The 72,089-nt window shown below is 39.7% G+C and overlaps 1 protein-coding gene and 1 long non-coding RNA gene across 2 annotated transcripts; one reads left to right on the forward strand and one right to left on the reverse strand.

The window, feature by feature from the left end:
* Positions 1–5,377: 5,377 nt before the first annotated feature.
* Positions 5,378–21,364, reverse strand: CMAS (cytidine monophosphate N-acetylneuraminic acid synthetase). The gene is made up of 8 exons (XM_086401800.1): positions 21,030–21,364; positions 13,898–14,040; positions 13,584–13,739; positions 10,943–11,076; positions 9,101–9,195; positions 8,553–8,724; positions 7,269–7,422; positions 5,378–6,204 (listed from the first exon to the last, which is right to left on the reverse strand). Exons 1-8 carry the CDS (start codon positions 21,287–21,289, stop codon positions 6,014–6,016), a joined length of 1,305 nt encoding a protein of 434 aa, XP_086257926.1. The 5' UTR covers positions 21,290–21,364; the 3' UTR covers positions 5,378–6,013.
* Positions 20,422–25,941, forward strand: LOC147372583 (uncharacterized). The gene is made up of 2 exons (XR_015164196.1): positions 20,422–20,634; positions 25,480–25,941. It is a non-coding gene; the product is annotated as an uncharacterized LOC147372583 (long non-coding RNA).
* Positions 25,942–72,089: the final 46,148 nt, after the last annotated feature.

Below are 72,089 nucleotides of genomic sequence, written 5' to 3' on the forward strand. Positions count from 1 at the left end.
ACATAGCAAAAGCAGCTCTAAGAGGTAATTTTATAGCGATAAACATATATATTAAGAGAAATATCTCAAACAACCTAATGTCAAAGAATTAGAAAAAGAACAAACTAAGTCCTAAGTTAACAGAAAGAAGGAAATAATAAAGATTAAAACAGAAATAAATGAAACAGAGACTAGAAAGACAGCAGGAAAAATATCAGTGAAACTAAGAGTTGATTTTTTCAAAAATAAGCAAAACTGGAAAACTTTTGACTAACCAAGAAAAAAAGAGAGTACTCAAATAAAATTATAAATGAAAGAGGAGGCATTACAACTGATACCACAAAAATATAAAGGACTGTAAGAAGCTGCTAAGAAAAGTCAGAGTCCAATCAATAGAATAGCCTAGATGTGGATAAATTCCTAGAAACATATATCTTACCAAGATTAGACTCTAAAGCAGCAGCTGGTAAAGAAAGTAGTTCAGCTGCTTCCAGGGAGAAACTGTGAGAAGGCTGTTTTGCCAGCTTCCTCTGCACTGAGTCCTGAGGGAATAGAGTTGGCAAGTGCTCACTTGCCCATTAACAATTTCTTCCCTGTTTGCTAGTCTTTGGGTCTGAGGTATGCAAGCCTGATTGGCTCTCTGAGTTGGGTGTTTTGGGAGCCCATTTCTTGGACGGGACTCTTAAAAGAGGGGGTGCTAAATGTGAAGTCCAAACCTTTCACTCTTCAGGAAGAAGCTGGTATTTGGGAGTTTCCTCTTGGTCGCTCGGTACTGTGATGGAGGTGGAGTTTATAGGGAGAGTGTGTCTCAGTCTTTGTGTCAGCCTCTCCTACCAGTTTCAGCATGTGTATTTTCCCACTTGTCTGATGTTTAGGAATCACTCAGCTAGTTTCTGAATTTCTTTTGAAGAAAATTGCCGTACATCTGTTGTGTCTGTGTGGAGTTCAGCAGTATCTTGTGTTACCATATTGGTTGATTCCATATCTTATGTGATGGGCTTCCCTGGTGGCTCAGTGATAAAGAATCCACCTGCAATGCAGGAGACACTGGAGATGCAGGTTTGATTACTGTGTTGGGAAGATCCCCTGGAGGAGGAAGTGACAACCCACTCCACTATTCTTGCTTGGAAAATCCCATAGACAGAAGAACCTGCTGAAGGACAGTCCATGGGGTTGCAAAAAGTTGGACAGGACTGAGCATGCACACGCATATCTATGTGATCCACTTTATAAATGTTAACTTGACAAATTCATAACTCATGTCAACAACCTGTCTGTCAATGATGAATGAAGAAAATGTTGAATATATATGTGTGTGTGTTTGTGTCACTAAGTTGTGTCTGATTCTTTTTCTACCCTATGGGCTGTCCATGGGATTTTCCAGGCAAGAATACTGGAGTGGGTTATAATTCCTTCTCCAAGGGATCTTCCTGACCCAGGAATCAAACCCATGGCTCCTACTGTCTCTCTTACAATGCAGGCAGGTTCTTTACCGCTGAGCCACTGGGAAAGTCCTACATAGATATTTACAGTGGAATATTATTCAGCCATAAGTAGGAAGAAATCCTGCCATTTGCAGCCACATGAGTGAAACTTAAGGGCATTATGCTAAGTGAAATACACTCAAGAGAAAAAGACAAATATCACATGATTTCACCTACATGTGGAGTCTTAAATAAAATAAAACCAACAAAAAAGGATTAATAGTGTATTGATGGTTGCCAGGGGCTAGGGAGTAAGGCAAATAGATGATGTTGGTCAAAGGGTCCAAACTTTCAGTTATAAGATATGTAAATTTCTGGGAACTAATATATAACATGCTGACTGTAGTTAGCAATACTGTATTGTATTGAAATTGTATTGTACTGAAACTTGAAAGTTACTAAAAGAGTAAGTCTTAAATGTTCTTACCACACACACACACACACACATATACACATGGGATGGTAATGTATGAGGTAATGGATGTGTTGACTAACATTATTGTGGTAATCATACAATATATATGTATTTCAAATCATCATGTTGAGTACCTTAAACATACACTATGTTATATGTCAAGTATAGCACAGGTCAAAGCTATGGTTTTTCTGGTAGTCATGTTCAGATGTGAGAGCTGGAGCATAAAGAAGGCTGAGCACTGAAAAATTGATGCTTTTGAACTGTGGTGTTGGGGAAGACTCTTGAGAATCCCTTGGACTTCAAGGACAGCAAACCAGTCCATCCTAAAGGAAATCAGTCCTGAATATTCATTGGAAGGACTGATGCTGTAACTGAAGCTCCAATAATTTGGTCACCTGATGTGAAGGGCCGACTCATTGAAAAATACCCTGATGCTGGAAAAGACTGAGGCAGGAGAAGGGGATAACAGAGGATGAGATGGTTGGATGGCATCATTGACTCAATGGACATGAGTTTGAGCAAGCTCTGGGAGACGGTGGACAGGGAAGCCTAGCGTGCTGCAGTCCACGGGGTCGCAAAGAGTGGGACACAACTGAGTGACTGAACGTCAAGGAAATCTCAATAAAGCTGGAAAATCATAAAACATAATAAAATAAACATGTAATTCAGGTGTATAGAGAAAAATTAAATTGGCTAACATTAGAGAGTTCACCCATTCTTTCCTGAGCTGTTTCAAGCATACTCACCCACTCTCAAAGACATTCTTCATTTCTGTTACTATGTCTGATTGCTAGCATTTCTTTCTGATTCCCTTATCGTTTCCATTTTTCTACTGATATTATCTAGTCGTTCATGTTGTGTACATTGCCCATTGCAGCCTTTCATATTAATCATAGCTATTTAAATTGCCTGTCTGATAATACTAACATCTGTGTCACATCTGAGTCTGTATCTGATGATTGCTTTGTCTCTTCAGATTCTGCTTTTTCTCATCTTTTGGTATGCCTTGTAAAGCTAGATATGTTATTGAGTAATAGGTGCTGATACATACAGGTTTTTAGTGCGAAGATTCACGTTAATCTTGCTAGGAGTTGGGCTGTTTCTTGTAGCAAGAAGTACCAGAGACCTCAAATTTATCCAATGTCCTTGTTTTTAGTTTGGGGACTTCCTTTTTTATTGGTCCTCAGAGAACATGTGTGTCTTGTACCTTTTAAAGGTGTAATCCACTGTTATGATGCTAGCAATATGTTGGTGTGTGGCATAGGGTATGAAAGACAGAGAACATTCTAAAATCTTCAAAGTCGTGATCTTTTAGTTGGCTCTTGGGAATATTGGCTCTCTCTTGGCTTTCACAAGTGTTTGTCTCTCCTACAAGGTATATAGCTTTCTTTGTCCTGCTTTTACTTTCTTTCTGCCTGCAGCATTCACTATGTTTCCTTGATGTTATCTCCCCTGTTGACTAAGGGAGAGTTTACCCACCTTAGGTGAGACAGAAAAGTTGGAGTGGAGCAAAGTTCCTTTCTCCCTTCACAATGGCTATCAGGGCCACATGGGGATTCTTCCTGAATCCTCAGACCCGGTCTGTGATTTCCACAGGGAAAGTGTGCCCTACACCCTTCCACCCATCATGACTACAATCTCCATGACTACTCCCTCACACTGGTTCACACAACCTCCAACAAATTTCGAAATTAGTAGTTAATTGTTCATTTATGGCATCCAGCAGCTTTTGCTCCAGGCAAACCACTTCCGATTCTGGATGTTTGTCCTATCTCAGTTCTCTTGAGAGGCCTAAGAAAAGGCATTGATTTTGTTTGGCCAGTTTGTCTTATAAGGAAAGTGAAAGTGTTAGTGGCTCAGTCGTGTCTGACTGAGACCCCATGGGCTATAGCCCGCCAGGCTTCTCTGTCCATGGAATTCTCCAGGCAAGAATACTGGAGTGGATAGCCATTTCCTTCTCCAGGGCATCTTCCTGACCCAAGGATGGAACCCAGGTCACCCGCATTACAGGCAGATTCTTTACCGTCTGAGCCACCAGGGAAGTCCATCTTATAAGGAAGGGGTTGGCAACTTCTAAGTCTTTTAACATGTCAGTGCTGAACATATATTTTCTTGACTAAGATTCCCCACTACCAGGCACATGGAAAGTAGGAGTCACGATGAGGACTGAAGGTCTCCTGGTATTTGGCTTTGGGAAATGGAAATGACAGAGAAGGCAATGGCACCCCACTCCAGTACTCTTGCCTGGAAAATCCCATGGACGGAGGAGCCTGGTGGGCTGCAGTCCATGGGTCACCAGGAGTCGGACACGACTGAGCGACTTCACTTTCACGCATTGGAGAAGGAAATGGCAACCCACTCCAGTGTTCTTGCCTGGAGAATCCCAGGGACGGGGGAGCCTGGTGGGCTGCTGTCTATGGGGTCGCACAGAGTCAGACACGACTGAAGCGACTTAGCAGTAATGGAAATGAAGCGAGGACTCCAGTATAATCTATACTCACACATGGTATTTATGGGAGATATTTTGGCAGGAGTTTTTGTAGGAACAAGTAACTCATTTGGTGAATAGAAAGTAGGGTTTGGGAATAGGCTAATAGAGGCATTGTTGGAGAATTACGTAGAATAGCTTGATTGGGGTGGAGGGAATAGGAACCAAAGCTGGAAATATTACGTGTCCAGAGTACATTTGGACCAGGACATGTGTGATCACATTCTGTGGTATCCATTTTGTAAAGGGTAACAGCAAATATATAATCAATCTAGCAATAGTATTAGCTAATCTGAAAGGACACTGGGCTATAGGGTCAAGCTCAAGATTTAGTGTCTGACTAGAAGTGGAGAAACTGAAGAAGGCTGTGATGTCCCTGATAAAATGAGGCCTTTGGGAGATGAGGTACAGGTGTCTGGCCTGTAATATGAAGAATTTGAAATGCAACCAGAACTCACAATGGACATTAGACTTTAGAGTCATTAGATTTTGGAGTCATCTGCATGGAGTCTATAGCTGAAATTTTGAATAGAGATGTGGTCTTTGGGAAGAACAAGAATAGGGGTAAGAACCTTTGGGAATGTGCAAATTTAAGGGGACTGGAGAAAAGAAGTTGCTGTGGGAAAGCAAGAAAGATGGGAGTAAAGCCAGGACAAAATGTAATGGAAATTAACGTAGAACAGGATCCTTTTTTATTCTAACTTATGTCTGGCGTATAGGGGCAGTCTTTGAACTGAAGATTCACTCAGCCCTGACAGAAAAACAACTTCCTATATAGCACAGTATGAGTGGCCTGCTTCTTGCTAGAGTTTTACATGAACTCTCTTTATAGTGGAAATAGATGAAAATGTTCCACAGGAAATGGTTAGTGTTTATTAGGTAAGGGTCCACATTTATGAGCTAATGCCCCATTCTTGGAATCTAACCAGGAAGGAGAGTGATTTGTGGTGGTTGTAAAATTGTAATAACAGCCAAATATAGTATACAAAATCACCATGACCTCAGAGGTAATTGCAAATGATTTACTAGAAATCAATATTTAACCTTGACAATATACAAATTTATGCAGACATCTCTATCTGTATGTATATGCTATATGTATCCATATATGAAGTACAACAGGATGCTCTACAGATGGTATTTGGTGGCTTGTTTCTTATGCCAATTGCACTGTCAGTGTTTAAAGGAAACAGGGCAATGTTTGGTAAATCTCTTCTAAAACAAGGCAGTTTTCATCAAGTTTGTGAAATGTAATTTTATTAATAGAAGGGCATGTCTTACCAGACAAACTATCCCCAAATAAATAAAGTTTCAGTATCATTAAAAGCACACAAACACACAACTTTACAGAGTACAATACAAAGTCAATTTTGATGATGTTCTTACTTGCATTGACTAAAAATCTGAGAAAGACTGTAATCAACCAACCTCTAAATAATGATTCTGCATAAAGAGGAAAAGTAGAGCACAGTTATTTCATAGAAGGTTTCAGAGTGAGAGTCTGAGTGCTTTAAAAGGTATCAGATAGATCACAAATTAAATCACACTGTTAACATTACAGCATGGAATTGTAGTTAATCAAAAATAAAAGTTAAAATGGCTGACGAAGGCTGCAAATGTTCTTTTCCAACATAACACTACTTTCTATTTTTGGCATGAATTGATAACCTTTTCCATGAGTAGGAAAATGTGCTCTGCAAACTCTCGGAGGGCACCTCGGCCTCCACTGCTTTTGCAAATATATCCAACAGCCTTCTGGGCAGCGGCACAGGCGTCAGCAGGCACGCCGCTGAGGCCCACTTTCTTCAAGCACTCCTCATCAGACACTTCATTTCCTATCAAGTTGAAGAAACACTGGTTGAATATTTAAAGAGATAAGGAATATTCTTTCTAAATAATGCAAAGAGCAGTCAATAAACAGTTCTGGCAACTTCAGACACTGCATATAAGAATGCTACAGATTGGATGGAACAAAATGAGTTCAAGTATTTCTATGAAGAGTAAATACTTAAGGTCTAGTGTTTTTTCTTAAGCAATTCAACATAAATGCTTATCAATTAGAGGAGAGTGGAGTATCCTCTCTGTGTGCCATGCCTATCACAGGGACTAGAAATTCTACATATAAATTATAATTAGTTAAACTTTTTTATGAAGGAAAATTTCCAATAAGCAAGAACCCCAAATTTATGTGGAATAATTATTAATGTTTTGCCTTATGTATCAATATTTTTATCCATTCCCTGCCAAGTTTTTTGAAGGAAAGGGAGAAGGAATTCCCAGACAACATACTTAAGCCATAAACACTTCACCATTTCCCTATAATAAATACATTTTTAAGAAGTGACACAATGCCATCCAACTAACAAAATCAACAGTAATTCCTTACTATCATCTAATAACCTAGTACATGCTCAAATATCCTCAGCTGTCTCAAAATTGTCTTTTTATAGTTGATTTATTTGAATCAGAAATCAAAAAAGGTCCACATATTACATTTTGTTGATTTACATCTTAAGTCTCCCTTTAACAGTTCTGATTTGTATGCTGCTTGATAAATAATTTCATCACACTGACCTAACTATATTCCTCCTCCCTGCCTTGCTTTTACTCTATCTCCCTCTCTTATCTTTCCTTTGATTGGATAAATTTCAGAAACTCTCAGGACCTAAAATTCACCATTCTGAATACAACTATTACTATAATATAGACCAAATATTACTAATAAAATGTTGGTTAAGAGTGTTTATTTTTAAATTTGTTCTACCTGTACCTACTGAAATTTTTAATTATTAAATGTATGGAAATTTGAATTGTTTTCAGTGAAAGATAATAAGTATTAAAGTATCTCTTTGCATAATTATGGCTTTCCATTATTATGGCTGAAAAGAAGGATACCAACCAAGATATGCTACTTCTTTCCAGCACAGGCCCATTTCTTTTCTCCATTCATCTACAACTGCAAGTTTATCTGGCACATTGACTTCCATTTTGCAATCCAGTTTTAAGGACGAGAGGGTCTGCTTTGAACAGGCCCTTTCTGAGATTAACCTCACCTAAAAAATAAAAGGGCAAAGTGAGAAAACAGACATCACTCACAATAAAATAATACCTTTTAAATAATACAAATCACAAGTGAGTAGTCCTTTGAAGGACTAATTAAGAAAAATCAACTAACTTCTTTTAAAATGATGAAGCTTTAGCAGATTTATTTCTAGTAGTCCAATAAAGGTGAAAGACTTCTCCACAATGAAAAGTAATCTATCTACAGGCAAAAAATAAAACATATATTGTCCGTTAGCAATCTAAGATTCCCCTATAACTCATTTTATTCAGAAGAAAGTCTGTAACTTGTCTTTCGACCTGCTCAGGAACACGTATTTAAGATCTCTAATGAACTATAAAAAATCATCTTAAACTTCATTTTTGAAAAAAAAAATGAAAATACAAATAAGTATTGTTACTTTGAATTAAAATATTCAATTGTAAGAATCAGTTCAGTTCAGTTCACTCAGTCGTGTCTGACTCTTTACGACCCCATGGACTGCAGCACCTCAGGCCTCCCTGTCCATCACCAAATCCCGGAATTTATTCAAGCTCATGTCCATTGAGTTGGTGATGCCATCCAACCATCTCATCCTCTGTCATCCCCTTCTCCGGCCTTCAATCCCTCCCAGCATCAGGGTCTTTTCCAATGAGTCAGCTCTTCGCATGAGGTAGCCAAAGTATTGAAGTTTCAGCTTCAGCATCAGTCCTTCCAATGAATATTCAGTACTGATTTCCTTTAGGATGGACTGGTTGGATCTCCTTGCAGTCCAAGGGATCGCAATAAGAAGCTACATTTTTTTTAAAAAAAGATCCATCTGACATTTGCTTTCTTCTAAATGCTGACACCTATTTTCTATGAAATCTTTCTGGTTGCAAGATCCTATGGGAAATATTAGGTAGCAACTATTTAAAACAGTATGTTCACATTCATTAAATAAACAAGAAATCTATTTGTTGATAGTTTCCTAATTCTACTCACCTAAAAGTAAAAACAGCATAATTTTCTAGGCATGTCAAAGCTAAATTTGAGACACTTTAACTGATAATACTAAAAATGTAAATCTCTTATTTCAGTCACATGTACCTTGACCCTATATCACAATCATGAAAGACATTGCTATGTTCAGGGGGCACATACCTCAATACCACTTTTCTTTAATAAACTTATCCCAATAGCATCTTTTACATCATAAGATATTATTTCTTTTTGGTCTCCTGATACATAAATGTGGCCATTGGTGAGACATCCATCAATATTGCAAACAAAAAGTTTTATCTCCTTCAGTTTCTCTTTGCCAAAATAACCGTATCTAAAAGAAACCAAAACAGACCTTTGAATCCAAGTGTGAAACTAATCACTCCCTCTCATCTGGCCAACACCAATAAACTGGATAGTTCATTCCCATCCAATTATTCAAACATTACCTTTTCAAGGTACGTCACACACTTCAGGTTACAGTGCAAGAACTTTAAGTGTGGTCCAACCAAACTATGTGGTTCTGAGTTACTGAGTCAGCCATCTATAGGCATATTTTATGTATATGTCTTTCTCACGTAAGCAAGATACTACAAGAGATTTTAAGATGTTTGGAGGATCAGAAATCTGTGTCTAAAAGTGAATTTAAATGGATCTACAAAAATAATTTGTTATGGTCTAGTGCAAAGGCTATGAGGTCTTGTTTTCACCTTAATACTCTTTGTTCGGCAATAGGCCAATCAATGTCCACATCGATGTCCACACTGTGCTCGGCTCTCATCTCGTAGTACGCCATCTTCCCACCCTAAACATATTACGAGTGCCATGAGGACTGTTGTCAACACGCATTCACGCTTACCAACAAATTTATTAAAATACAGAACGATGAATTCACTGCTACAGTACTAAGAAAAATGAACAACCCAGCAGTATCAGACATACAACAAGTAATTTCTTTTGGAGGGGAGAGCTTCATATATTCCACCGTGTAAAACAAGTAAATTTAACCCTTTTCAAATTCTACCTACATAGCGCAAGTTCCCATTTTTCAGAATTCTATTTTAACATTGGACAAGGGTAGAAATAATACATATCCTCCAGGGTTCTGACCACAAGGAATTTTCTGAGAATCCCTAGTTGTATTCCCTTTGTTCTGGTAGTCTCTCCCATCAACATCCAAAAGCAGTAGTATAAATATTTTTGGAACTTCTGTTCCTATTTGCAATAGGGGTCAGAGTGGGGAGGAAAAGGAACTGTAATATCTATTGCACAGAACTGATCCCTGAGGTACAGACAGGAGTCAACAACAACTGAATGGATCACATGTGGGCAAAAGTAAGAACAATGAGCGTCATGATCCTGGGGTATGCACAGGGCAAGAGGGTTGAGGCATTTCTTATGATTGTAATTATTGCAAGGTCAAGATCAATTACTAGAAATTTACATTTTTCACAGTTGTCAGTCTCTTTACAAATCTTGTTATAATGAGGAACTTCTATTTTTCCCCACACTTAGGAAAGGGTCAAATTACAGTCTCCCTTAGCAAAGAGCACAGGGAGAGTTGTACCTATAGATGTCAAATCTAATTTTCCTGAATGCTCAAACTTAACTGAACAGTTAGCCTATGGTATACCTACTGACCAGAAGACTGGAAAATTTCTTCCCCTTAGAGAATGAGTCACATTAGAATTTTTACTATAAACAGCAGAGTTTTGGGGTTTTAAAATGCTATTTTTTGAGTAACACAAGGATCTGAATTAAAATCCTAACAATGCCATTTACAACTTGTTTTTGCTTTGAGCCAATGACTTCATTTTTCAGAGCTGCCATTTCCTCCTCTGAAACAAAACTAGGAACATGCACTTTATTTCATTATGAGATAACCTATGTAGTATTTCATATAATCAACAGTAGGTGTTGAATCAACAATACAATAACTAAAATGAATAAATAGTATATAATCATGTAAGCTCTAAAGCTGAGAGAGGCATCCAACCCACTTATTGTAAAGTGAGAGCACTTATTGTAAAAGGAGAGCACTAAGATTCAGAACAGATAAAATGATATATTCAAGGTTAAATAGTTACAGATAGAGATATTACTATAATCTGGTTTTCCTGATGCCTAGGTTGGTGCTCTTTTACCTCTACTATACTGCTGCTTTTTTTTTTTTTTTTTTTGTCTCTTTTAAAAGCAGTAAAGATTATTCAACTGTACAACCACAACTTGACAATAATACAACCATGGATTAAAAACAGAGTTTTGAATGAAACAATATGAATACCACAACATACGTAGAATACTCAATAGTTGATTTCTTATCTGAATGTTAGAATTGTAGCAGAATCCCTTGCATATTTACTGAATGTATCCCAGATCGGTTTGGGGTAAGTGTGCCAAATAAATACCTCGGATGATAAATCTTATCAGTTACTCCTTTTCCTCTAGGGGTTGATACTTTCCTTTATGAACTGTGCCATACTTTTTTCTTAGAACTCAAAGTACGTACACAAAAGGGTTTAAAAGATTTTTTGCAAAACAAGAGCACAAACCTGTAAGTAACCCATCTCTATCAAATGTCTTTTAGCAAAATAAAATGAGCCATTTTCATATAATTCTCCATCCCAGTCTTGCCGGCGAGGTCGTTTAGCTGGATTCAAATTCAGAGGCTCAGTCATTTCACGAACTAAAGGCAAAAAGCTACAATAAATCCCAGGTGCTCTGAACACTGAAATAGTTCATTCAGTAATTTTTTTTAAAAAGCAAACAAAAATAAACTCAGAACGTAGAATATTTCTGTTTCTAAATAAACAATTTAGAAGATTTTTTTAAAGGAACAAAACCTCTGATAACAACTCTCAGATGACGTATCTGATAATAATTCTGATAAATAATTCTGATGATTTATCTTAGCTCTTCAATAATAATAATAATAAGAGGAAAATAAAGTATCTTATGGAGAAATCCTGAATAATTAAGGTTTTAAGGGATTCATACATATATAACACTTTGGGAGGACATAAAAGCAACCTTAGTTGCCAAAGAACTGAACTTGTCATAAAATACTATATTCAATATATGAGCCCTTTAAATCTATTGCACACTATGTGCTTCTATAGAAATACAATGTGTGTGTTATTTATCTAATGTGGTTGAGAAACTACATTTATGGAATTACTGAAAAATGACTATTTCCTCATTAAATTATTGAACCTTACATATTGATGGGAAATGCTTATATAATGTATGATACATTCTTACCAGTAATTTAAAAAATACTAATATAAAATATATATAACAATAAATTATGTTTATTATCATTAGTAATAATGAAGGCCAAACAACACCAACATTAATTACACCATGATATAATAAATGAAGCCTTTCTATTAAAGGTCCTATAGTGTTTTTCTCCACTGAATCTTCACATGGGATTCAAAGGCTGTTCCTGAAGTCCCCGGATGACACGCTCCCATAGTATCCTTATACTTTTCTCTTTAGGCCCGAACTGTCCTAGTAAATTTGTATCTCGTACACAGTTTATAGTTATTATGTATTTAATAACATTACTGATACTTAAAATGCTGACATCATTAGACCATACACTCTGTAAGCAATAAGTCCCAGCAGTCAGATCCAAGCATGCACAGAGGAGACACCTGACAAATACATTAATACTTGCTTAATTCTAAAGTGAAAAACTTGTGACATCTGACTATGTCAGAGAGTATATATTACAGTACTGTTCTTAATGGTTGTAAAGTATTTGATTTTATAGATAATCAAGTTTTGCAGGGTATTTAAGTGGATTTTTTCTCTCCATTATTGGCATATTTCTCTATAATTTCTTTCCTAGAAATGCAACCTGGGTGGGGGGGGGGCGGTGACAGGGTCAAACCTATGTACATTTTATTAATAGCATAGTATAGTACATATTGGAATTCCCTTGCCTTTTCACTAAACTTCACAAATTTGTATTTGTCGACATGTATAGATATTTTCTAACCCTTTTTAACTTTAATAATATAAAACTTAATCATATAAAGCTCAACATTCAGTTTAACACTGGGTTTCCTTAACTTATTCAAAAGTGTGCTTTTCAAGCTTTAATTCTTCCTATATTTTATTTTTGATATTTAGTGGTGGTGGTTTAGTCACTAAGTCGTGTATGACTCTTGCGACCCCATGGACTGCAGCCTGCCAGGCTCCTCTGTCCATGGTATTCTCCAAGCAAGAATACTCGAGTGGGTTGCCATTTCCTTCTCTAGGGGATCTTCCTAACCCAGGAATTGAACCTGGGTCTCCTGCATTGCTGGCAGATTCTTTACCGACTGAGCTACAAGGGAAGCCCCTTGATATTTAGTGAATAAGTTCAAAATATTATATAAATAAAAAAATGAATTTGCTACAGAGAAGATACTCAATAATTGTTTATTGAATGAAATCAATAAACTAGTCATTGATATATTTTGTTAGTTTTGATGACATTCACATTTAGAGACTGAAAATCATTTTCTGCCTGTAACTTTATCTTCTTATCTTAATCGCTCTTCTGTGGACCATCTCCATTTTTACTGCATCTTCCTTACTATCTCCTTTAAATCAAACATAGGTTAGACACAATTGGCCCAGTTTTCCTACACTCAACAAACATCAGGACTGAATAGAAACCATACTGCCTTTCTTCGTGTATGTTTCATTTACCTATTTGTTGGTAATTCTATTCTTTTGTGACATATTTTGCTAGTTTGTCTGGAGAGAAATAAGGCTCTAACTAAATGTTACAGTACTCTTGCTGTAAGAAGTTGTGAACTTTGCGAAGCAATTCTAGATTCATTCTTGAGGTTCTCCAGAACTTTTTGGTGGAAGACTTCTATTCCCACCATTCTATATGATTCATAGGTAGAACAACACAAAAGTATCTGCTCTAGAAAAATGGCATATTTGCCTCAAAATACAAATAGAGGGTTAAAATAATCCTTTGTAAAAAGAGAATTAATTTGGTTTCCATTGTTTTGTCTCAACAATCCCAAGATTTAGAACTGATTATAAATGTTATTATCAACTACAGTGATAAAAGTCCCACGTTCTATTTTACTGCTCCCTTTTTAACTCTCCCACTCCTAAAGACTTTTTACATAAGAAAAATTAATTCTCCATAAGATGAGCTAAAATAAAAATACAACAGATTACCTCCTTTCTGAATTTCACCCCATCGAAACTGATGCCGTCTCACAACAGAGAAAACAGAATCGTATCCTTCTTCTCGAATCATTTCTGCAACTTTTTGAAGATCAGTAGGATGTAAACACGGAGAAGTAGCTTGAATATTTCCTACAATGTCAACCTCTTAAAAAGACAAGACAAATGAAAAGATCATCAAAATGAACTTCTTTGCAAGCAAGTAATACTAAGATCTAAATTCAAATGTTAAACAAGTCTTGTGAAATGAGTAACAAGTTGGAAATTACATAAAATTTTGAATAAACTATTAGTCAAATTCATACCATTGTGATAATTAAGAAATTCTATGATGGCATCTAGTGAGGTAGAACTGTCTTTTGAAGCTTCAGAACTTCTTCGATGAACTTGTGCACCAAACTGTTTGGCCACATTCTCAATTTCATCATGGTCTGTTGAAACCCATATACTGTAGAGATATTAAAAAAAAAAAAATTAAAGATAAAAAGGAGCTCTGCAACCCCCAAAATACAGCTTACATGTTAGAATAGTTTTTGTACCATCAAAATAATGTTACAGATTCAAAGCAACATAAAATTTAAAGAAAAATAAAGAATTTTCTATGGAAACCACATTTTTAACTGCTTCAATTATAAATGTGGTCCCAGATGTAATATTTATATTTATATTATATACATTTATATACATATTATTTACACAGCCCTAGATATCATTTATAAAATTAGAAAAAATTGATATTTTTAAGGCTAATGGTTTATTAAAAATACTAGTAACACTGGAAGTTCAAATCTAAAGGAAATAAAGAAGACACTATTTCTTTTTTCCCATCAAAATCCAAAACATTGTATAGTTAATATGTCTGCTGAGGGAAAAAAATGGGCGTGGCATAGCCAAATCACAAGGCTGAGTTTCAAGCTTAGTAAAGACTTATATGCCCAAAACAGTCAGACAAGCCAACTCTTTTTTGGCCGGGACGGGGGCAACTAACAATGGGTACATAAATATATGAACACAGAATCAACTGGGTGAAGCCACCAATAACAATCAAAGTCATGGAGAACATGACTTGACTGGCTCAGGAGAGCTTAGTGTAACAGCTCTATTAACCACACCTTACATAGCTGACCTTTTGCACTTTATAAGATGATGACTCACAGTAAAATATAAAAGATTATTTAGGGGATGCATACTAGTCTCTACTGAAGTTTTCTTAACCTTTATAAATTTCCATTGCTAGAAACAGAATGTTTTACTCTAGCCACAATACTTTTAGACTGACATTCCACAAAGACATCTGAATGACTTCTTCGGTATATGCACAGGCAGTTGATCCTTAACCAACACAGGTTTGAACCACGTTAATTTTTTTCAATAAATGTATGGGAAAAATTTAAGGAGATTTGCCAACAGTGTGAACAAAATTACAAACTGTGCAGCCTAGTACTATCAGAAAAAATAAAGTTAGGTGTGCCATGAATACATAAAACATATGTAGATAATTGGTTTCCCTGGTGGCTCAGATAGTAAAGAATGTGCTCACAACGCAGGAGACCTGGGTTTGATCCCTGGGTCAGGAAGATCCCCTGAAGTAGGAAATGGCAACCCACTCTAGTATGCTTGACTGGAGAATTCTGTGGACAGAGAAGCCTGGCAGGCTACAGTCCATGGGGTCGCAAAGAGTAGACACGACTGTCTTTCACTTTACTTTCATGTAGATAATACATGACAATACAACACTTTCACTTTACTTTCATGTAGATAAATAATAGTCTACCCTCACATAGGTATAAGATGACTGATACTTAATATAAAGTTAATAATGTTGTACTTTTGGCTTTTAAAAAATGGAACAACATTTCTGACACTGCATTATGAATATGACTGTAATACTGTATACCATAAAATTTTTATAATGATTCATTCATCAGTGTGTGTGGGCTAGGCTACCATGAAGCAATCATAGTGATTAAAATAGACCACCATTATTGTGTTTACTTGCTAAGTCCTGTCCAACTCTTTGTGACCCCATGGACTGTCGCCTGCCAAACAATTCTGTCCACAGGATTTCCCAGGCAAGAATATTGGAGCAGGTTGCCATTTCCTTCTCCAAGGATCTTTCTGACCCAGGGACTGAACCCTAGTCTCCAGCATTAGCAGCTGGGTTCTTTACCACTGAGCCACCAGGGAAGCCCTAGACTACCACAAAGCAATCAGATAGCTGCTTCTTTGTTATCAATGCCTGAACCATTATACCTGTAGATAAATATGAATTTCTTTTTCACAATACTTTTCATTTTTGATGTTCAGTGTTAGTAATATATATAACATCTATAGTGTTTTGTATCATATAAGACAATATTGATGTAGGTAGTGACAGATGATCCATCTTATAAACAAAGTAAAATTATGATATCTATATAGCTAAGTACAGTAAATGTATTTTGTCTTCCTTATGATTTCCTTGATAACATTTTCTTTTCTCTAGCTTACTTTACTGTAACATACTATATAATAAATATATAAAATGTGTTAATAAATAATGAAAATAAATAAAACTAAATAAGGCATAATGTGTCTCAGATATAGAGAACTAGTGGTTACCAGTGGGGAGAGAGAAAGGGGGAGGGCCAATATAGGGGTGAGTGAGTGAGAGAGAGAAGTCACTCAGTCGTGTCCAACTCTTTGCGAACCCATGGACTATAGCCTAACCAGGTTCCTCTGTCCATAGGATTTTCCAGGTAAGAATACTGGACTGGGTTGCCATTTCCTTCTCCAGGAGATCTTCCCAACCCAGGGAATGAACCCAGGTCTCCCGCCTTGCAGGCAGATGCTTTACCGTCTAAGCCACCAGGGAATACAGGGGTAGAGAGAAAAAAATGAGATTACATGAAATCATGTGTGTAAAACTTTTGAAAAATGTAAAGCACTACAGAATTTAAAGAATTTTTCCTTCAATTAAAAAAAAATGTAAAAAGTAGGATGCTCAGTTGTGTCTGACTCTTTACAACCCCATGAACTGTAGCCTGCCAGGCTCCGCTATCCGTGGAATTCTCCAGGCAAGAATACTGGAGTGGGTAGCCATGCCCTTCTCCAGGGGATATTCCCTTCTCCGGGGGATCTTCCCAACCCTGGGATCAAACCCAGGTCTCCTCCATTGCTGGCAGATTCTTTATCATCTGAGCCATCAGGAAAGCCCTAAATTTAAAAAAAAAATGTGTTTATGATATTAGGAAGGCTTTGGTCAACAGTAGGCTACTAGTAGTTAAGTTCTGGGAGATCAAAAGCTGATCTGGGACTTCTGACTGCCCTGGCTGAGGAGGGGAGCTGGCACCCCAATTCTCATATTTTTTAAGGGTCAACTGTATTTTTCACCCCTTTCATTCAACATCTACTGAATGAAAGAGAAACTTCATGTTTCAAACATCTATGCTCAATTGTCAAGAGTGAAAAGAAAGAAACTAAAGAAAGATTTCTAACAGCTCTAGATTTAAGAAATTCCCTTTACTATTGGCAGAAGGAAGATTTAAATCTAAAGATAAAGTCAATAAACCCCCACCCTGCCCCCTAATTTTTTTCAGAGGAAGCCTAATAAACAAGATGAGCTACTGGCTAGAAGTCAAGTGTGTCATATCTACTCGTGTCATTCTGCAAAAGGCAGAACACAGAAGCCCTCATTTCCCTCCACTGCAAAATATAAAAGTTTTGGGATAAGTTTTTTACTGGAAAATGTCACAAAGGTATACAACAAACTGAAATACCAATTAAAACTCAGTAAATTTTTTAAAGAGAGGATAAAAGGAGGGTGGTGATGATAACAAAGTAAAAAGCAAACAGTAAAAGAGAGCAATCTTTTGACATCTAGTTAAATCACTAACTGAAATAAATTACTGAAGCCGTTTACTTTAATATCCTGATCTTTACTGTAATAAACATTCAACACCTCAGGATTCAGTGATCTTTTGGAAATGCTTAAACAGTAAATAAAAACAGAGGTTTGCCTATGTTTCTTCTTTCATTATTCATTGATTCCTTCTTTCATGATATGGAAATGACTCTTGACTGTGTAGTCTGTTTCAGGCCCTTCTCTGGACACCAGGGATACAAAATCCATTGACATGAGAAATTCTCAACCTATTAGTAGAAACAGAGAATGGCCAGGAAGCAATAACTGACCTTTCTATAACGCTTTACTTTTTACAAAGTATTTTTATAGTGCCTGCTACATAACAGGTGCTCAATATATACTTGCTGAATGAATGAAACAGTAAACGGTTAAGAGCATGGACTCTGAAGGAAGGACTTCAAGTCTCGGCTCTACCACAAGCTAGTAGTATGACCCAAGGCCAAATCTCCCTAAGCCTAAATTTTCACTAAAACAGAGGTGACAATGACAGCAATTACCAAATATGGGTGTTATGACAAATCAATATAAACCACAATATAAAATAAATGTTTAGTAAGTAATAGCTATTGAAAATAATAGGAATGGTGATAAAGGAACAGTTGACAGTCTCATTTAATCCTTACACTAGCTCTGTTTGAAGGAAAACTGAAGTTTTGCTTTCAGACCTTCAAAGGTTCAAACGTTTAATTTATATGTATTATGTAAGGCAATGGCACTATGAATATGAAAACAGCATCCTACATGTACACTTAAAATACAATAGTCATTATTTATTACATCATCATAAGGAAGTCAATCATTTCCACTCAGCTAAGGGGCACCATTACATTAGCAAGTGCAAGAGAAAAGGATGAGCAAATGAACAAACAGACCTTTTTAATAAAATTTAAAATCAAGTATAAAGTAAACATCAAAGTGGAATGCCAATGGCTTTAGCCTCAAATGAAGTCATACTCCATCTAACAGGATGAACAGGAGTATCAACCATGATCCCTGTAACAGACACTTCAAATCAGAAACTGCCATTTCAAGGACAACACAGCCCAGGCCTTTCATTAATCATAAACCCATACCCTAAAAGTGAAACCAACACTTACGTTTATTTTTCACAAGTATATTAGGCAACATGTAAAAAAAATCGATGTACTCTAAGCTTTACTTACACAGCATTCAACTAGTGTTGAAAACCAAGCTCTTACAAACTCAGCTCTCACAATCACTTTTTACTAAATGAAAATAATATCTCAGCATTTTTTCTTGACTGTTAACTATGTAAGTTAACGGGCAAAGTTAGCAACCTTGAAAGTATTGTTAGCTTTGATTCTAAGCAGGCTAGAAACTCAATTAAGTCAAAATGATTTTGGACAAAGTAATCTCCAGGCCTGAAAAACAAATCGCATGAGCTACAGTTTTCTCCAATTCCTTCACAGGGTAGATAAGATTTTTTTGAAGAAAGTAGGTGAGAAGCAGGAAGGCTGCTCCATCCAAACTGACTGCAGCTTCAGAATAAGTCAATTAAATTCAAACCTACCTCTTTGGGGTGGTAGATTAGACCTCAAAGGGAAGAGAATGAATGGATAATTACAAGCTTCCTAAATTAACTGTTGAAGGAGGGTGTATAGGGGCTATCTGCCAGAAAGAAGGTAAATCCTCCTGGCAGCATTAAGCACTCCTTTTATGGGGCTGGAATCATCCTAAGAACTAGGCCTTTAAGCCGTTAGAAACCATGATGGAGTTTGGTTGACCACAGAGGCTTGGATAGAGTTGTTATGTGTAGAAAGTTTTGCAGTTTTCAGCAAAACCACCCCCATACCATAAAAGGGAGAGCCTTTTTGGCTCTTTCCTTTCTAGAGGAACCAAGAAATAGAGGATTATGGTGATCAAACGTATCATCCCCTTACTTTTTCTTAAAAATATGAATTACTACCTGATACAGTACACTATATATTAACTATCTTCTCCCTATTATAATGCCAGCTCCATCTATGGATGGACCCTATTGCTAAACTCCTGGTTAAGGACACATAACAGTGCCTGTCACATAGTAGGTAGTCAATAAATATTTGCAGAATGAATGAATCATTTTTGCTCTTAAATTTGTATCTCAAACACGCCCTACCTTTTTTTAGGTTAAGCCAGTTTGAAAGGGTCTTCTGACATATGCAATAGGAGTTGTAAAGGAGTTCTGTTTTCAATCTATTAAGAATGTGATTTTGATCTCTGGTTTATATCACAGAAATACGGTTTTACTACTTCACTACTAACTTGGATGCACCTTCTCTCTGTCCTTTTTTGTTTTCCAGTGTGTACCTTTTGTGAGGAGGTAAAAATGTCCCAAAGTCTGTGAGTCTCACAGGGAAAGAACCATGTCACATTCATCTTGTAATACCCTTGGATGTGTATGGCAGAAACTCAGTGTTTACCGAATTGAACTAAATCCCCAACTCTTTCCCTATCTCTCCTCTGCACACTTCCTGTTACATTACTGTTATTAATATCTTCTGCGTGCAGGCACCTATTCACCCAGCACCACCCAAGACTTCCTTTGGATAAAAACATCAAGAAAATTAGTAAATTTATACTATTTTGGTATCTCCTTTGTAAACACGTTCGATTAAATGAAAATCATTTGTCCATATATTAATGTATGTAATTAATATGCTCCAGAGACAGCCATCTCTTTAAAAACCAAAACTCGACAATCAAAAGGTGAAGATAATTTACTTTTCACGGGGAACAAATTCAAGCACAATTAGGCTGAAATTACCATGTGTAAATTCATTCTTGGCACAGAGTGCCTCCTCCCTTTTATGAATGACATAACTCCTGACTAACATGGCATATGGCCATGACTCTTAAATGATGCACAATTAAAACCGTCCTTAGGGCAAACGAGGTTCCAAAGGTATGCTCAAATCATTTAGAAGCATTTCATCGAACAGCCCCGCGGTACGCTGTCCCACTATCTCGCACCCAGGTACAAATGTGGGCAGCTTTCTAGATTGTGCTGACTCACAACAGGCTTAGAGTATTTTCCAAAGGTCAGGAAAGGATCTCCAAGCTGAGCTGGAAATGAGAAAAGCCTTGACACCCCACTCCATTTATGAACCTGACGCCTCCTTAATCGATCAGCACCAGGTGGGTAGCAGACGCTGAGCAACAGGGGAAAGCTAGTGGCCTCCGTCTAAAGGAGTTAATTATCGCAGATGTTTCACAAGGGTGGCCTCCTTGCCTTTACCCTGTGAGGTCAACCTGGGCAGCGCAGACTTTTGAAAAGAGGAAATCTCCCCTTTTACGGGTGTCATTCTCAAGGGCTGGGGCAGGAACTGTCCCAAGTTCATGGCTATTAGCAGTTACGGAACAAGGAAGAAACTGGAGCCCTGCCTCCCCCGCGGGCAGCCGGGGCCCAGGCACCCCGGATCTTGTGCACCCCTTCCGGGGGCCGCTACCACGGGGCCCTGGCCCCTCCGGCGGCCCGGCTCCCCCTCTCGACCCCCGCCCAGGCCGCGCCGCCCACTCTCGCACATGCGCACCTCTGGAAGACCCCCGAGTCCAGGGCCGCACGCAGGACCCAGCCAATGAGCGGGACCCCCGCCAGGTGCTTAATGTTCTTCAGGGGGATGCCCTTGCTGCCGCCCCGGGCCAGGATGAGGGCCGCCATATGCGGGGGCTTCTCCACCCCTCGGCCCTGGCCGCCTCGGGAGTTGCGCTGTAGCTTCGGCGGCCGGCCCCGAGAGGGTCGCCCCCGCGGGTTGGAGACGGAGGTGGCGGCCCCCTTCTCCACCGAGTCCATCTTCCTCCCACGCCTTCTCCCCAGCTTCTCCACATCCGGGAGCTCTTGTCTCGCCACCTCAGCTCGGCGCCGCCCGATCTCCCCGCCCGACTGCCCGCGGGGGTGGCTGTTCCCGGCCCCGCCCACCTCCGATCCCGCACCCTCGCGGGGCACGCCGGGAGTTGTAGTCCGCGGGTCGCTCGCAGGGCCAGTAGGCTCCGCCTTCGAGACCCCCAAGCCAAAGTCCGGCACGGAGAGCCTGGTCCTGACTGGAAGGAAGTGCAGCTTCTGCGGAGCTTGATATTGTATGGAGATTAATAAAATAGGCAACACGGGCAACAAATAGTTCTTCTGCTGAAGAATTTCCCCATTAGAAATTGTAGTGGGTTTCCCACATCACACCCTGATGCACCCTAACTCGAAACAATTTTCATTTAAAAATTTAAGTGTCTGTTTTTCGGCTGTGCTACCTACTCCTTGTTTCTAAGAGATGATCTCATTCGAATGTCCTCCAGGCCCTTTAAATTCAACATTTTAAAAACAGCTCTCCCTATGGGCTCAAACTGCTTCCATCTTTGCATTTTCTTTTTCTTTCTTTTTTTCCAATTGGGATATAATTGACATGTAACGTGTTCGTTTCAGGTGTCCAATGTAGTGATTCTGAGTTTGTGTATAGTGAGATATGATCACTACAATGTGAAAATGTCTGTCTGCATATTCTATCAACATCACCATCCACCTAGGTGGAAAAACTTGGAAGTCAACCTTGCTTAGTCCCTTCTAAGTCCAACAGACATCTGTGTGGTTTTGTTTGTTTGTTTTTGGACTACTGAAATCTTTTCCTTTCGGGTATTGTTAGCTCTCTTACCTGGTGGGCATTTCACACAAATCTTCAGCAGTGTTGCAGTGAATGTATGACCCAGGCTGATCAAAGTACCTCATCTTCCTGAGAACAGTTGTGGCCGGGAGACAGGAAAATGATCAAGCAGATCCCCCTCAAGTCCTTTCCAGAGACTCTGGGAAAGAAAGGATCTTTTTCTTGCTGAATATTTGGGTGCTAAGGACCCTCTAAACCTGAATCCTCAGGGGAGGATGAGGGAAGGGGGATGAGGAGAGTTTCTGATCTGAAATTGGGAGGCTTTTGTTCACATGGAGCAAAGCAAGGTCAAGCCACACAGGGAGAAGGGAAAAGCTCTTGAGCCAGCCGAAAGATTCAAAGGTGCATACAGACACACACACACACACTCATGTACACGCACACATATATCTTTTTTGTGTGATTTTTTAGAAAGAAATCTCCTACCTAACATACATTTTGCATTTTTCCACTTTTGCAAGCCTGTATCTGGAAGTAGAGAGTCTGCTTGTCTGTCCTAGGTGGAGGCTAGTCCACCCAGAATGAATGAAAGGTGGTGGTATTGCCTTTCCTTCTCCAGGAGTGACAGAAGGTCTGTGTGCTTCCCAGGTCTTGGCCCTTTCTGAAGGAGACAGAGTAAGCCTGTAGTGTTTTGAGTTCCAGACAGTCACTGGAAACTTCACATCTCATCTTTTTCCCTGTGAAGTAGCCCAGCCCTTCTAGGGTCTGGTTCTGGGAGAAGGTGCTGGATATGGGGAAGGATGACTATAAACAGATATCAATGCAGGGCCTGGAGAAGGGGCCAGGCCCCAGGAACCATCCTAGCACTACAGGCCACATGGTCATTTTGCCCTCAATGCACTGTCTCTTTGAATGGGACCTTCCCGGTTATTATGCTGAGAAACAGCAACACTGATTTTTTTGGCAACCATGTGAGGTTACCATGTGAAGTTAATGCTCACATGGTACTACTGCTTCTGACACGCAAAACCTCTTTTTCCTTCTCCACTCCAATAATGACCTTAGTTCCCACCGATAAGAAAGTTGCCATGCTCCACGGGCATTCCCTAGAGGCCTGTAAACCCTAGTGGACCATGGACATCTGAGTAGTTTAACTCCTCTGGCACGCTGGTGTCCTCCACACAGTGGCACCATTGTTTCTTATCAAAGGAGATTACTGCAATTTGCGTTAAAGCTATGAGACTGTGGACTCCTCCAGGAAAGGGACAGTTCCTTCTTTGTAATTGCATCTGCAACAGCGTGTGGTTTGCAGTATCTGCTTGGTATAGGCAGTGAACTCCATCTCATGTTACTTTTCCAGTCTTTGCCCACACATACTTTTGTATCCCTTTGCAGTCTTACGATAATAAAGCACCTTGTATTCTTTGCATTTTTACAGGGAGGTTTTGGTTAGACCTGACAGCTAGTTGATTCCTAATCTTGAGAAAGAAAGAGAGAAGTTCAGGAGGGGGTAGTCAAAGTGGAAGGTGATTATCTAGTTCACTATATGACAGTTTGATAATTTGTTTTCAATAAAATTAAGACCATATCATTTAATATATTTTTCTTGTGTATGGTCTATGGGCATAAAGTTTCGGGATCCCCTGGAGAAGGAAACGGCAACTCACTCCAGTATTCTTGCCTGGAAAATTCCATGGTCGGAGGAGCCTGGTGGGCTACAGTTCGTGGTATCACAGAGTCAGTTAAGACTGAGCACACACACAAACAAGATTGATAAATTCTAGCAATCTGCTGTACAACGTTGTATAACCTATAGTCAACAATCATGTATTGCACACTTAAAATTTAAGATGGCAGATGTATTCATAACACAATAAATGGAATTTTGAAAAAAGAGAAGGATAATGATTGTGCCAAGAAGAGGAAATGTTAGCTTGTCTTTGGGTTACTCTGAAGGAGTTAAAAATAAACTGCTCTCAAATCGAATATTCAGACTTGTCCTTTCTTTAAAGATGAGCGTGAAGTATATTGCTGCCAAAGAATAATTCATTTGTATTTATAGTGAAAGAACATATATTTGTAGTGCCTCTTGTTTTGTGATTCTGTATGTGAACAAACTCAACACACAGAGAAGTCATTTAATTCATTGATTTGCTGGCATTTATTGCATTCCAGAAGCCAGGCCTTGCGCGACACTTCAAGAATGCCAAAGCAACATGGCCAAGACACAGAACCTAGCGTTTTGATGGGGAAATAGGCAGACCTCAGTAGAGTGCAGTTTGTGCTTTGATAGAAATGCATGTGCTGGGGTAGGCAAAGAACAAGGGAGAAGTATTTAGACTAGAGTGAGTTTTTGTTGGCTAAGATGACTCGTGCAATACTGTTTAAGTGTAAGAATCTCTTCTAGGCTGAAGGAATAGTATTGGAGAAGTCATAGAAGAGCAAAACAGCTTCCCAATGAGAAACTGGGAAACTAGAAGTAGTTCACTATAATTTGAGCATATGACACAGGTGGGTTTGTGATAAAAGATGATAAGCTGCTGCTGCTGCTAAGTCACTTCAGTCGTGTCTGACTCTGTGTGACCCCATAGACGGTAGCCCACCAGGCTCCCCTGTCCCTGGGATTCTCCAGGCAAGAACACTAGAGTGGGTTGCCATTTCCTGAAGGGATCATATGGGCCAGATAACAGCACAAAAAGCTGTTAGGGGCCAGACCTTGTGGACATTATGAACATAAGACTCACTCCATTCTTTCAACAAATCATTACTGCATAACTACTGTGTGCCGGGTACATCGCCAGGCCCTGGAAATAGATGGAAGGTGCTGGAAAGTGCTCAATTTCTTGTATTGAGTGTATCCTAGAAGTATCGTGAATAGGATTTGTGTATCCTAGAAGTATAGTGTATCCTAGAAGTATAGTGAATAGGATTTGCTGACAGGTCAAATGAGGGGCGTGAGAGAAGAAGGAAGACAAAAGTGGTGGCAGGGTCTTTGGCCTCTGAGCATTAGCATTCTTTAATGTTGGTGAATCTCACCATCAAGTGGGTAGGAATGAAGCCACACCAAAGTCTGGATCTAGGGATCAGTCAGTCTCTGGTGATGTAAACGAGTCCCAACTCTGCAGAAAGTGCCCTACCCTTAGTATTTCTGGGAGTCCTTAAGAGTGTCTTACATGTGCCCATGAAAATTAAAGTCCTGGCTGTGACTTACAGTGACTGCAGTTGCTAGAGACCCACAGACTTACTTCTCTCTCTCGAGCTACAGCTAAGACTTTCTTACTGGTTTTTTAACACATGGATTTTTTTTTTTTTTTTTTGAGTTGTAAATACTATATGTCTCTGTGTATGTGTATGCTGTTGTTTAGTTGCTCAGTCCAGCTCTTTGTAACCCTAGGTACTGAAGCCCTCTGGGCTCCTCTGTCCATGGGATTGTGCAGACAAGAATACTGGAGTGGGTTGCCATTTCCTTCTCCAGGGCATCTTCCCGATCCAGGGATTGAACCTGCATCTTCTACATTGGCAGGCAGATTCCTTACTGCTGGGCTACCAGGGAAGCTGGGACATAAATATAACAATATAAAATTGTATTGTATATAAAATTTTATATTCTTTTGTTGTTTGTATCATTACAGTATAAAGTCTTTAAACTTTCTGTTAGAAGTTATTTAAAATTACTTTCAATGAACAGACCATACTTTATTTAGCAATTCCTTATTGTTGGACATTTTTATGTAAGGTAATAATCCCTAAGAAATTTGTGTATAAATTTGTAATGATGTAGGCAATAGTTTCTGGAATAGATTTCTATAAATGAAATTACCCAATTAAAATGTATCTTCGTTTGAATCCAAATTAAGATTCAGTGCTTTATCTGGGTAGGTTGGCCACATTACTATTCATGTATAAGTTATCTCTTGCCACACAATAAATTACCTTAAAACTTAGCAGCTTAAATGAACAGACATTTCTATTTCACAGTTTCTGAGGCTCAATTCAGTTCAGTTCAGTCGCTCAGTTGTGTCCGACTCTTTACGACCCCATGAATCGCAGCACGCCAGGCCTCCCTGTCCATCACCAACTCCCGGAGTTCACTCACGTCCATCGAGTCAGAGATGCCATCCAGCCATCTCATCCTCTGTTGTCCCCTTCTCCTCCTGCCCCCAATCCCTCCAAGCATCAGAGTCTTTTCCAATGAGTCAACTCTTCGCATGAGGTGGCCAAAGTACTGGAGTTTCAGCTTCAGCATCATTCCTTCCAAAGAAATCCCAGGGCTGATCTCCTTCAGAATGGACTGGTTGGATCTCCTTGCAGTCCAAGGGACTCTCAAGAGTCTTCTCCAACACCACAGTTCAAAAGCATCAATTCTTCAGCGTTCAGCCTTCTTCACAGTCCAACTCTCACATCCATACATGACCACAGGAAAAACCATAGCCTTGACTAGACGGACCTTTGTTGGCAAAGTAATGTCTCTGCTTTTCAATATGCTATCTAGGTTGATCATAACTTTTCTTCCAAGGAGTAAGAGTCTTTTCATCTCATGGCTGCAGTCAGCATCTGCAGTGATTTTGGAGCCCCCAAAAATAAAGTCTGACACTGTTTCCACTGTTTCCCCATCTATTTCCCATGAAGTGATGGGACCGGATGCCATGATCTTCGTTTTCTAAATGTTGAGCTTTAAGCCAACTTTTTCACTCTCCACTTTCACTTTCATCAAGAGCCTTTTTAGTTCCTCTTCACTTTCTGTCATAAGGGTGGTGTCATCTGTATATCTGCCATTGCGGGAGACTTAAGGGAGACATAAGAGAGGCTGGTTCGATTCCTGGGTTGGGACCCTATGGATTGTGTCCCAGCAAGCTCCTCTGTCCATGGGATTCTCCAGTCAAGAATATTGGAGTCAGTTGCCATGCCCTCCTCTGGGGATCTTCCCACCTAGGGATCGCACCCGCATTTCTTATGTCTCCTGCATTGGCAGGCAGGTTCTTTACCATTAGCACCACCTAGGAAGCCCGAATACTCTGTCCATGGGATTCTCCAGGCAAGAATACTGGGGTGGGTTGCCATTTCCTTCTCCCAGGGATCTTACCAACCCAGGGATCGAACCCAGGTCTCCTGCATTGCAGGCAGCTTCTTTACCAACTGAGATGTGAGGGAAGCCCAAAGACTAGATTGATAGCCCCAGATAGACAATAGATCTGGTAGAATTTTTTTTACAGCCCACGAGAGAGTCCTACATGGTCACCAAATCATAGGTTTTCCTGGAAGATGTGACGACAATACCTGTGGAGGAGAAATTTCAACTTGGCCAGACTCTGCTGGGATGTAACCCAAGATGCTGAAGGACTGATGTTGAAGCTGAAGCTCCAATACTTTGGCCACCTGATGCGAAGAGCTGACTCATTGGAAAAGCTCCTGATGCTGGGAATGATTGAGGGCAGGAGGAGAAGGGGGCGACAGAGGATGAAATTGTTGGATGGCAAAACTGACTCTAGGACATGAGTTTGAGCACGCTCCAGGAGATGAAAGCCTGGCGGGCTGCACTCCATGAGGTCACAAAGAGTCGGACACAACTGAACGACTGAACAACAACAACCCAAGATACACATCTGTCAAACAGAAGTAGTAAGTAATAAACAGAGTGAAAAATCCTGACCAAGAGGACTTCCACTGACACAAAATTGTTCATGGTTTGGTGTTTGCTGCTACTGCTAAGTCGCTTCAGTCGTGTCCAACTCTGTGCGACCCCATAGATGGCAGCCCACCAGGCTCCTCTGTCCCTGGGATTCTCCAGGCAAGAATACTAGAGTGGGGTGCCATTGCCTTCTCCAATGCATGAAAGTGAAAAGTGAAAGTGAAGTTGTTCAGTCGTGCCTGACTCTTCGCGACCCCATGGACTGGAGCCTACCAGGCTCCTCCGTCCATGGGGTTTTCCAGGCAAGAGTACTGGAGTGGGTGCCATTGCCTTCTCCGGTTTGGTGTTTGAGACCTTATATTTCTTTAAATTTGAACTGGCATGTAACACCTGGAATGAACAGATGAATTTTTCAATCTGTAAAAAGACAAATGTTTTTTAAAAACATGGATATATTAATGCTAAGGAAACGATCTCAAAAAGCAGGTTGGAAAGAAGCTGTAGAAAACAAACTTGAAAACTTTCATGAAACAAGTAAAAGAAGCGTTCATCTGTAAAGAAATGTTACTGTGGAAGCTCAGATTATTTAGTGGACTTGAAGGATTTCCTGGATCCTTATCTGTTAAGAATTTTAGGAGAAGGAAAAGGAGGTGCCTTAGAACTCCTGATCTCAGAACCAGTCAGGCCTCCAGCTATTAGAGACTGTGAACTCTATGGGAGGAAGAAGTCGATAAGAGTGAGGCCAGAGGGTGGGAGAGCTGCCTGTGGTATTCAAAACATCTGATAAGAACTGTCTGCTAAGCAATGTATCAGCTTTTTACAGGCAAACAAAACCATGGTTCTGTGACTTGTTTGGAGGGAAGCAGGTAAATTGTAACTGCCAAGGTAGCCATCCACTGTTACTGAGGATGCCAAGGCAGGGGCACGAGAAGGGTCGGAAAGATACCAAGGTTTTATGTTCCACGAAGCTGTGGACCCAACCCCTCAAAGACTAGATTTAAGGCAAGAACAAACAACAGCAACCAGAGAAGATCCTGAACGGAGAATGTTTCTGGAACAATACTGTGCAATGTGGTGAATGAAAAATTTCCACCACTTTTTTGATGTTAATAGAGAATGACCGTTTTTTAGAAGGACAGTGGTAAAGAACCAGCCTGCCAGTGCAGGAGACATAAGAGACGTGGGTTCAATCCCTGGGTTGGGAAGATGCCCTGAAGGAGGGCATGACAACTCACTCCAGTATTCCTGCATGGAGAATTCTGTGGACAGAGGAGCCTGGTGGGTATAGTCCATGGAGTCACAAAGAATCAGACACAGCTGAGGCGACTTAGCACAGCACAGAAGGATGTATTCATAATTGTAGTTATTAATAAGTACAGTTATTTTTGGAGAACTTGGTGCCAGGCAGACTGCTGAGTCTTTACATGTGTTATCTCATTTCAGGTTCTTGACAACCCTTCAGTTCAGTTCAGTCGCTCAGTCGTGTCCGACTCTTTGAGACCCCATGCACTGCAGCACACCAGGCTTCCCTGTGCATCACCAACTCCCAGAGCTTACTCAAACTCATGTCCATTGAGTTGGTTTGAGCTTATTCAAACTCATGCAATCCAACCATCTCATCCTCTGTTGTCCCCTTCTCCTCCTGCCTTCAATCTTTCCCAGTATCAGGGTCTTTTCAAATGAGTCAGTTCTTCCCATCACGTGGCCAAATTATTGGAGTTTCAGCTTCAGCATCAGTCCTTCCAATGAATATTCAGGACTGATCTCCTTTAGGATGGACTGGTTGGATCTCCTTGCAGTCCAAGGGACTCTCAAGAGTCTTCTCCAACACCACAGTTCAAAAGCATCAATGCTTAGGTGCTCAGCTTTCTTTATAGTCCAACTCTTACATCCATACATGACTACTGGAAAAACCATAGCTTTGACTAGAGGGACTTTTATCAGTGAAAGGTTGTTGTTGAATCACACGAAGACACCGGGATTCTTGGCCCCCAGAGGAGAAGATTCGATCCGGGGCCAGAGAAGAGGCTTGATCACTCAGAGCTTTTGTGTAATAAAGTTTTATTAAAGTATAAAGGAGATAGAGAAAGCTTCTGACATAGGCATGAGAAGGGGGCAGAAAGAGTACCCCCTTGCTAGTGTTAGCAATGAAGTTATATACTCTCCAATGGATCCGAAGAATGTCTGGAGATTGTAAAGACCTCACCAGACCTACTCCCATAATTTACCTTTTAAGATAACAGAATTAGCCAGAAGGTTTAATCCAGAGACTATCCTTAATCCAGAGACTGTCCTCAGGCAGGATACATTATTGTTGTATAATCGTAAGGAATGTAGAGAAGGAAAAAAAGTTTGAGCTTTCTTCCTTGAGAATTCCAGACCCCTCTCTCCTTGGGGACCCCTAGACTCCTTATCAACCTGCCTAGGAAATGACTCTCTCAGTCAGCAAAGTAATGTCTCTGCTTTTTAATATGCTGTCTAAGTTGGTCATAGCTTTCCTTCCAAGGAGCAAGTGTCTTTTGATTTCATGGCTGCAGTCACCATCTGCAGTGATTTTGGAGCCCAAGAAAATAAAGTCTGTCACTGTTTCCATTGTTTCCCCATCTATTATCCATGAAGTGGTGGGACCGAATGCTATGATCTTAGTTTTCTGAATGTTGAGCTTTAAGCCAGGTTTTTCACTCTCTTCTTTCACTTTCATCAAAAGGCTCTTCAGTTTCTCTTCACTTTCTGCCATAAGGGTGGTGTCATCTGCATATCTGAGGTTATTGATATTTCTTCTGGCAATCTTGATTCCAGCTTGCGCTTCATCCAGCCTGGCATTTCACATGATGTACTCTGCATATAAGTTAAATAAGTGGGGTGACTATATACACCCTTGATGTACTACTTTCTCAATTTGGAATCAGTCTGTTGTTCCATGTCTGGTTCTAACTGTTGCTTCTTGACCTGCATACAGATTTCTCAGGAGGCAGGTAAGGTGGTCTGGTATGGTCATGACAACCCTAACCCTTTTATTTTTTTAACCTGGACCCTCAACTCTTAAAATCATCTCCAATGGTAGATAAGAAAACTGAGCCCTGTTTGGCTTTTTAAGGAACTTTAAGTGCTCTTCAAAACCCTAGGACTAGCAAGTGCTCAGGATGAGATTTGAATGCAGAATCTTTTTTTTTCTTCTTTCCTTTTTACTTTTTAAATTATGAAAGTATGATAACACATTTACAAAAAACTTGGAAAATACAGAACAAAGTTACATATAGTTTCACTGTATATTACATTACTTTTTAAGTAGATAAATTAAGATTTTTAGTTGGAGTTTCAATGTCAAACTCTCAATAATTAATAGATGGAATAGATGGGATAATAGAAGGATATAGTAGACCTGAAAAGCATTATGAACCATTTCAACATAATTAAAATTTATATAATTTTCACAAACCAGCAGGATACAAATTCTATTCAAGTTCCTATAGACTATAAACCAGGAGACACTGGAGCATATCCAAGGATGTAAAGCAAGGATCAAAAATTTCATGGTCTAAAGGTTGAATGTATAATCTTGAACTCTAGAACCTGGGTTCTGAACCCTTATGTGATGAGAACCCATCTTGAATGATTTAGTAGTTAAAGTTTGACTTGATGGGGAGAGGGAAGCACAGAGAGGGCATCCAGTTCCAGAATAAATAGGATCTGGTGACAGATGTTTTTGCAGTGTGCCTAATCTTTTATACAAATGGAGTTCTTGGCTACGATTGTGGAAAACCTATGGAAACCATGAGATCTTAGGAGTGAGTGGTGCTGGTATCATCAGGTGCCCTCATAAACTACTTCCCGAAAGGGAGCTGGTAGAAAAGTTCACAGTTCCCTTGGTACAGGGGCCCTACAGCTGGAAATGGGTGGGAAGAAGATATCTTAAAAGGAGCCACATAGTAAGTAGAAACACAGGGTGGTCCCTTGATCAGAGGATAAAAAAGGGGAATCACCTGATCAGATCTTTGTCCCCGGATGTTGCCTTGAGCAGAAGACAGCTCCCAGTCCCAGGTTACACAGGGCCAAAGAAATAGGGCCCCACTTGGAGGTCCAGCCCCATTCCTGAAGGAGCCTGTGGTGGGAAAAAAAGAGGCTGTAGAAGGAGATGAGTCATCTACAGAGGATGTCACAAAGTTGCCCAGTGTCCTGATCACATGCACTGCTCCTGCCAGTGTGGCCATGGGTCTGGCCAGCACAGCTCTTTTTAAGCATTTGGGAGTCTGTGACCCTGGAGGAAGCCAGAAGTATCAGAGTACCCTAGTTAACATTCTGCCCATTTCTCCAACTGCCACAAAGTGATACAAAGATTTTTGCACTGGGTTGAAAGAAGACACAGTGTCTCCTATGCATGCCTTGTGCTCAATAGTCTCTGTGTTCAGATTTTCCCTTTATCACTTTTTAGTTGATTGACCTTGACAAATAGCTTAGCCTCTGTGAGTCTGAATTTTCTCATCTATCTCATAATGGCCACATCACCAGATCGTTTTGAAGATTAAGGAATAATGCATAAAAAGCATTTAGCACAATGATTAACACATCATATAAGGGACCAATGAGTGGAATTAATGAAATAGTAAGGTATTAGAGAACAAAATGTTAGTTTATGAGTTGGTACAATATTTCGTATTTCATCAGAGGACAACTGAACTTTTTAATTTTTAATGCCTTGAGAAGCTCTTTGGGTTTAAAAGGTGGAAAAGTGAAGCACCTGGTGTGGATGTGCTGGGATTAGAGCAATTTTAAGATGTTTGCTATGCTACACTGTGGGCTTCCTTGGTGGCTTACACGGCAAAGAATCTGCCTGCAATGTGGGCAACCCATCTTCTATCCCTGGGTTGAAAAGATCCTCTGGAGAAGAGAATGGCAATCCACTCTAGTATTCTTGCCTAAAACATTCCATGGACTGAAGAGCCTGTGGTCCATGGGGTCACAGTCGGACGTGACTGAGTGACTGAATACACACACAACTGACTCACCATGCTGTACACCTAAAACTAATGCAACACTGCAAATCAACTATACTTCAGAAAAAAAATGAAGTAGAGATGAGTAGGAGAAGTGGAAGAATCCCAGAAGTCTGCAGAGAAATACAGAGGGATAATGGATATCCAGCTATACATCCTATGGGGGTATGAGAAAATTTTATTGAAATCTTGAAGTACAAGGACTTTGAGGATCTATAAACAAGTGTTTCTTCATTTGATCTTACCAAAAGGCCAAGAAGCAACAAGTGATACTTATATTACAATTATTATTAGTTTGATTCCAAACTTAGTCATCTTGGTGAATGGTTGGCAAAAATAATGATGAGTCATGAAGGGCTCAGTTATCTTTGTTCTCATTAAAGCACATGTGTTTTAGTGAAGGAAGATAAAGGAGGCTGAATAGCAGCTTCCCAAAGATGTCCAAATCCTATCCCCCAGGACCTGTGAATGAGATACACAGTAAAAGGGGACTTGCATGTGAAATTAAGTTAAACATTTTGAGATGAGGAGGCTGTCCTGGATTAATCTCCAACAACTTAGGATAGTTCTTACAAGAAGAAGACAGGCATGTCAAAGTCAGAGGGAGAAGATGTGAGAACAGAAGCAGAAGTCAGAGAGGAGATGAGGACAGAGGAAGGGACCATGAACCAGGGAAAGAAAGCAGGCTCTAAAACCTGGAAGAGGCAAGAGTTCTCCCATAGAACCTTGAGAAGGACTGAAGACTTGTAGATGCCTTGACCTTAGCCCAGTGAAACTGATTTTGGACTTTTGACCTCTAGAACAGTAAGCCAATACATTTTAGTTGTTTGAAGGCACTAATTTTAAAGTAATTTGTTACAGTGTGTGTGTTGGTCGCTCAATTGTGTCCGACTCTTTGTGACCCCATGGACTGTAGCCCATCAGGCTCCTCTGTCCATGGGATTCTTCAGGCAAGAATACTGGAGTGGGTTGACATTCCCTTCTCCAGGGGATCTTCCCAACCCAGGGATCAAATCCAGGTCTCCTGTGTTACAGGCAGATTCTTTACCATCTGAGCCACCAGGGAAGCCAAATTTGTTTCAGTACCCATAGGAGACTAATACAGAGTATTCGGGCAACAGTGGAAAAGCAGAGGGCAGTATGGTGTCTGTCCTGTGCCAAGTCCTCTGGGTCGGCCTCTGGGAAAGAGTTGTAGGTAGAAGATGAAGGAGCTGTCCTCATGAAGAGAGTTTGAGGGATGAGGGCAAAAGCAGTCATGCTTAGGGCTCTGGCTGAGAGAGTATGATACAGAGCAGGGCAAGTGAGGGCTAGCACTGCTCTTAGGCTAAGAGGGTGCTACCGGCAGATAGAGAAAAGCCTCAGAGTCCATGATTGGGGGGCGGGGAGTAGGGCTGGAGGAGACCGTGCCAGGAGAACCAGCAGTGTCACTGATAGGGTACAACTTGTTTGAAGAAATTTTAGACATCCCTGAAGACTCCTAGAAAGACTTGATGGACACTGATGGAAGGATGAGCTCTTAAAGGTGCAGGGAAAGCCAGACAATTTGAATTATTATCATTTCTGTTACTTCATCTATATGGCCTGGAGAAACTTGGAAAACATCAATTTTAGGACTCCTGATAAATATAGTCCAACTAATTCCCAAGATTTATCTGTAGCGTTTCCAGGATGAAGGCAGGATTCTTGTAGCAGGCATTTTACAGGTGGAATGCATTCAGAAACCACAAAAATTAAAGTTCTTGACCACTAGGTGGCCCCATCCCCATGGGCTGGAGAATTTGTTTGCTGCTACTGTTAAGTCGCTTCAGTCGTGTCTGACTCTGTGCGACCCTATGGACAGCAGCCCACCAGGCTCCTCCTTCCACAGGATTCTCTACGCAAGAATACTGGAGTGGGTTGCCATTTCCTTCTCCAAGTCCCAGTCTATGAGACAAAACCAAACAGGAACAGTTCACAGAATACCCAATCTGCACTCTTCAAAAACATCAAAGTCACGGGAGACAAGAAAAGTCTGAAAAGCCTCCACAGACCAGAGGTTGCAGAGGAGATGTGAAAACTAAGTGTAACTCGGCATCCTGGGGGGATCCTGAAACAAAGGAAGGAGTTAGGGAACAACAGGTAAAATCAGAAGATAGGGTGAGCGAGGGGGTAGGTCACAGAAACAGACTGACATTGCGTCCCGAGTTGTGACAAACACCAGTATAACACAAGATGCCCACAGGGAGAGGGGAGGCTGTGTGAGGGGCTCCTCAGGAACTCTCTGTATTGCCTTTGCAGCTTTGTGGTCAATCTACAATTACTCCAAAATAAAAAGTTTATTTAAAGAAAAATACTCCACCTAGTCCACCAGTTATAATCTAAAGGAGAAGACTGGGGGTGACTATGCCCCCTCACTGCCAGCAGCCTGTCCAGTGGCCTCCCCTAATCCCACCTGCTAGTACTCAACACTGAGGAGTGGAAGTCAGTCCTTACTTAGAAGACCTTTAGAAACACTACTGCTGGGCCCTGGAGATAAAACATATCCACCTTAATAATAACAATGAATCCCTTATGCAACACCTTACTCTGTGCCAGGCACTAGTCCAAGGGCACCTGACCTGGATTAATTCATTTAATCCTCAAAACAATAATAAGAAATAGGTACATACGTTGGCCATCGACATGTTTTTATTAACTCAGCTCCATATTTGATTCTGGAACTATTCATGGAAAGCAAGACACATGGAAGGGAAATTGCCAGTAAGCTAGTTAAGTGGGGTGTAGTCAGGGGTTGAATCCAACAACTTGGCTCCAGAGTCCGTGCTCTTAAACATTACTCTGGAGAATTTGTTTAGTGACCTCTAAAAACACAAGGGCTTGAAACACATCAAAATGATTTGCCTTTTCCATTGAAACATGTATAATATCATATAAGAAATGAATTGCCAGTCCAGGTTCGATGCAGGATACGGGATGCTTGGGGCTGGTGCACTGGGATGACCCAGAGGGATGGTACAGGGAGGGAGGTGGGAGGGGGTTCAGGATGGGGAGCACGTGTACACCCGTGGCGGATTCATGTTGATGTATGGCAAAACCAATACAATATTGTAAAGTAATTCGCCTCCAATTAAAATAAATAAATTTAAATTAAAAAAAAAAGAAAAAAAATGATTTGCCTTTTCAGTAACCTGGGCCAGGAAGATCCTCTGGAGAAGGAAATGGAAACTTACTCCAATATTCCTGCCTGGAGAATCCCTTGGACAGAGGAGCCTGGCAGATTACAGTCCATGGGGTCGCAAAGAGTTGGACACGACTTAAGGGACAGAGCACAAGCACAAACCTGGTTACTATAGACTCTGGCTACTTTTTCTTTTTTGTTTACAGAGTTATATAAATACAGGAGCTCCTTTTCTCACTTTCCTTTTTACTTACAAATGTCACCTGTACCATGAACTCGACTTTCTTGTCTATGAGATCAAATAGCTCTGTGTTACCCAGTAGGCTTGGAATGTGGACAAGAAAAGGGGAATGATACTGAAATTCATTTTTTTGAAGATTTAACTTTCTCTTTTAGATGGGAGAACAGAATATACAAGGACTTAACTCAGGTTTTCACTATATGTGTTGTTGGCGGTACCATATTCATGAGCCATTCATCTCTGCACCCAACAAATATTTGCTGAGGGTGTGTTCTGAGCAGAATCAATTTCTTAATCATTGCAGTGGGTTATATAACTTTTAAAAAGCCCACAGAGCTCCAACAGAAGAAAACCTTAACATTTTACAGAGGAGAATGGAGAGGTAAATTATTAAATATGACATATGGGGAATAAAGTATAGAATAGAAAGTGTCATCTATCTTCATGTATTTAGTCATCATGTTCATGCATTTATTTTCACATGCAATGCCTTGCCGCTTCCATTCCTTGCATTTATAATATTATCATACTGAGAAAATGTGTTTTAGGTCTAACAATGGAAAAAATGAAATACTGAAGCAGTCATTTTAAATTCAACCTTTGCATCTTCAAACATAAAGAGGAATGACAAGTATCTATATAAGATTGATCTGAAATACATTTGAAAGTCCAGGAAATGGGGGAAATGGGGAAACTTACAATGTCCTCCTAAAGCCCAGATAAAAATATGTGTAAATAAATATTTGTAGCAGGATACTATTTTTAATAGTATCCCTGGTGGCTCAGAGGTTAAAGCATATGCCTGCAATGTGGGAGAACTGGGTTCAATCCCTGGGTTGGGAAGATCCCCTGGAGAAGGAAATGGCAACCCACTCCAGTATTCTTGCCTGGAAAATCCCATAGACAGAGGAGCCTGGTGGGCTATACTCCACGGGGTAGCAAAGAGTCGGACAGGACTGAGCAACTTGACTTCACTATTTTTAATATATTGTTCGTATTTGAAAAATACTGATGTGTGATGTTGGGAAAGATTGAAGGCAGGAGGAGAAGGGGATGAAAGAGGATGAGATGGTTAGATGGCATCACTGACTCAATGGACATGAGTTTGGGTAAACTCCGGGAGTTGGTGATGGACAGGGAGGCCTGATGTGCTGTGATTCATGGGGTCGCAAAGAGTCGGACATGACTGAGCGACTGAACTGAACTTTCTCTGTATAAGTTGACTGTCCTTACAATCTTTGGGCAGAAGGTGTTTTGTTTCCTAAATTTATGTGCTGATATTTGAGATTACAATCTTCTCTTCATTGTTTTCTATTACTGTCCATCTGTGAGAGGCCTGTCTTCTACTTTGTCTCCTTTTATTCCTGATCTCCATTTACTCTCTCCTTTACCGTTACACTTATTCTAATGTGTTTCATCTGTGTCCTCAGCTACACATGCATGTGTGAATGTAGCTTTGCTTTGTGTATATAGTTTAAATGTCCTATGTGAAAGAATTTCTTATTTCTTCACCTACACAATTTTGTTCAGAATGGCTCTACCAATAGAGAGAGGGAAGAAAAATCACCAGATAAGCTTAAAGACTCTAAAAGCAGAAAGATTGGATGGGGAATCGGGGAGATGCTGTGTATATGTACAAATTTGCAACTAGAAAATGAATAGGTTCTAGAGATCTAATGCACTGCCCACTGATTGTATTCAAAAATACTAGATCTTAAATATCCTCATCATAAAAAAGAAATGATTGAGACTTCCTGATGGTCCAGTGGTTAAGAATATGCCTTCCAGTGTAGGGGACTCAAGTTCAATCCCTGGTCAGGGAACTGAGATCCCATATGCTACCAGGCAACTAAGCCCATGTGCTACAACTAGAAAGTCAATGCACTGAGATGAAGATCCCATGTGTCACAACTAAGATGTGATGCAACCAAATTAATTAATTAAAAATTAATATGTTAAAAAAGGAAGTGGTACTATTTTACTTAAAAAACGAAATGATAATCATGTGACATGATAGAGGTGCTGACTAAGCTATGATGATACACAAAAATGTATCAAGTCAACAAGCGTATGCCTTAAGCTTACACAATGATTTCTGTCCATTATATCTCAATTAAAAATAAATAAATAAAATAAAACGGAAAAGATCAGTGCCGTCTTCCTTTACCAGAGACTGGTAAAAAGTAAGACCCTCAGCTGGGCCCTGCCATTGCATGGTGTAGGAGGGGCAGACAACCTCTATAGGAGGTAAATGTAGACAGAGCACCCTGAGACACCAACATAGTTTCACTCCTAGCGTAACACGGGGTACAGCCATTGATTTTCAGTGTACTGGTCAGTAACCCAGAGAGGAAGGGCTTTGATCTCACCAAGTCTTGTGTCTCCAGAGAAGAACAACGGAAGTAGCAAAGAGAGATTATATGTATCAGATCTAGCCAGGCTTCTAGCCCATTGCTCATATAGTCATGACAAAGAGAGTACAGTGGTGACCTGCACAGACCCACCACCTGATTAAAATGCACATCTTGGCAGCAGCTGCTAAAATAGACTGACAATAATGACCAAGACCAGATGTTTCACCCTTATTTTTTGACATTACATAAACACCCTAGAATGTTGACATTTACTGCAGGAGTGGAGGAGGCCATTCAATGGACTGAGGTTTTCTGCTTTAGATTTTGTAACTGCAGGAGATGGTCTGTGAGCAGCGGTGAAATCATGTGTGATAGAACAAATAGAAGAAAATTTCCTTGAATTGCATCTGAGCCAACCTTTTAAAAAATAGCACAGGATTATAGCACCTGAAAGAAGAATTATATGTAAACTTCAGAGTAAAGTCATAATCTTAATCCTCAAGCAACTTTATTGAACTTATTAGCCATAATAGTTTTTTTAATGGTTCTTTTGGATTTTCTAAATACATGATTTTGTCATCTTCTATGAATTTTACTAATTTTTTTCCAATATGGTGACTTTTCTTTCCTTTACCTGACTAACTGCCCTGGCCAGAACCTTCAGATTGAATAGAAGTGGTAAGAGTCAACATTCTTGTGTCATCTTAGTAGGAAAGATATTACTCTGTCACAATTAAGTACGGTGTTACCTGTGTCTCTTTCATAGATGTCCATTTGAGTCCTTCCTTCCTTCAGGTTAAGGAAGTCTACTCCTATTCCTAATATCTTGTGTGTTTTTATCATGAAAAGGTGCTGGATTTTCTTCAAATACCATTTCTGCATCAATTAATACAGTGTATTACGTCGATTGATTTTAGGAGGGAATGTTGAACCACCTTGCATTTCTAAGATAGCTCTCACCAGTCCTGGTATATAATCCTTTTTATATTGCTAGACTTGGGATCTTACTTGTGGTAGGCTATGTATAATGGCTTTCCAAAAGATACATGGTGTGCTGCAGTCCATGGGGTCACAAAGAGTCAGACACGACTGAGTGACTGAACTGAACTGAACTGAATTGAAAAGATACACATATCATAATTCCTGGGTGGAATCTGTGACTGTTACCTTACATGGCAAAGATTTTGAAAATGTGATTAAATTAAGGGGAGATTATCCTGGACTATCTAGACAGGCCCCATATGCAATCACAGGTGTCCTTTAAGGTAGTTGCTGTCGTTTAGTTGATAAGCCATGTCCAGCTCTTTACAACTCCATGGACTGTAGCCCACCAGGCTCCTCTCTCCATGGGATTTCCCAGGCAAGAATATTGGAGTGGGGTGCCATTTCCTCCTCCAGGGCATCTTCCTGACTGAGGCATCAAACCTGTGTCTCCCTTAAGCCACCTTGGGAAGTCCCTTTAAGAGGGTGGCAGAAGGAAATTAAAGATAGAATAAGAGAAGGCAATGTGACCATGGAGAAAGAGGTTGGAGTGACAACAGCCACGTTCCTTGGCTTTCAGCACTCCAAAAGAATAAATTTCTGTTGTTTTAAAGCAGCAAATCTGGGTAATTTGTTACAGTAGCAAGAGAAAACCAACATATCAGTATTTTGTTGAAGACTGTTGCATGACTATTCATGAGGAATACTGATCTCTAGTTTCCTTGTGATATCTTTGTCTGGCTTTGGTATCAGAGTGAAACTGGCTGCATAGAATAAGTTGGGAAATGATCCCTCCTTTGCTACTTTTTTGAAACATTTTTTGGGGAACTAGTTTTAATTCTGTTTTTACATATATCTGCATTCCTAAAGCTTATTTGAAATCCAGAAATTTTATCTGTCTGTTTCATGATGTTGACTGCTCTGGATCAAATTTTCCTGAAAAGATTCGTGTCTATTACTTTGGGACAGTTTTCTTGAATAATATATCTTCAAATACATGTTATGTTATTAAAGTTTTATTTTAGATGGGAATTTCAATGATATGTGTATTGCCTGACTATTGTCCTTTTTCTTTATTTTTCTCTCATCATTTTAACTCTTCATTTTATTTCATTTTGTGGGCTCACCTTATTTTTTATCTTCTGGGCTTCCCAGGTCGCTCAATGGTAGAAGAATCTGCCTGCCACTGCAGGAGGCATCAGTTCATTGTCTGTATCATTGGGAAGACCCCCTGGAGAAGGAAATGGCAACTCACTCCATTGTTCTTGCCTGGAGAATCCCATGGACTGAGAAAACTGGTGGGCTACCATCCATGGGGTAGCAAAGAGTCAGACGACTGAGCAACTGAGCACATATATATGCTCCTTATGTATTTTCAGCAGTACCTATTTTCTCTTGTGCTTCTTCCAACTCATTTTTTTTTTTTTTTTTTGGTCCACACTGTGAGGCATATGGGATCTTAGTTCCCTGACCAGAGATTGAACCTGCACCCCCTGCGGTGGAAGTGTGGAGTCTTAACCACTGCACCTCCAGGGAAGGTCCACTTCCAACTCACTTTTGTTCTGTGAATGACTTAATATTTTCTCTTATTTCTCCCTGCTTATATTTTATTTCTAGTTCCTCACTAAATCTTTGTTGAACTGCTTGATCTCTGCTCCTTATTCTTAATTCATAGAGGCAACCACTAACTTAGACTTTTCTTATTTATATTATCTGGTGATAATTTAAATTTCTTCCTTGGTGACATAATTTTAGTGAGTGTCCCTAATTTGTCAGTTGATTTTTTCCCTGTTTTTTTCTTCTTCTCCTTTCCCTCCTTCTCCTTCTAATATCTTTAAGTGGATCCTGAACAGATTTCCTTTTTAAAATTTATCAAGCATGTCATTTATGAAACAGGTCATTTCATCTAGCTATTTGCAGGAATTTGGGAGAGCGCAGAAGAACCTACACTTTGTGGAAGGACCTACACTTTGTGGAAGAACCTAGGCTTTGCGGAAGGACCTAGGCTTTGTGGCAGAATAGCTGGATAGACAACCACAAAGTTCAACTGTTTAGCAAGGGAAAATCTTTCTTCCACTATTATGGAGACAAACTGCTTCATTGAGAACCAAACTAAGTGCCTACAGTTGATGCGTTGCTCCCCAGGTGGCACTAGTGGTAAAGAGCCTGCCTGCCGGTGTAGGAGATGTAAGAGACACTGGTTTGGTCCCTGGATTGGGAAGATACCTTGGAGGGGGAAATGGCAACCCACTCCAGTATTCTTGCCTGGGAAATCCTGTAGACAGAAGAGCCTGGCGATCTACAGTCCATGGGGTCACAAAGAGTTGGACACGGCCGAGCACACACGTAACATTCCTCCTACTGTTGTAGACTGGGATATAAGATTTTGTACTTAATGTGTACACTTTTGCTTCGGCATATGTACTTTTACTCTGGATCTTCCAAGTTATACAGTTACAGCAGCCCCCTCAACCTGCACTTTTTTGTGGGCATTTTTCTGCTTGACCCTTATTGCTTTTGAAAGCCCTTTCACCTATTTTCTGGTTTGGAGTTTCAACTCTCTTCTAATTTTGCCAAAAGCAACTTCAGTGTTTATATTTCTCTTTTTCCTTACTGCTTTTGGATGATTTCCATAAAGAGAAGGGAGAAATGCCAGCTTTGGAAACAAGAAAGGTCTAGCTTAAATTTGAACACTTTTTTATCCCCCCTTTTTTTTTTTAACTCTTGCCTTCTCTTTACATTCTTCTTTTTTTAACTTCTTATTTTATATTGGAGTGTAGCCAATTAACAATGTTGTGATAGTTTCAGGTGGACAGTAAAGGGACTCAGCCACACATATACACATATCCATTCTCCCCCAAATTCTCCTCTCATCCAGGCTATCGCATAACATTAAACAGAGTTCCCTGTGCTACACAGTAGTCCTTGTTGGATATCCATTTAAAATAAAGCAGTGTGTATGTCAATCTTAAACTCCCTAAATATCCTTTCCTCCCATCTTTCCCCCGTGGTAACTGTAGATTTGTTCTCTAAGCCTGTGGGTCTGTTTTGTAAACAAGCTCATCTATTTCATTTCTTTATAGGTTTCACATATAAGGGATTTCATATGATATTTCTCCTTCTCTGTCTGGCCTACTTCACCCTGTATGACAATCTCTAGGTCCATTCACGTTGCTACGAATGGCATTATTTCATTCTTTTTAATGGCTGCGTAACAGTCTCTTGTATATATGTTACATTCTTCTTTTGTAGTTTCTCGTTTGCTCAGTTTCATCTGAATGAATTACAATTAAATTTTCATCTCTACCCTGGTTTCTGTCCTTCTGATTATCTTCTCCTTTTCCTATTGTTAACTTCACATGGGTATTCCTCAGGAACTCATATTATCATTGTCCTCTATACTTTGATGGAGCTTCCCTGGTGACTCAGCTGGTAAAGAATCCTCCTGCGATGCGGGAGACCTGAGTTCGATTCCTGGGTTGAGAAGATCCCCTGGAGAAGGGAAAGGCTAGCCACTCCAGTATTCTGGCCTGGAGAATTCCATGGACTATATAGTCCATGGGGTCCCAAAGAGTCAGACACCACTGAGCCACTTTCACTTTCACTTTCTTCCACTTTCATACTTTGATGTTCTGATCTTGGTCAATGGCATCAGAGTTCTTCCTCTTAAGCAATGTAGTTGAAAATTTTAGAATCATATTTGTACTTTATTTTGTCCATCCTGTGTTCAAAGTACCTCCAATCTAATCTTCTTTTTACTTCTGCTGATATCACTTTGCTTTGGACCCTACACCTGGATTCTGCAGACTGCTATTCTTGGCTGTCTTGGGTGCATGTTTAGTTGCTTCTGCCATGTCCAACTCTTTGTGACTCATGAACTGTAGCCTGCCAGGCACCTCTGTCTATGGAATTGTCCAGAAGAATACTGGAGTGGGTTTCCATGCCCTCCTCTAAGGAAAATCTTTCTGACCCAGGGATCAAACCCATGTCTCTTACATCTACCTGCACTGGCAGGTGGGTTCTTTGCCACTAGCACCACCTGGGAAGCCCCTTGGTTGTCTTATCCATCGTCAATTCAGCTACTCACTGTCCAGAGTTAACATCCTTAAATACATCCTGTTATGGTATTCCTTTCCTCAAAACTCTCCATGGTTCACCAATATAAATGGAATAATCTCTTTAACCTTCTGTAAATTGACATCTGAACTCTCTACCAACATAAAATTAGTTGTTGTTTCTTAAGACCATTCTTCATCATTATCATAACTGTGTTTATCTTTGTTCCTTTACCCGGTAAGTATACTTCTTCATCTTAATTTGCTAATGTTTTGGCTGTTTTCCAAGACATTATGCTTAATAAAGCCCTTTCAAAATATCCATTTGCAAATAATCTCTCCTTTCCCACACTCTTATAAAATTTTTTAACCTATTTGTTACACACATCATTTTATGCTATGCCTGTATTTGCCTTTTGCATTACTCTGAGCTCCCGAAGTACAGGAGCCATGCCTTCTCAGCTTATATTATTCACATCATATAACATAGGTGATGCATAGTGGACGTTGTTCCTTCATATGAATTTAAACAATGAATGTTAATGGGCTTCCCAGGTGGTGCTAGTGGTAAAGAACCCACCCGCCAATGCAAGAGACGTAAGAGACGCAGGTTCAATCCCTGGGTTGGGAAGATCCCCTGGAGAAGGGCATGACAACCCATTCCAGTATTCTTGCCTGGAGAATCTCATGGACAGAGGAGCCTGGAGGGCTAGAGTCTCTAAGGTCGCAAAGAGTTAGACACAACTGAAGTTTTGGAGCACACGGACACATGCACACAAGATATGCTAACAGATATGTGTCTAATGGATGGAGATCTCTCTCTCTCTCTCTCTCTCTCACACACACACACACACAGCTTCCATCAGGCTTGCATTGAGCCAAAGAGCTGCAAAGTCCCTTCCTGAAAGGAGGACAATTGACACCACCAATCCAGGTCTGGTGGTCTGAGGTGATGGCTGGAATTATGTGAAACTGGTAAAAATCTAGGGAGAAAATATTTCAGCTTCAGCCCATCCTGAAGTCTCCTCTGAACTGGTCTTAGCAGTAGAAAATCTCCATTTCCACAGGGGTGAACCGTGTCTCTGGGCGGCTGACAGGGAAAAAGTTTCTTGTGGCTGAGAAGACAATGGTGGGGGAAGCAGAACAGAGCAGGGGAGTTAAGCCTTTAACTTTCTTTCTGCCTTAAAAGTTTGATGAGGTAAACTTACCTTTATGATCACACCGACATTTTGCAGTATTTTATCCAAACCAAAGTCCAGGTTTTTGTTGCTTATCTTGTTTTGTGAGGAATTCTGCCTTCTTTGGAGGTTCATCAGCTCAAATTGTAGCAATTGATTATTAAATGACATGTTTTGTTCTATTATAATTTTTAGATTTTTAATTTCTCTTGAGTTTTCTAAGATGTTAATGAGAGGCATAGTATCTATGTATTTTGGGCTTTATTCTTTACTTCATTACCTTAATGTCAATTCAATACATTGTTCTTGCTCTTAACTCACCCAGTGTTGATGGCTTGATCAAGTCTCTTAATCTATTTGAAGGAAAGTTGCCTCATGTGTTTAGGTAGATACAAAACTACTTGTTTCAAGTTTTAAGACTCTCTAAAGCTGGTGGAGATCTGATGCTGGGAAATATTGAGGGTAGGAGGAAAAGGGGGCAATGGAGGATGAGATGGTTAGATGGCTTCATGGACTCAATGGACATGAGTTTGAAATGAGCAAATGTCTATGACATGGACATGAGCAAACTCCAGGAGATAGTGAAGGACAGGGAAGCCTGGCTTGCTACAGTCCAGTGGTCACAAAGAGTTGGACATGACTGAGCAACTGAACAACAAAAAACCCAGTGGGTCATAAAAAAAGCACTGAATTAGTTGGAAAAAGTTTGTTCTCTCTGGTCTATTTAATCTTGACTTATTTAGACCCATGATAATAAAATATCTCCTTTAATTGAATATGTAAGTAACAAATGAATAATGCTAATAACTTTAATAATTGCTCATCACTATACCAGAAAGTTGCATCAAAACCAATCTTTATTGTCAAATTTTTGAAGTTAAAATATTTTAGTATCAAAGTGGTATTTTCAGAAGGTATTTTGTGTTGCTGTATGTGAGCATGTTGGCTTTATAAAATACTATGATAAAGGTCAAGACTTCAAAGATTTGGATTTAATAACCATATCTGTATACTTTTGTTTTTTATTTTTTCACACATAATCTCAAAGTCTTGAATATCATAAAATTCTCATGTCATTGACAATAACAATTTTATGGGATACAAAATTAAAAGCAAGTTGACCAAATTCCCTATATTATTCATGGAGTAACATAAACTTAGAGAAATATAGAATTTAATCCCATAGCCAGATCATACTTCACTTAAAACCCCTGGGAAAAATATGTGTGAATTATCTGATTATCAGATATAAGAAAGGGTAATAAATTTAGAGTCTCGTTTGCTTAACATTTAAATAGAAACCAATTTAATTCAGTGGGTACCTGCTGAGAATATATACAGGCTATCTAAGCAGTATAAAGATGAGAAAGTACTCAGAGTCTGATTAACATGCTGATACAAAATATTTTAATTCACGTTACCTAAATCAAATTACAAAGCTACTTATATTTATAAAGTATATGTAAATACACTTATGTATAAAAGCTATATTGTATTATGTCATATCTTACCTCCATCATGGAAGGTAGTACTATAGACTTATTTTTATTTGCTACTAGAGACCTGGATTAACACTGAAGAAACTCAAATGATACAAAGATAACTAAGGATTTGACATTTAAAAACTGTTCAGTAGATTGCCTTGAAATCCTAAGAAACAATAATAGCATGCATTCTTTCATAAAGAAATCAAAATTGAGTGAAATGAGAGAAAAAAGTCAGTTGTTTACCTAAGAATAATGTCCTGAAAATCTTAACCCAGGACTTTTCCTTCCACCAGACTCAGGAAATACTAAAAATCTCATCCGGGGCACATGGATGTCTTTATCATTCCTTTTCTCTGAATGAAATAAACTTCTATTTTGCCTTAATTTATTACCTAAATCCTAATCTACTGTTATAAGTTCTTTGTAGCAATCTTTTATTAATGAAAATTAAAAATCCTAACCAGAAGTTGTGCTTAACTAGATGTTTACTGCCTTGCTAAAGATATAAGTCAAGGGAGTATCTATTATAGGGAGCATTTATTTGGGACCTGTTTCACATGGCCAGGATCTGAATCACTGTAACTGCGATCTAAATCCATTGTGAACCCTTTGGGTTCTAGCACTAAACAGTTTTATGGTGTTTCTCATCATTTGGACTGCTTCTTTGACAGTCTACATTGCAACCTGCCACTTTCTTTTGAGTTTTGCTAACCTTAATTCACAGACCTTGTTGGCAGAAAAGTTACTAAGAAGCCTTCCTCAGAGATGATTACAAAATGTGATTACTGTGTATATTTAGCTTCTGGATGGTACAACAGATTTTCTAATATTGTTCAGTTTTCTCAGTGAACAAAACTGTGCAAATCTTATATCTTTTTGTCTGCTTTTGATTTGATCTTTCAAGTACAGGTACTCTTTTGTATGCCTCATACTCTTTGGGGAGGTGGGGGGTAGTTATCTCCTACTATATTTCAGATAGTCAAAGAATTTTTAATCACAACTTTTATTTTTCTCATAAAAGTTTATGAATTGAAGATGAAAGCCGGCTTAGTAACCTGGAAAAGGATTTTATTTCATTCAATGGGATCTGTTTGATAGCACTCATGAAGTGACTTTTTATATTTGAAATGATCCCTTGGGTACTACTATGGAGTGGTTTATAGACTAGAACATTTCATCATATGAAATATATATACTTGTATAAAATATAAATGATTGCATTTTGTGTATGTATATACACGCACACAGAATTTTGAATTGAGTGCATTTATATTGTAAGCTTTTAAAGGACAATAGATGCTAAACAAGTCAGTTTGATTTGTGTAACATTAGGTTGTAGGCAGATGAATTATGATTTTAAAGATTCAATCTATAAAAAAAGGCTGTATATATATATGTATTAATATAACTGAATCACTTTGCTGTTCAGCAGAAATTAACACATTATAAATCAGCTATACTTCAATAAAAAAGAAAATAAATAATAAACTTTTAAGACTAGAGTTAAAAAAAAGATTTAAGTAATCAACATTTATTGATTTTATTATGTAGAAGATACTAGAATGAATAAGAGACAGTTTTTATCTTCAAGGAATTATTGAAGGGCATTGTGTAAGTAGAGTTAACAGAAGGTGGGTGGAGAAATGTGAGTACCAAAGGATAAATAATACAGCTTAGTATTTAAAGGGGAAAGGAAAGAGAAGTCGTTTAGTCCTTTCCGAGTCTTTGCGACCCCATGGGCTACAGCCTACCAGGTTCCTCCATCCATGGAATTTTCCAAGCAAGAGTACTGGAGGGGGTTGCCATTTCCTTCTCCAGGGGATCTTCCTGTCCCAGGGATTGAATCCAGGTCTCCTGCATGGGAGGCAGACGCTTTACCATCTGAACCACCAGGGAAGTGCAAAGGGAAAACTACCTCCAGTTAGAGCATCGGGAGACTTACAGGAGGACACAGCCTTTTGGAATGAGCCCTACAGAGGACGGGAGGGGACAGACACAGTACAGCACGTGTTCTCATTTCACTGTCATGACTACATTTCTTTTCCCCTGGTCCTCCTCCCAGGCTTCTTTCTCTTTACCTACTAAGAGGACACAGGTGAGTTTGAGACCTCTTGTTTCTTTAACACAGTGGAGTATTAATGTGGGCTGAAGATGAGCTGGTTGGAGTAGAAATAAAAATTACCAGAATCTTCCACTTGTAATTCTGTCTCTGTCTTCTCCTTGCTGTTCCTGTTCCTATGATTCATTCTTAATTACATGAGCCATAGTTTGCTCACCACTGTAAACCCAGAGCCTGCACGTAGCAGGCATTCAGTAAATATTTGCCGAGTGACTGAACAAATAGAAAGATGGAGGAAAGGAAGGGAGGAAGCATTGTAATTTCTTCATTTGACTTTGCTAAAGTTTGACTTACCTTTAAAGTTTACTATTTACCGTTCTGTAAATGATTTGTAAAATAATTAAAGTGTTGGCAAGTGAAGATGATAACATGATTTCCTTATAGATGAGGGGTGCATAAAGCACAGAGAAAACAGTAAACAATGATCTTCTACTATCATAAAAACACAGACCTATATCCTAGTGGAGTCTACAGATTGATCTTATCGAATGAATAAAATATTTTTCTGTTGATTCCAAAGGGAGAAAAAATAAGGAAAGAATAAGGAGAGAAGATGTTGAGTATAAAATACACTCAAAACAGATTAAAAACTTAAACGTAAGGCCAGAAACTACAAAACTCTTAGAGAAAAACAGAGGCAGTACACTCTTTGACATAAATCACAGCAAGATCCTCTTTGATCCACCTCCTAGAGTAACAGAAATAAAAACAAAAATAAACAAATGGGACCTAATGAAACTTAAAAGATTTTGCACAGCAAAGGAAACAATAAACACAATTAAAAGACTATCTTCAGAATGAGAGAAAATAATTGCAAACAAAACAACTGACAAAGGATTAGTCTCCAAAACTTATAAGCAGCTCATACAGCTCAATATCAGAAAAACAGCCTCCCCCTAAAGTGGGAAGAAGATATAAATGGCTATTTCTGCAATGAAGACACACAGATGGCCAATAAACACATGAAAAGATGCTCAGCATTACTAATTATTCCCTGCTGTCACTTCAGTCGTGTCCAACTCTGTGTGACCCCAGAGACGGCAGCCCACCAGGCTACCCTGTCCCTGGGATTCTCCAGGCAACAACACTGGAGTGGGTTGCCATTTCCTTCTCCAATGCATGAAAGTGAAAAGTGAAAGTGAAGTTGCTCAGTCGTGTCCAACTCTTCTCGACCCCATGGATTGCAGCCTACCAGGCTCCTCCGTCCATGGGATTTTCCAGGCAAGAGTACTGGAGTGGGGTGCCATTGCCTTCTCCAAATAATTAGAGAAATGCAAATCAAAAGTACAATGAGGTATCACCTCACACCAGTCAGAATGGCCATGATCAAAAAGTCTACAAACAATAAATGCTAGAGAGGATGTGAAGAAAAGGGAACCCTCCTACACTGTTGGGGGGAATGTAAACCGATGCAGCCGCAATGGAAAACAGTATGGAGATGCTTTAAAAAACTAGAAATAAATCTACCATATGACCCAGCAACCCCACTACTGCACATATACCTTGAGAAAACAATTCTAAAAGACACACGTATCCCAGTGTTTATGGCAACACTATTTACAATAGCCAGGACATGGATGCAACCTAAGTGTCCATCTACAGATGAATAGACAAAGAAGATGTGGTACATATATGCAATGGACTATTACTCAACATAAAAAAGAACAAATTTGAGTCAGTTCTAGAGAGGTGGATGAACCTAGAGCCTGTTATGTAGAGTGAAGTAAGTCAGAAAGAGAAAAGCAAATATCGTATACATATGGAATGTGAAAAAACAGTATTGATGAAACTATTTTCAGGGAAGGAATGGAGACGCAGATATAGAGAACAGACTTGTGGACTCAGTGGGGAAAAGAGAGCGGGACGAATGGAGAGACAACTACACACGATCATGTGTGAAATAGATAGCTGCTGGGAAGTTGCTACATTTAACAGGCAGCCCAGGCCGGTGCTCTTTGACGACCTAGAAGGGTTGGATGGGCGAAGGGGAGAGAGGCTCAAGACGGAGGGTGTATGTGTATCACTATGACTGATTTGTGTTGTTGTATAGCAGAAACCAACACAAAATTTTAAAGCCATTTTCCTCCAATTAAAACACAAATTAAAAAATTAGATTTTGCTAAGTTCCATGGATATTTGAAATTAAAAGATAATACTTGAACTCAGGTCATTGTCTATTAAAGATGAGAAGAGTGTGTGTAACACACATTAACAACAGAAATGTGTTCCTTAGTCTTCTCAGTGTGTCTACATTTATAGACAGACCCCCTCAAAATCCTCCCCTTTTAAACATTTTCCAGTTATAAATGACTTTGGCTTTTTATACTTCAGCTCCATAGAACGTATTTATCTCTCCTTAGAATGTTTCTATAAGAATATTTTTAATTTATACTACTAAAATGCAACATAATTTTTCACTCCTTTCACCTTATTTATTGGAATTCCTTTGCATATATAATAGTGTGTATAGTTATGTTGGTGAATCTACTAAACAAGGTATATTTAATGAAGCTTTGCTTCTACTCCTGTTTCCTCTGCTCTAATCTCTTCTTCCTTCTACAGGATACTGCATTTAAATCTTTAAAAATAGTTTATGTGCTTGTTTTTAAAATAGCACATACATATGTATTTATAATACACATTATAAATGTATATAATGTGTTTACAATACATATTATAATAATACATAATGTCTTATCTCCATTCTTAGATAAGTTATAGCTTATACACAGTTTTCTCTACTTTACTTTTTCATTTAATGTTACACTTTAGTGATAATTCTATAGTAAATATAGCACATTAAACAAATGATTAGAGGAAAAGCCAAGTTACATTTCAAAGAAAATTGGAATTACTTGTGGACTTTTGAAAAATATGGCAACTAATGTTACTGGATGCAAAACAGTTGTTTATTAAATAACCAAATCATTTGTTTGGTAATCAGAAAGTAATGTTTTAAGCATTAATATCCTAACATAGTTTGTTTCATACATGTGTATGCATTCATACATACACACATTTGCTTTGGTGAGCTTTTGTTACATTTTATAAAATTGGTAAGAATTTTGCCTTGATGTGTAATGCATTAGTTGTAATTTTTCCTCAGACATATTTTTCAGATTACTGTTATCACACAGAATGTCTGATTTCCAGAAAGGGATTACTGATACATGTATTTTATTTCTTTATCTTAATTCACTAGTATGTTATGATCTTACTACCAAACAGTAGATGGCACTCTAAGAATGCACTTGTGCGTGTGTGCTAAGTCACTTTCATCGAGTCCAACTCTGCCACCCTATGGACCATACCTAGCCTGCCAGGCTCCTTTGTCCATGGGATTCTCCAGACAAGAATATTGGAGTGGGTTGCCATTCCCTTCTCCAGGGGCTGTTCCCCACCTAGGGATCAAACCTGGTCTCCTGCATTGCCAGGTGGGTTCTTTAGCACTGGCACCAACCTGGGAACCCCATAAGTATGTACTCATTAGAAACCAAATCAATTTCTGCTAATTTACAATTTATATTGTAATATTTGAGGTTGTTTACCTAATGTTCGAAAAGGAATGGACTGTTGCCTGAGGTCTAGAAATATATTTCTCGTATATTAAGAATTTTTACTAAAAATTTATTTGAAATACTATCAGTTGTAACTGCTAAGGGCTTTTGTGTAGATAAAGCTATTCCTTATTTTGTGTAGATAAAGCTATTCCTGAGTTTGTATAGGTAAAACTGTTCCTTATTTTGTGTAGATAAAGTTGACATAGGGACCTTTGTTGGCACAATAATGCCTCTGCTTTTCAATACACTGTCTAGCTTTGTCACTGCTTTCCTGCCAAGAAGCAGCTGTCTTCTGCTTTCACACCTGCAGTCACCATCCACAGTGATTTTGAAGCCCAAGAAGAGGAAATTTGTCACTACCTCTACCTTTTCCCCTTTTATTTAGCATGCAGTAATGGGACTGGACACCATAATCTTAGTTTTTTTTTAAAAATATTTAGTCTTCAGCTGGCTCTTTAACTCTGTTCCTTCACCCTCATCAAGAGGCTCTTTAGTTCCTCTTTGTTTTCTGCCGTTAGAGTGGCGTCATCTGTATGGTCAAGGCTATGGTCTTCCCAGTGGTCATGTACAGTTGTGAGAGCTGGACCGTAAAGAAGGCAGAGTGCCAAAGAATTGATGCCAAAAGTCCTGAAAGTCTCTTGGACAGCAAGGAGATCAAACCAGTCCATCTTAAGGGAGATCAACCCTGAATATTCACTGGAAAGACTGATGCTGAAGCCGAAGCTCCAGTATTGGCCATCTGATGAGAACAGCCAACTCATTGGGAAAGTCCCTGATGCTGGGAAGGATCGAGGGCAGGAGGAGAAGAGGGTGTCAAAGGATGAGCTGGCTGGATGGCATCACTGATGCAATGGACATAAACTTGGGCAAACTCTGGGAGATGGTGAAGGACAGGGAGCCCTGCACACTGCAGTCCGTGAGGTCACAAAGAGTCAGACAGGACTAGGCAACTGAACAACAACAAGTTGATATAGATACGATTATACTCACTTCCTTATCTACACTCACTTCCTCACTGATATCATCTAGGTTTACAGTTTTAAATATAAGAAAAATGTCCACATTTTAAATGGAGTTCAAAAGATTCCATTGTGTAAAAAAAATCACGTCATCAGTTTAAGGCTAACTGAAGCAACCGAGTAGATGGCGCTAGTGGTAATTAATCCCCCTGCAATGCAGGAGACGCAAGAGATTCGAGTTTGGTCCCTACATTGGGTAGATCCCCCGGAGGAGGACATGGCAACCCACTCCAGTATTCTTGCCTGAAAAATTCCATGAACAAAGGAGCCTGGCAGGTTGCAGGTGGTGGGGTTGCAAAGAGTCAAACATGACTGAACCTGCCCGGGGGCAAGTAGGTAACTGAGTAATGGTTGTTAATCAAGTTATAATTAAATTCCCCAAAATCATGGAATGTGTTGTTGTGGGTCATCCAAATTTCATGACCATCTCTTTGGTGACAATGTTCAAATTAACATCTCCAGCCTGGACCTCCTCTCTGAATTCTATATTCAGCTGTTTATCTGGAAATTCTACTTTGATGTCAAATAAAAATCTCAAATGTGCCCAATTTTTTTCCCCATCTCCAAATCTCCTCCACCATAGTCTGATTTATCTGTTGATGGCAGCTCCATAACCTTTCAGTTGATCAGGCTAAAACATTGAAAGTATTCTTGTCAATTCCAATCTGTCAGGAAGTCCCGTTGACTTCTCTAACTTCAACATTCGCCCAGAAACTGACCTTCTCTCACCGATTTCTGCTGTTACTGAATTGGTTTGATCCATTATCATCTCTCACAAGAATTACTACAATAGCCTTCCAACCCGTCTCTCAGCCTCCACTCCCATTGCATTATTTTTTTAAAACTCTTGCATGTTCTGTGCAAAAGCATTTGAAGACACAGTTGCCAAATTGCTATATATTTATTTATTTGGCTGTGCTGGGTCTTAGTTGCCTCATGTGGGATCTTTAGTTGTAGCATGTGGGATCTATTTTCCTGACCAGGGATCGAACTCAGGCCTCCTACATCGGGAGCATGGAGTCTTAGCCACTGGACCACCAGGGCAGTCCCTTTGACTACTTCACAACTTATTTTCAGCACAGCAGCTAGTGTGGTCCTGTTTATGTGACTTTTATGCTCAAAACCCTGCAAAGTTTCCACATTTCACTCACAGTAAAACGCAAATCCTTACATTGAACTACAAGGTCAAGTGCAATCTGGCCATTATTCACATCTTTGTATTCGTCTCTTACTGCTCTTTCTCTCCCTTGCTCCACTCCAGCCAAGCTGACCCCCTTTTTTTCCTCAAGCACAGCAGATCCACCCCTACCTCAGAGCCTTTGCACTAGTTACTCCCTTTGCCTGAAAGTCTCTCCCCTCTGTGTTTACATGGCTTGCTTTCTTTGCTTTTCAAGTTGATAAGCATATGGAGGGTCCTCTTTACAATGCTGAACCTTATCCCTTGCCCCAGCATCCCATCTCTCTTATCTTAGTTTCTATTTTTCTCCAAAGAACATAGCACTTTTGATACAGTATTTATTATTCCTAGGCTAATATATAAACTTTATATGGGCAGAGGTTATTGTCTTTGGGGATTGCTTTTCTGTCAGAGCCTAGAACAGTGCTTGACATATTGTAGGTAATCAATAAGTATGTGTTAAATGACAAATGACCAAGCGAATGCATGATAAGGAGGATAAGGCACCATAATCTTTGCAATATTTAGGGTCTTGGCTTCCCAGGTGGGTCAGTGGCAAAGAATCTGCTGCCAATGCAGCATACGCTGGTTACACGAGTTCTATCATGGATGGGGAAGATCCTATGGAGGTGGATATGGCAACCCGTGCCAGTATTCTTGCCTGGGAAATTCCATAAACAGAGGACCCTGCCAGGCTACAGTCCAGGGGATTGACAAAAGAGTTGGACACGACTGAGCAACTAAACAACAAATATCACTTGTTTTTCACTTAGAAAGTATCACTTATTTCGAAGGCAACCTTCCGCTAGAATAGGCTTTTTTCTGGGCTTCTCTGGTGGCTCAGCTGGTAAAGAACCCGCCTGCAATGTGGGAGACATGGATTTGATCCCTGGGTTGGGAAGATTTCCTGGAGAAGGGAAAGGCTACCCACTCCAGTATTCTGGCCTGGAGAATTCCATGGCTTGTGTAGTCCATGGGGTCGCAAAGAGTCGGACAAGACTGAGCAACTTTCTCTTCATTTTTGAATCTTAGTAAGCAGTAGTGGACTCACTAAAATGAAATTCCAAAATATTAGGCAGGTGGCCTAGTGAAAAATGTAATTCACACAATTTAAGGTATATTAAGTAGGTGCTAATATCTGAGGAATATTTACTATCTTAAAAATCTAGATGTCCTAGTAAGGAAGAAAACTGACATTAATTGGACTGCTAACATATATACATATAATATATAACATAATATATATGACATAATAGGCTTTTCACATATACATTGTCATTTATTCTTTGCAACTCGGCGAGGGAGGTATGGGCATAATTCTGCTGACTTGGAGGTTTTGGTTGAGGTCTAGAGTGGGTGGGAAAGAATAAAATTACTTGACAAACATCACGTATGGTAGCTAGTAGCAGAGCTGGGATTCAAACCCAGTTTTGATTCCTAAGCTCACGATCTTTTCATGACATTCACTACCATAGCTCCCTTAATTTTTTAAGGGGAAATATCTTCACATTGTATTATCCCAGGGCTTCCCGGGTGGCACTAATGGTAAAGAATCTGCCTAAGAGATCTAAGAGATGCAGCTTCAGTCCCTGGGTCGGGAAGATTGCCTGTAGAAGGAAATGGCAACCAATTCCAGTATTCTTGCCTGAAGAATCCCGTGGACAGAGGAGCCTGGTGGGCTATTGTCCATGGGGTTGCAAAGCGCTGGACAGGAATGCAGCTACTGAGCACGCATGAGTGTATTATAACAAGACATGGCATAAATCAAATAGTATAAAAATCAGGCATGTTAAAAATCAAATAGTATAATGATTCTTGACAATTTATATCTCAGAGATGCCTCAGCTTCTGAACTCACCTCTAATTCCAACCTGGTCCAGAGGAGCTTGATTTTTTGTTGTTGTTCACTCAGTCATGTCTGACTGTTTATGACTCCGTGGACAAGCATGCCAGGCTTCCCTGTCCTTCACAATCTCCCAGAGTTTGCTCACACTCATGTCCACTGAGTCACTGATACCATCCAAGCATCTCATCCTCTGTTGTCCCCTTCTCCTCCTGCCTTCAATCTTTCCCAGCATCAAGATCTTTTCTAATGAGTTGGCTCTTCACATCAGGTGGCCAAAATATTGGAGTTTCAGCATCAGTCCTTCCAATGAATATTCGGGGTTGATTTCCTTTAGGATTGACTGGTTGGATCTCCTTGCTGTCCAAGGGACTCTCAGGAGTCTTCTCCAACACCACAGTTCAAAAGCATCAATTCTTCGGTGCTCAGCCTTCTTCACAGTCCATACATGACCACAGGAAAAACCATAGCCTTGACTAGATGAACGTTTGTTGGCAAAGTAATGTCTCTGCTTTTGAATATGCTATCTAGGTTGGTCATAACTTTCCTTCCAAGGAGTAAGCGTCTTTTAATTTCATGGCTGCAGTCACCATCCGCAGTGATTCTGAAGCCCAAGAAAATAAAATCTGTCACTGTTTCCATTGTTTCCCCTTCTATTTGCCGTGAAGTGATGGTACTAGATGCCAAGATCCTAATTTTTTGAATGTTGAGTTTAAAGCCAGCTTTTTCACTCTGCTCTTTCACCTTCATCAGGAGACTCTTTAGTTCCTCTTCAATTTCTATCATAGGGGTGGTGTCATCTGCATATCTGAGGTTATTGATATTTCTCCCGGCAATCTTGACTCCAGCTGTGCTTCATCCAGCCTGGCATTTTGCTTCATGTAATCTGCATATAAGTTAAATAAGCAGGGTGACAATATATAACCTTGATGTACTTCTTTCCCAATTTTGAACCAGTCCATTGGTTCATGTCCTGTTCTAACTGTTGCTTCTTGATCTGCATACAGGTTTCACAGGACGCAGGTCAGGTGGTCTGGTATTCCCATCTTTTTAAGAGTTTTCCAGTTTGTTTTTGTTGTGATCCACACAGTCAAAGGCTTTGGCATAGTCAATAAAGCATAAGTAGATGTTTTTCTGGAACTCTTTTGCTTTTTCTATGATCCAATGGATGTTGACAATTTGATCTCTGGTTCTGCCTTTTCTAAATCCAGTTTGTACATCTGAAAGTTCTTGTTTCACATACTGTTGAAGCCTGGCTTGAAGGATTTTGAGCATTACCTTGCTAGCATTTGAAATAAGTGCAATTGTCTGGTAGTTTGAACATCCTTTGGCATTGCCTTTCTTTGGGACTGGAATGAAAATTGACCTTTTCCAGGCCTATGGCCACTGCTGAGTTTTCCAAATTTGTTGGCATCTTGAGTGCAGCACTTTCACAGCATCATCTTTTAGGATTTGAAATAGCTCAACTGGAATTCTATCACCTCCACTAATTTTGTTTGTAGTGACGCTTCCTAAGGTCCACTTGAATTCAGTTCAGTTGAGTTCAGTTCAGTCGCTCAGTCATGTCCGACTCTTTGCGACCCCATGAATCACAGCACGCCAGGCCTCCCTGTCCATCACCAACTCTCGGAGTTCACTCAGAATCATGTCCATTGAGTCAGTGATGCCATCCAGCCATCTCATCCTCTGTCATCCCCTTCTCCTCCTGCCCCCAATCCCTCCCAGCATCAGAGTCTTTTCCAATGAGTCAACTCTTCGCATGAGGTGGCCAAAGTACTGGAGTTTCAGCACAATCCAGGATATCTGGCTCTAGCTGACTGATCACATCATTGTGGCTATCCGGGTCATTAAGATCTTTTTTGTATATGACTTTCTGTGACCTCATGGACTGTACCCTGCCCGGTTCCTCTGTCCATGGGATTCTCCAGGCAAGAAAACTGGAGTGGGTTGCCATTCTTTTCTCTAGGAGATCTTCCTGACGTAGGGATTGAACCCAGGTGTCTTGCATTGCAGGTGGACTCTTTAATGTCTGAGTCACTGGGGAAGCCCAGCTTGATTTTATTGTAATTTAGATATAGATTTAAAAAGTACATAGATATGTATACAAACACGCATATATATACACAAATATGTATCCTAGATTTGGACAAATGGAGGTAGAATATTTCAAATCATGTTGCTCATTGAATACTTCGGTCTTTTCCTAAAAAATGAAGCAGTCCACACAGTAAAATTATCCTGACAAGGATATAATTCCCCTGGTTACTCTGACCATTCTAACGAGCAATCTAGATTTGTTTTGATTCCCATAAAACATTAACCTAACTCTTGACCTAAATTTGGGTGGGAAAATAATAATAGAACAAAATACTTTTGTCTGAAGTAGATTCTCCTTCCGGTCCCAGACTCTGGATGATAATGAGTCAAAGGGCAAAGCACAGACAAAGTGCGTGCAAAGATCACAAGCTGTTTAGAAGTGCAGCGAGGTCACCCAACACTCCCAGCTGCTCCCCACACCTGGGTCTCTGGAGACTGCTGATGATCAGGCAGAGCCCACGTTCTCCCCATTTTGCAGCAATACCACCAGGAAAAGTGTTCTTCCCCTGACACGTACGCTAAAGTTGGGAGTCACAGAGAGTTCTCTCCTCTCTCATGCCCCAGTGTTAGTAGAGTGACTTTTAGGCCTGAGGATGTTTCACGTCACTTTTATTTTGGGATCCCATGTCTGGAGACAGCTGGTGAGTGTTAATGACCAGGCCACAGTGCTCAGGTCTGCACGTCCACTCTCCTCATTTCAGAACAAGGGAAACATCCTGAGATGTGGTTCTCACAACACAAAGGAGACACAAAAGCCTCAGATGGTCCTCAGTGGGAGAGAAGCTATTTTTCAACTTGGCTTGGGACCAAGCGCTGAAAAACGTGAGACCATTGTTACATATTATTCCTTTTGGCTAAAAAAATAGAAATTATACAAACATGTAAGAAAATCATATTATATTTTTCCCACATTCTTTCTTTTCCCCAGATATATTGTTTAAATGTGAACAGTCGTACAAATATCCCATGGGAGTGACACTTTCCACAAGGACAGCTTCCTTGCTTGTAAGAGACTCAGTTCAATTCTCTGGTGGATGAGGGGCCAATTCAGGGCTTTATTTTAACCATAGACGTCCTTACGTGCCATTAGGTGGGGGAAGGGAAGGGAAGAATGATAAATGCCAAATCTCTGTAAGCTGATTAAAAATCATCCTCCATGATATTGAATTTAGTTGTCTTCATGTTATGCTTGACTGCACCAGTACAAAAGCCTGGTGACATAAGATAAAAGATAAAGAAGACTCAGACATGCTGTAATTCAGTTCAGATAAAAAAACCCACACATCTAGATCCATATTCTAGGAATTAATCTATTTGCTGAAAAGTCAAAGATGAATTACACTCAGTCCTTGCCATGAGCTTTACCATCTAAGTAGAAAGAATGAAAGGAAGTTCAGTCATGTCTGACTCTGCGACCCCATGGACTACAGCCCACCAGGCTCCTCTGTCCGTAGAATTTCGCAGGCAAGAATACTGGAGTGGGTTGCTATTTCCTCCTCCAGCACATACATGGAAAGAATGGGCTAGAATTTAAACATGGTTTCTCACAAACCACAAGAAAGGATCATACCTAGAGCAGGTAGATATGATTCATTACCTTACAATTCTTTTTGACACAATGATAGTACCCTTGTGGCTGCTGTCCACCACAGGGATGAAAATAATTAACAGTTTCAGCTAATGAACTAACTAGATGAATGAACCATCCAAGGTACATCGAAAATGAGAAGTTGGGCTTCCCTGGTGGCTCAGTGGTAAGGAATCCACCTGCAGTGTAGGAGACACAGGTTTGATCCCTGACCCAGGAAGGTCCCACATGCCTCGGAGGAAATAAACACGTGGGCCACACTACTGAGCCAGTGCTCTAGAGCCCAGGAGCTATAACTATGAAGCCCACATACTGCAACTACCGAAGCTGAACACCTAGATCTTGTGCTCCACAACGAGAGAAGCCACCGCAATGAGAAGCTCTCACACTGCTACTAGAGAGTAGCCCTCACTTGTAGCCACTAGAGAAAAGCCTGCACAGCAATGAAGACCCAGCACAGTAATAAATAAGTAAAATCATATATATGTATAAATGAGAAGCAAGCTATGTAGTTTCAGGAGATAATTTATGTTGTTGCGTGACTCTACTATATTCTTATAAGATTCAAATTATGCTCCCTTCTAAACAGAAAAAGATTTGGTATAGGGATAAAATTGAAAAGGTTTAGGGAGATATTCCAGTTTTTTTTTTCTTAATAATCTTTGTTGTTATTGTTTTAATCATTATACTATCAGAGCTTTGTAGGGCTACAATCCTCTTATCTCTAAGAATAAGGAGGATCTGATTTCTTTTTTGCTATGAAGACTTACTTTACATAAAATCTTGATAGCTCCTGTTTGAGCTACAGACGTCAACCTACAGCAAAGCCTAAAAACACAGCAATTTCTTGAATGTGACTTTACACCAGGCTCTAAGTTAATTGTTTGTCCATACATGATCTTATTTCCTCTTTGTAAAAACTCTCCAAAGAAGCTAATATTGCATGTCCTATTCGGAGAAATTGTTAGAGATTAACTAATTTGCCCAAAATTACTAATCAACTAAGTGGTGGCATCAGGATTCAGAGCCAACCTGTCATAAATAGTAAAACTTAATTGTGAATATGACATAATAAAGAAATTATGCTCAGATTTTTTTAAAAATTCATTACAAATACAATTTGTCATTAAATAGCCCTTTTGCTATATATGTAATTGCTCTTTGAGAATATCTGTGCATTTTCCAGAGTAGTTTTGAACTTCACAGAGCTTTAATTCAACTGGAAAGAGCAGTTTTATCCTTGTAACAAATTAAGGTCAAATACTTTTCTCAAATGATTTAGGGAAGAAGACTGCGAATTTAAGAAAAAGCTGTGTGTATGTTTTCTAATCTTTACTAGGAAATCAACCAATGCTTTCCTGTTGACATAATTTCTGCCTTGTTAAAAATACCATATATCTAGAATACATATGCTTTATAGAACAGATAAGGAAAGGGAGTAATTTAATCACGACTAAGCGACTAAGCACGTTTGAATGGGAAACAGGAAACTAGGCTTAAAAATAGAGTAGAGTATGTGATTCAATTGGCCTCGAAGCCTAAAACATGCTTTCTCTTTTTGGTCTTAATAGCTTTCCTCATTCTTTTTCCAGTGCATAAATTGCTTTTTGTCCTGTGAAGAAAGTATTTGTTTGGTAAAAGTATAGGTGAGGATTAAATTTTAATACAGCAGTGAAATCCCACAGAGCACAAAATCCATAAAAAATGCACAATTCTTAGAAAGACAGAGAATATAAAAACAAATCAGCTTCATGTCTGTCCTACATCACTATTTTTTCTGCTTTCAGTACCCACTCAGGCTGGAATGAGGGTGGCTGGAAACCAGCTCAGTCTCTGAACACTGACTGGTTCTGGAGATCAATTTAGTTGTACCAATGGCTCAGATGGTAAAGAATCTGCCTGTAATGCAGGAGACCCAGTTTCAATCGCTGGGTAGGGAAGATCCCCAGGAGAAGGAAATGCCTACCCACTCCAGTATTCTTGCCTTGGAAATTCCATGGGCAGAGGAGCCTGTCAGGCTACAGTCCATGGGGTCGCAAAAAGTCAGACACCACTGAGGGACTACCACTCTCTTTCTTTCTTTTTAGTTTATTATCTCATTTCACTGCTTCCGTAACATCTGAAGAAAACAACTTCCTTTGAAGTCTTATAGCGATGAGCATCTGCGTGATAATGGTAACGTTGACTTTTAATATAATTAGGTGTTTTACCTTTAAAAGAGATTGAGTTGTAATATTTAAGCTGCGAAGAAGGTTCTTTCCTTTGGTAGTAAAGCTGGGAGGATGTGAAGCTGCAGCTGCCGCAGGCCAGAACCCCAGCCATGTGTAAGGAGCTGGTTCACATTGGGGGAAAGGAACATTACACAGAAAGATACAAGAATGAGAGGAAGAGAGAGGCATATCCACATTCTTGGTGGCACTGGATTCTTGTTTCCAGTCCCTGACAGACGAATCTACTTTGACTTCCGGTTTCCTGACACCTGGCTTTTCAGCTTGAATTCTGCAAGTGTCACCAATAGCTTTCCAGTAAATATCATTTGCTTTATTATTGCTACTGCTGTTTTTATTGTGACTCTTGTGTAAGCTAGCTCAGGTTGTGTGTCTGTCACCTGCAACCGGAGGTCCTGATACACAGAGGAACATTTTCATCCCATGGGCTGAGGTATGATCTGAACTCCAGAGGTTCTGTGACCAAGAAGCAAAGGATCACATAGGCTGTTGCCCCAGCCAATGAAATTGTCTTCAGGGGCTGAACATCAAAAGGCCTAGAAGAGTCCATGGTAAAATCATGCTGAATAAGGTCCATGATAATAGGGCTAAATAGGAGGTAAAGCTATACATTGTGGTTTTCCTGGGAAGTCCAAGTTTATACGAGTTGTCTTGGTCTCCTGTCTGGTTTAGCATTAGTCTCAGAGATTTGATTTTCTAAATTAAGCATTGTTATCGATAGTTCCATTAAAATTGTCCAACACTGGTTTGTTAGAGTGCAGCCATTTTTCATTTCTAGCTTCTGCAGTACCTGCCTCATCAGATAGTATGTGAGATTTGTGTGATGAAGATGCTTTTTAACATGTGATGAGGATGAAAGGCCTCCAGCAACAGCCTGTCTCTCTTCCCCTAATCTACCCACATGCAGTGTGACTCACACATCTCATGAAATGGCAGAATGCAACGTGATTAAAGATGCATCTAAAACAGCAAACTATTGCCATTCTCCAGGGGTGGTTGAGAAATATGCAAACTTACTGCCCTCACCAACCACTTAAAGGATTTACCAGTTATGTCCTGGGCCACGCCATTGTGCAAGAGGCAGGAAGCTGCCAGGCCACAGGTTAGGGTACCAGGGTTAGAGTGAACTGGAGGAAATCGTAGGTTGTGTGTATGTGTGTGTGTGCATGTGCATGCTCAGTCGTGTTCAACTCCTTGTAACCCCGTGGATGGTAGCCCACCAGACTCCTCTATCCATGGGATTTCCCAGGCAAAAATATTAAAGTTGGTTGCCATTTCTTTTTCCAGAGGATCTTCCTCACCCAGGGATAGGACCTGTGTCTCCTGCATTGGCAGGCAGATTCTTTACCATTGAGCAGCCTCAGGGAAGCCCACCTGTTATGTTATAGATGTTTAATAAATACTTGTGGACCAAATAAGGACCTTCTACGGGTCAGTTAGATAGATGTTTGATATCTTTCAAGGGCCACTGCACTCTTCAGCAATTTCAAAGCTTTCTGGTGCTTTCATTAACTTGTACAATGACAACATTGAAGTCATTAATACCTGCAAACTTAGAGATTTCATTACCTAGATCCTAAATATAACTGCAGTAGTTTCTTTTGCTGGTGCAGATTATTTTGCAATGGTTACTGGCAAGTTTAAAGAATAACACAATAGCAATTGGCGTAACTCCAGGTTAAATTCAGGAATCCTTTTCTGTATGGGGCTACCATTTCAGGATCTTTTTGGGTGGTATTTTGTCCATAAGTAGGGCTGTATTTCAATTTATTAGATTTGCCTCAAAGAGTTCAATAAAAATCTAACCTTTTAATAAGTCTTCAAAACACAATGTTAATTTTTTGAACTTTCTTCTATCAATCTTCTCCTTTTAGTGACCTGCAAATAAAAAATTACATGCTGAAAAGATCTCTAGAATCCTTTCAGAAATTCAGGAAGTCCTTTTATCATGCTAATAATTTCCTAATTTAATAGTTTTATGGGTTGAGTTATTTCTATATCTTTTACGTCATTAAGCAAGGAATCAGGATAAAATTTCTAAAGAAGTAAAAGAATTATATAAAGGTTCACTTTTATTCCTAATTCCAGCTTCTCTCTCTGTGTATAACCTCAGACTTTTAATGTATAAGTCACTCCCTAATTCTTTAGAAATCCATGGCAAGCTAAGTTGAGAAGTGTGTTGGGCAATTTTCAATGAATTTAGTCAAAGGAAATAACTCAGGCTGATAATTAGCTAATAATTATCCTAAACTCATTGCTTATCCTAAAATCATTGACTAACTCAACTGATAATTGCTCATAACTTTATTTTTCTTTGTTTAAATATTGCATGTTTGACCCAAGTGTATCAAAATATGTTGCTGGTAGGGAGAATCCTACCCATTTTAGCACCCAAACTTGCTTTTACTCTTCCCTTTCAATGTGAGAAGCAATGATAATCAAGACAGAGGCTTAATTACGTATTTCAATTTATCATCTTATTCAAAAAGAGCTATGGTCCAGGCAGGATATCACTGGTTCATGGTTCTGTCCTGTATCCTGTACTTACACCCTCTTCACAAAACCTAAACTTTCCATTGATGGTTCTTGCATATGAAGGATAAAGAGGGAACATTTTCAAGTTAAGATAGTGTAGTGATATGGAAGCCTAAAACCGCACTCCCCTAAGACTCACATGCAAGTAGGCAAAAATAATAACGATAAGCAAAGCTAAGGAGTCACCGAAGAAACCAACTACAGGACGAGATTGGGGCAAACATTTCCACCTTTCAAACATTTTATTTTCTAATAACAGAAGCCAAAGAATCTAAGGTGGCCAGGCTTCTTTCTGAGCAGTCTTATCCAAGAAGAAAAAGGGGAACCAACAAGATCCTGAGAAAAACCTCTTAGATTCTTCAGCTTGGAAAGAGGTTGACTAAGGGGCTGAGAAGACAGTGCAAGGCGAGAACCCATGCACAGGTCAAGCGAAGTCTCTCGAGAGTAGTGACCCTGAATGCCATCAGAAGACCTCAGCATAAGCTCCATGTCACTGAGTTGAGACAGAGGAAATGAGTCACAGCCCAAAGGGATCACCTCCTGTGTGGACAGAACAGTTTCTGCTATAGAATTATTAAGGAGGATCTTAGAATATTAAACTGAATCCTTTCATTCAGTTCTTTCATTCAGGCTCAACTGGGTTTTCCCACTTCCTTTCTCCACACACCAAGACTATAGCCAGTGTATAGACTATTGAGCACTTTAAGTGTAAAATATAAGGAGGTGGAGGGAATAGCCGGGAATAACTGGGAAGAATATTTTTCTATCCCTTTCTAGAAAAATTTCAAATTTATGAAAATGTCTTTCTAGTGCAGGAAGTTCTGAGATTGGCTTACAAGTTAGTTTCACGTGGACAAACAACCAAAGGGAGAATTTTGATATTAGCTTTTTAAGTTTGGATGTTAATTCTCCAAGTAACCCAGAGTTATTTTTTTTTTCTAACCCCAAAGTGTATTAACACGCTTTCCCACAGACATTTTGACTTTTCTGACGTTTCCTTTTAATCAAATTGTCATTAACATCTGTTTCAGGCAACAAGACTTTCCCACGGTAGCAAAACTATGATGATTTTTTCATATGGAGAATGTAATGGAAATGCGTGAATTGAGGAAAACAAACCAACAACTTGAAAAATTATGGGATGAAGGAAAAAATTTGATTGAAATACAAGTTGAATACAAATTTTATTCTGTGGGGAAGATTATGAGAAGGATACATTACTCACAGGTTTTTTTTTTTTGTCTAAAATCTTGTAGAGGACCAACCAGTAGTAGCAGCATTTTGGTTTTCTTGGGACAAGCCTCAACTAACACTTCTCTCTTACTGCCCTTCCTGGGGACTTCCCCAAGATGAAAGGAGCCTTTCAAACTTAATCTCTGTTGTCATTAGTGGGTCTTTATTGTCATGAGCAATGAGGCAAGTAAAAAACTTTTTCATTAACAGTACAAGGTAAACCAATGTGTCAAAAACTGTTGGATAAGGAAATTCCTTGGTGGTCCAGGCGTTAGGATTCCATGCTTTTAAGCTGAGGTTTGATCCTTGGGCTGGGAAGAGATCTTGCAGGACTTGCAGCACAGCCAAAAACAAAATCAAAACCACTGAATGATAACTAGTGGGGCACTTGTCTTTGTTATTATAGCCATTCGATGGCTAAAACTGTCTCTAACTCTCATCCCCACTGGCATAAACTTTTTACCCATTTACCCATTCCCATCACCAAGAAAAGTACTGAAAGAGCACAGGTACCCCAGAACTAACTTTGTTCATATGTTCTTTTTAGAACAGGTTCTTGATTACTTTCCAAGAACAACAGTCTTCTTAAGCTCATCAAAATTTACTACAAGGCTCCTGGCTTGTTTTAAACACCATACTTGAGTATTGTATCCAAAACAAGTTTGCTTCAAAAAAGGCAAAGGAAGAATTGTTTAGCAAAAGCATTCTACATACGTGCCCTGAGAGGTTGACTAACATTCTAGAAAATTCTTTATAGAATCAAAATTAAACAGTTAGAATCTTAGAGCTGGAAAAAATATCCAAGATATCTACTTTCTCTCTCTCTCTCTAGTATACTCTTGTTTGATATGTAATTTTTCTTAATAATCTTTCTTCATTTATCTGTTCTACAGGTATTTATTGGTGGTGGTTTAGTCACTAGGTGGTATCTGACTCATAGTGAAGTAGCCCACCAGGTGCCTCTGTCCATGGGATTTCCCAGGCAAGAACACTGGAGTGGGTTGTCATTTCCTTCCCCAGGGAATCTTCCTGACCCAAGGGTTGGACCTGTGTCTCCTGTATTGCAGGTGGATTCTTTACCCCTGAGTCACCAGGGAAGTCACAGGTATTGATTAATCTTTGTCAATCTCTGCTAGGTACTGGGTATAGAGGGCTGAGCAAAATGCATAGTTTCTGATCTCATGGAGTTTCAATTCTCCTGAGAAAGACAAAACCAAATCATTATGCAAATAACTCTATAATGCCTATTTGACAAGTTTTGGTTGCTCCAGTTGTATAGGATTTATTATTTTTATAGGTAGCTATTCTATTTATATAGTACTGACTATGAGAAAGTTCTTTTAAATATATTTCTATATCCTGTAACTTAGGCCATCATTTTTACATGCTTTGAGGAACCTTCATAACATCATGTTTGCACCATCTTCTTCAGTCTTTGCCAGGGTTTTAAATCAGGAGGGTATTTCTTAGTTGAGTTCATGTCCTACCCTTATTGATTGAGCACTCAGAATCCAGATCCAAATAGAAAACATGGTCCGAAACAATAAAGGCTCTCCAGTGTTCATTGCAGCACTGTTTACAATAGGTAAGGCATGGAAGCAATCTAAATGTCCATTGACAGAGGAATAGATCAAGAAGATGTGGTACATATAGACAATGGAATATTATCCAGCCATTAAAAAGAATGAAATAATTCCATTTGTATCAACATGGATAGGCCTAGAGATAGTCATACTGAGTAAAGATACATCAGATAGAGAAGGAAAAATGTCATATGACTTCCCTTAAACTGGGAATCTAAAAAGAAATGATACAAATGAAATTATTTACAAAACAAAAACAGACTCACAGACTTAGAGAACATACTTAAGGTTGCCTGGGGAGAAGGGATAGTTAGGGAGTTTGGGATTGACATGTACATGATGCTACATTAAAAACAGTTATGGGCTTCCTTGGTGGCTCATTGGTAAATGTGGGAGACTTGGGTTTGGTCCCTGGTTCAAGGAGATCCCACCTGCTGCTAAGAAACTAAGCCCATGCACCGCAGCTGTTGAGCTTCTACTCTAGAGCCCAGGAACCACAACTACTGAGCCCCTGCACCCCAGCTACTGAAGCCTACTTGCCCTAGAGCCTGTGCTCTGAAATAAGAGAAACCACCTCAATGAGAAACCCATGAACCGCAACTAGAGAGTAGTTCCTGCTCACCACAACTTGAGAAAAGTCTGTGCAGCAACAAAGACCCAGCACAGCCACAAACAAACAATAAATTAAAAAAAAAAAAAGGATAATCAACAAGGTCCTACTGTCTAGCCCAGGGAACTCTGCTCACTATTATGCGGCAGCCTGGAGGGAAGGGGAGTTTCAGGGAGAATGGAGACATGTATATGTATGGCTGGGTCGCTCTGCTGGGCACCTGAAACTACCACCACACTGTTAATCGGCTATTGTTGTTGTTCAATCGCTAGGTCATATCCGACTCTGCAACCCCATGGACTGAGGCATGCCAGACTTCTCTGTCCTCCACTCTATCCCGGAGTGTACTCATGTTCATGTCCATTGAGTCAGTGATGCTATCTAACCATCTCATCTGGCTGTATATAATCGGCTATCCCCCAGTACAAAATAAAAAGTTAAAGAATCCAGCTCCCTGGGAATTCTCCCAACTTCTGCTAGTACATGTTGGCTGGATACTACAGCTCTGTCAGAGTGGAGTCTCTTTTCTTCCTTATCAGGTCCAACACTTTCCAGCTGGGTTATTGTTGTCTTTGTGGCCAGTGGGGAAAGTGGGGGTAGATCCTGACTATGGTTTAGACTATTTCACAGGAGAACTTCTGCAGAAGTAAAGGGGGAAGAAGTTCAGTCCCTTAATGGGAAGGAGTAGGCTGTTCTGGGCTCACAAGGCAGGGGAATCTAGAGATTCAAGAATTTCAGATGACCTCATCCATATGTCAGCATCTCATTCTTTGCCACATAAAGCCTGATCTTGGCCAAACAGGCTGAGAAGAATCTTGAGTTCTTCTCCTCTTAATCAGTGCTGGACCTGGTCTTCGGCTTTCATTGCCCACTAGCTATAGAACATTATAATCTTTCATATGTTATTGATACAAAAGATGCCTTCGGGTTACAAACTCAACTTTTCATTGCCAATTAATAACTTTCTGCCTTTGATCTTTTCCAATTTGTCAATCAAGCTTAGCACTCAATTTTTCCATCATTATAGTTATGCTTACTTCTATTTCTCAAATGCCAGAAACATCACACATGCATGTGAAATTTCTTTCACCAGAATCCCATTTCAGGTCACCATCAGCGAAAGTATTAGCCGTAGCCCAGTAAACTTCTGCAGGGACTGTGTTTCACTTCTGTCAGTGCTAGAGTCCTCATTACCAGTTGGGTGGCACATAATCTAATCCCCAAATCCCATTTTAGTGTCTGCTTTCTTAGAACTTTGTTTGGTACTGATAGTTGCACTATTGGGTTTCCCAGGTGGCGCTAGAGGTAAAGAATCTGCCTGCCTATGCAGGAGGCATAAGAGACATGGGTTCAATGCCTGGGTCAGGAAGATTTCCTGGAGGAGGGCGTGGCAATCCACTTCAGTATTCTTGCCTGGAGAATCCCATGGACAGAGGAGCCTGGTGGGCTACAGTCCATGGGGTCACAAAGAGTTGGACATGACTGAAGCAACTTAACACACACATTGCAATATTAGTCCCCTAGGAAGCAGACTTCTAGACAGAAATGAGAGAGAGAGGAGTTTATTAAGGTCTGCTCTTAGGATGGTGACTGCAGCCATGAAATTAAAAGACTCTTGCTCCTTGGAAGGAAAGCCATGATCAACATAGACAGCATATTAAAAATCAGAGACATTACTTTGCCAACAAAGTCCATCTAGTCAAAGCTATGGTTTTTCCAGTAGTCATGTATGGATATAAAAGTTGGACTATAAAGAAAGCTGAGCGTTGAAGAATTGATGCTTTTGGACTGTGGTGTTGGAGAAGACTCTTGAAAGTCCCTTGGACTACAAGGAGATCCAATCAGTCCATCTTAAAGGAAATCAGTCCTGAATATTCATTGGAAGTACTGATGCTGAAGCTGAAACTCCAGTACTTTGGCCACCTGATGCGAAGAACTGACTCAATAGACAAGACCCTGATGCTGGAAAAGATTGAAGGCAGGAGGAGAAGGGGACAACAGAGGATGAGATGGTTGAATGGCATCACTGACTCGATGGATGTGAGTTTGAGTAAACTCCAGGAGTTGGTGATGGACAGGGAAGCCTCACATGCTGCAGTCCATGGGGTCTCAAAGAGTTAGACATGACTGATTGACTTAACTGAACTGAATTTAGGATGTACTTCTGTGAAACAGAAGAGGAAGAAGGGAGACAGGACTGCACAAATATATACTGGCCTTGCCATAGTCTCAACAAAGGCCTCAACTCATCCTAAGGGAAGTTCTGAAACTGGGATATTCTTTAGTGTTGTTCAAACTTGGGACAAGGTGGCTAGACTTTTATACTCCTAAGTCAACCCATCAGTGAATACAAATCACCCTAGATGGCACCATGACCTTCGGTGAGATGGTAGAAACACTCATCAAAGAGAGAGCTGAGGCTGTCTGCTGGGCATTCCTCCAGCAGCTTGGGAAATAAATCTTTCATTTATGAAAGACCCCATATGCCATGTGGCAAAAAAAAAAGAAAAGCAAAACAAGTAAACAAAAAAAATTCCATGATGACCAAATAAACTTCACAGCAGCTCTGAATGCAGATCTTCAGTCCTCTTCCATATAAGAGAAAAACAGATTTAAAAAAAATAAATAATAAAAATTTATTTGACAATAATAGTTGACTAGGGAATTTATTGGAGAAAGCAATGGCACCCCACTCTAGTACTCTTGCCTGGAAAATCCCATGGACAGAGGAGCCTGGTAGGCTGTAGTCCATGAGGTCGCTAAGAGTCAGACACAACTGAGCAACTTCACTTTTCACTTTCATGCATTGGAGAAGGAAATGGCAATCCACTCCAGTGTTCTTGCTTGGAAAATCCCAGGGACTGGGGAGCCTGGTGGGAGGCTGTCTATGGGGTCGCACAGAGTCGGACACGACTGAAGCGACTTAGAGCAGCAGCAGCAGGGAATTTATGGTTCTCCTAAAAGTCAATGTTTCAAAGGATGGAGTTTTAAAGAATCACTAATTGAAATGAATATAGCTGTGTTTAAAGTTTTCCCAAACTCTAGTTATTAGACAGTAGTGTTTCATATTTTACATATATATTGGCATCATATATTTAAAATGTAAAAATTATTTGCATCTCATCCCTGTTTTGTATCCATTGCTAAACTCCATTCAAGTGGTAGAAAGAACTTTTTATATGTACTTTCCTGAATATTGGGCTGATACAACAAATAAGCCAATTAAATGCTTAATAAGATTTGTAAATCTATAGCAGAAACAAATAATCTTGAAAACAAAGCTAAAATTTGCAACAGCAAGGCTCTATTGAAAATAAAAAAAGGATAAGTGAATTCTGACTTCTCTGAGCCAATATAACTTGAAGCACATTCAAAGGATACAAGATGTGATCTGCGTGCTCAGTCATTCAATTATGTCTGACTCTTTGAACCCCATGGACTGTAGCCTGCCACGCTCCTCTAACCATGGGATTTTCCAGGTAAGAATACTGGAGTGGGTTATCTTGATTCAGTTCAGTTCAGTTCAGTCGCTCAGTCATGTCTGACTCTTTGCAAACCCATGGACTGCAGCACGCCAGGCCTCCCTATCCATCACCAACACCCAGAGCTTACTCAAACTCATGTTCATTGAGTCACTGATGCCACCCAACCATCTCATCCTCTGTCGTCCCCTTCTCCTCCCGCCTTCAATCTTTCCCAGCATCAGAGTCTTTTCAAATGAGTCAGTTTTTAGCATTAGGTGGCCAAAGTATTGGAGTTTCAGCTTCAGCATCAGTCCTTCCAATGAACACCCAGGACTGATCTCCTTTAGGATGAACTGGTTGAATCTCCTTGCAGTCCAAGGGACTCTCAAGAGTCTTCTCCAACACCACAGTTCAAAAGCATCAATTCTTCAGCACTCATTCTTCTTTATGGTCCAACTTTCACATCCATACATGACTACTGGAAAAACCATAGCTTTGACTAGACAGACCTTTGTTGGCAAAGTAATGTCTCTACTTTTTAATATGCTGTCTAGATTTGTCATAGATTTTCTTTCAAGGAGCAAGTGTATTTTAATTTTATGGCTGCAGTCACCATCTGCAGTGATTTTAGAGTGAAAAAAAAAAAGTCTGCCACTGTTTCCCCATCTATTTGCCATGAAGTGATGAGACCAGATGCCATGATCTTAGTTTTCTGAATGTTGAGTTTTAAGCCAGCTTTTTCACTCTCCTCTTTCACTTTCATCAAGAGGCTCTTTAGTTCTTCTCTTTCTGCCATTCGGGTGGTGTTATCTGTGTATCTGAGGTTATTGATATTTCTCCCCACAATCTTGATTCCAGCTTTTGCTTCATCC

This window comes from Bos grunniens, chromosome 5, assembly GCF_055505025.1.
Source record: "Bos grunniens cultivar Pamir isolate PY7600 chromosome 5, Bosgru_T2T1.0, whole genome shotgun sequence".
Classification (NCBI taxonomy): domain Eukaryota; kingdom Metazoa; phylum Chordata; class Mammalia; order Artiodactyla; family Bovidae; genus Bos; species Bos grunniens.

What these genes read in the sequence shown, in the direction of transcription:
- CMAS (XM_086401800.1), bottom strand. Translation starts at nt 21,289, where the DNA reads ATGGACTCGGTGGAGAAGGGGGCCGCCACCTCCGTCTCCAACCCGCGG. An exon ending in GACTCGGGGGTCTTCCAGAG is followed by an intron (nt 14,041 to 21,029) that starts GTGCGCATGTGC and finishes ATATCTCTACAG; the next exon opens with TATATGGGTTTCAACAGACC. An exon ending in TAAAGAAAAGTGGTATTGAG is followed by an intron (nt 7,423 to 8,552) that starts GTATGTGCCCCC and finishes TTTATTTTTTAG; the next exon opens with GTGAGGTTAATCTCAGAAAG.